The sequence below is a fragment of the Podarcis pityusensis genome, assembly GCF_964106645.2.
Source record: "Podarcis pityusensis genome assembly, chromosome: 4".
NCBI lineage: Eukaryota > Metazoa > Chordata > Lepidosauria > Squamata > Lacertidae > Podarcis > Podarcis pityusensis.
In genome coordinates this window covers 10,424,616-10,496,361 of record NC_138027.1, presented here as the reverse complement: position 1 = coordinate 10,496,361, position 71,746 = coordinate 10,424,616, and the positions used below count along the sequence as shown (strand labels likewise).

Here is a 71,746-nt window from a genome sequence, read left to right as displayed (position 1 = left end):
GCCTTCAGCTTTACGTGCGTGGCAAAACTCTTAACAAAATGAGAAAGGGGCAGGGGTTCAGGGGGAAAAGAATTAGGGAAAACCACCGACCATCGAACCCAATGGGTTTCGACTATACACAATTTTGGCTTTAGGCGCGATCACCCACCTAAGTTGCGGGCTTACTGTATTTGCACAAGAACCCCATAAACTCCTGAATGAATGAATGGGGGTGAGGGAGGGGAAACCCACAACCTTAGCTCTCCCCATACTTTTCCAGCAAGGAATTGGTTAAAGGTTAGGACCCTTACGGAAAGAACCGAACACTTTCACCCCTACCCCATGGTACACAAAGAAAAATATGCTTTATATAACAGGAGAACTTCTGAACACAGCTACCAGTTTGAAAAAGGAGGACTCCCCCCCCCTTTTTAAATCAAAGCCGCACTTGTAATCCCGAGCACTGGAGGATTTTGTTCTCATTACTGTCTGTAATTTCCTGACGTCTGGAACTAATTTTTTTATTCCTTTTTTTATATATATAGAAATCTCTCTCTCTCTCTCTCCACTTTGTGTTTCTAACACTGTATTCTTGACTGTGTAAATAAGACGAGCCTGTAAATACGTGCAGATGTAGATACCTTCTAGAAAACAAAAATCAAAACAAAAAAAAAAGTCTCAGAACAGAAGTGACCATGTGTAGCCTTCGGTGACAAATAAAAAGAATATTTTGTGTTTAAAAAGAGTGGGCGAGTTTTTGATGGCTTGGAACAAACTAAGTCTTGTTTCGGTCGCCTCTAAATCCAGGTGCAGGATTTACAAATAGGCCCTGGAAACACCTCTCCTGACAGAGGAGCTACACGAACCTGCCTCCAAGCGCTCGAGATTTGCATAAATGGTACACAGAAAGAATGGACCACTATTTTATTTCATTTGCAAAGGGATGCTGAAAATGCCATTCACTATATACCAAGAGGGGCAGGTGGGGCTCGTCTACCTGGGAAGGGAGCCCATCTAGGAGAAGGAACAGATAGTGTGGTTTTAAAAAGAGGAGATGCACCTTAGGCCAGGCTTCCTCAGCCTTGGCCCTCCAGATGATAGATAGATTATTTATTACGGTCAAAGACCAGCTCAAATAACATACGAGTTTGGATTTGATATCCCGCTTTATCACTACCCGAAGGAGTCTCAAAGAGGCTAACATTCTCCTTTCCCTTCCTCCCCCACAACAAAAACTCTGTGAGGTGAGTGGGGCTGAGAGACTTCAGAGAAGTGTGACTGGCCCAAGGTCACCCAGCAGCTGCATGTGGAGGAGCAGGGAAGCGAACCCGGTTCCCCAGATTACGAGTCCATCATTCTTAACCACTACACCACACATAACACAATAAAAACAGCGTTCATAAAGATAAAATATACAATCGGAGCAGATTGCAGCAATAGCGCATGAGTTAAAATTGAGATATATACATACACCCATACAACCGAGATTTGGGCTACCATAAAAAATTGACCCTGAGGCGCCCCAAAGAGCAACTTCAGCATTTCCCTAGTAAAGGTAAAGGGTAAAGGGAACCCTGACCATTAGGTCCAGTCGTGACCGATTCTGGGGTTGTGGCGCTCATCTCGCTTTATTAGGAGCTTCCGGGTCATGTGGCCAGCATGACTAAGCCGCTTCTGGTGAACCAGAGCAGCGCACGGAAATGGCATTTACCTTCCCGCCAGAGCAGTACCTATTTATCTACCTTCACTTTGACGTGCTTTCGAACTGCTAGGTTGGCAGGAGCTGGGACTGAGCAACAGAAGCTCACCCTGTCACGGGGATTCGAACCGCTGACCTTCTAATCAGCAAGCCCTAGGCTCTGTGGTGTAACCCACAGCGCCACCCATGTCCCTAGCATTTCCCTAGAAAGCTATTTTATTCTAGAGAATGATCTGTGCCTACAAATCTGGGCGCAGAATCTGGCAGGAGAAGGAACACTCTCTAAAACTTTGCTGCGTAAAGTCTTAAAACTTTGCTGCATTGCAGGAATTTTTCAGGCAGTGGTGCAGTATATGCCCATGCTGCCCAGGGTGGGGGCGTTCCTGAGGGGGGCATGGCATGGAGGGTGCCCTCCCAGGCACAGGATAGCCACTTGGGTGCCCAGAGCAGCGTGTGTGCCCTGCAGTCAGGGGCAGAGCAAGACACCCATGGGGCAGAGTGAGCTGCTCACGGGGGCAGAGTGAGCCACCCAGGATGGACATTTGGTATGCCACCTGCCCGTGACTCCCAACCCTCCCCCAAGCTGTCAAAATGAAGGGGGAAGGGGGGAATGCCACGGTGCAGCTCCCCCCTTACCCCAATGGCTCGGGGTAGGCTTGGGAGTCGCAGGCGGCATGCTGAATGTCACCCCCCTCAGTGAGGGCACCTGGGGTGATCTGCCCCCCACTCTTCCTATGCCCCTGTCTTCAGGAGAAGAAAAGTCTGAGGAGCAAAGCCTACACAAATCCAGAGTGGAGACCCTAAGACGGTTGGATGGTGCCAGAACCGGTTTAGTCATGCTAGCCACAGGACCTGGAAAGCTGTCTGGGGACAAACACCAGCTCCCTCAGCCTGAAAGCGAGATGAGCACCTTTGAGTGGACTTAACCGTCCAGGGGTCCTTTACCTTTTCCCCCAGTACGTTTCCAAACACAATTCAAAGTGTTGGTGCTGACCTTTCAAGCCCTAAACAGCCTCGGTCCAGTATACCTGAAGGAGCGTCTCCACCCCCATTGTTCAGCCCAGACACTGAGGTCCAGCGCCGAGGGCCTTCTGGCGGTTCCCTCACTGCGAGAAGCCAAGTTACAGGGAACCAGGCAGAGGGCCTTCTCGGTGGTGGCATCCGCCCTGTGGAACGCCCTCCCACCAGATGCCAAAGAGAACAACAACTACCAGACTTTTAGAAGACATCTGAAGGCAGCCCTGTTTAGGGAAGCTTTTAATGTTTGGTGCATTATGGTATTTTTATATTTTGTTGGATGCTGCCCAGAGTGGCTGGGGAAGCCCAGCCAGATGAGTGGGGTATAAATAATAAATTATTATTATTATTATTATTATTATTATTATTATTATTATTTTACACCTTCCGGCAATTCCTGCAGCCAAGCTGCTGCCAAACATCTTGCTCTGCTTTCTTTTGGTCCCTATCAGTGAGGCTGAGAGGGGGGGTCTTGTCATCTGGGCAGCCCAGGACCTCCATCCACGCTGCCCAGGGAGGTCGTTTTGGTGCCGCTAACACTGCAATTGACTTCACCCCCTGAGGCACACTCCATTGTCTCTTGAGACAGACAGATGCCAACGACAATATACCAAGACTACAGCCCAACACAAGGTTAACTTATTTCTATGCATACAACTAATTTTCTATGGCTGGTCGTAGGATGATAGGATCCTGCCAATGTTCTTTAGGCGTAGAATCCCTAAAATTGTCCCCCCTTTCCTAAACCTCTCTGGGCTCCATGGTGTCAGCCAGCGAAGGCCGCTTCCAGATGGTCACTATTATTAGGATGGATTCAACCATATACCAGCATAGCAAACATAGGAAGGTTCATTACACAGTCAGACCCATTGGCTCATCTAGCTCAGTATCGTCTACACCAGGCATAGGCAAACTCGGCCCTCCAGATGTTTTGGGACTACAACTCCCATCATCCCTAGCTAACAGGACCAGTGGTCAGGGATGATGGGAATTGTAGTCTCAAAACATCTGGAGGGCCGAGTTTTCCTATGCCTTGTCAACCCTGACTGGCAGCAGCTCCCCAGGGTTTCAGACAGAGAGACTCTCCTGGTCCTATTTGGAGATGCCTGGAAATCTCAAGGCAGATGCTGTTCCACTAAGCGACATATATATGTCCACATAAGTTATATAGTTAAGGGACGCGGGTGGTGCTGTGGGTTAAACCACAGAGCCTAGGACTTGCCAAACAGAAGTTCGGCGGTTCGAATCCCCGCAACGGGGTGAGCTCCCATTGTTTGGTCCCAGCTCCTGCCAACCTAGCAGTTCAAAAGCACGTCAAAGTGCAAGTAGATAAATAGGTACCACTCCAGCGGGAAGGTAAACGGCGTTTCCATGCGCTGCTCTGGTTCGCCAGAAGCGGCTTAGTCATGCTGGCCACATGACCCAGAAGCTGTATGCTGGCTCCCTCGGCCAATAAAGTGAGATGAGCGCCGCAACCCCAGAGTCGGCCACGACTGGACCTAATGGTCAGGGGTCCCTTTACCTTTAAGTCATATAGTTATAACTGATTGTGCAAGAAAAAGGTCCGAGTTTTTGCAAAGTGATGGTGAACGGCACTGGAAAGTGTGACGCTTAATTTGATGCAAAACAATCTAATCTCCCTTGCTAACAAATCGGTGTGAATGGTCATTAAGGAGCCAAATGTTGTCTAATCTCACCGCAAACAAACCATGGTGAATGCTCAATAAACTGCTCATCCAGAGACACCCTCAATTTAAGGCTTTACAGCAACCTTGCAGCTGTTTCGGAAAACCTACAGCAAAAATGGGGAAATCCACAACATGGTGATGTTATACTCTTACACCGAGTTTCTTTAGTTCTTGAGAGGGAGGTACAACCATGAGGTTGCCATTTTGAGCAGCTGTCTGGTGTTTGCCATAACATCTTGTCGCAGTATAAGAAGCTGTAAACACCAGTGATAAGGGTATTCATACCTTACGTTCAATGAGCGTGCAATACATGCACCAGTGTGAACACACAGTGGTGCTGCACGCTCAAATCACTTTTCACATGCAGCGTTCAGTGTGTGTATAGTCGGTGCAGACAATGGTAGGGCTGCGCAAATTAACAAGTGTACACTCTTTCGCACAAGCTCGTGCGCAGAGTTCGGTGTAATGTGTGAACAAGCCTAATGTCAGGGCATAATCGAACTACATGGGCGGTCTATACACGCCAAGAGTTAACTGCTGTGCTTACCTTTAAGAAAATCTCCCTGTCATTCATATGATAAATTCTGCTTAATGATATATCCAGCGAGTGGGAAATTTGCCACAAGGATGCTGAGACCCCATGATGGTTATAATATAGACCAGGTGTGGGCAGACGTGAGGCTTTCCAAATCTACTTTGTGTTTTTTTACTAGGATGCCAGTGTCTACTAACTGGAGACAGCTGCAAAGTTGTGGTTTGTGGGGAAGGAGCCAGAGGCAAAATGGTGGCCGAGGTGTGGCGCTAATAACCAACTGCACCCCGTGAGCCAGACAAAACTACATCTAGTTACTGCAGATCTGGGCCTTAAGTGCCAAATTTAGAACAAAAATCCCCATGTTGTTTCTGCTATTGTTAAACAATTGTGGGGGGACTCAGAACCACTTAGCAACCACCGAATATCATCCAGCAACTTTTGTTTGTTATTTATTTTAAAACATTTATAAACTGTGTAACATTTCAAAAATCTCTCAGCAGTGTACAGTATCTAAAAACAATAAGGTTGGAATATCAAGCCTCAAACCAACAGAACCAGACTAAACAAAAAAGTGGGAATTAAATAAAGATGGTGCATGCTGTCCAAACATGCAACCAAAATGCACAGGCCAGGAGGAAACACCCCTTGCCGTATGTCAGGGTTTCCCTGGACATTTTGCTGATTTCACAAAAATCCCCCCAGACGACAATGTGCTGTTTGATTCCTGGGGAAACCCGGCCAGTGTGGTGTAGTGGTTAAGAGCGGTGGACTCGTAATCTGGTGAACCGGGTTCGCGTCTCCGCTCCTCCACATGCAGCTGCTGGGTGACCTTGAGCCAGTCACACTTCTTTGAAGTCTCTCAGCCCCACTCACCTCACAGAGTGTTTGTTGTGGGGGAGGAAGGGAAAGGAGAATGTTAGCCGCTTTGAGACTCCTTCGGGTAGTGATAAAGCGGGATATCAAATCCAAATCCAAACATATGGCAGCCCTATATTGATGTAGAGGTGGGCATAGACCAGGCTTCCTCAACCTCAGCCCTCCAGATGTTTTTGGCCTACAACTCATAGCTTTCTAAGGGTGCTGGGAATTGAGCAGTTTTTTGACAATTCAGCACCCTCGCAGGACCAGGCATCGGACTTCCCATACCCCAACCAAAATAGTAAAAGACCAATAAGACTGGGGTTTGGGTCAAAACAGGCCACAACTTTACTGAATACAGATGAAAGAGGCTTGGCTTGGGCATGGGGCAATTGAAATACTTCCGACCAGCCCGCCAGAAGTGACATGTGGTCAATCCAGGCGGGGGTTCCCTCCCCCGCAGGGACCACCGTCTGGGGGAGTGCCTTCGGCCCTGGTCTCCCCCCCCAGGGCATGCGGACATGGCCACTGTCAGGAGTTCTGCCTACACTCAAGTAGGACCCTGGCAGAGACACATGCCCGACTGGCATGTTCTCTCCCTCCTGATCGATTGTTTGGGAGCTTCATAAGCTTTTTTCAGCCCAAATATCACAGCGACCGATGCCAATCGACATTGGCACACTTAGGGATCCGCAGAGTTTGCGCAACTTGTGCGTGACAGACCTCAACAACTCAGCATTTTGGCTAATCTACTTTATTTACATATAAACACACACGGAGCACTGCAACATGGCTCGCTCTCTCTCTAGCATCCGACAGCAAAGAGAAAAACGAACAAAGGACAATAGTCCCACTTCACGGAACACAGTAACACAAACATCCTGTCTCTGTCACTTCCCACTCTGTTGGAGTCAAAACATATACCGTCATGTGATAAACAACAATCCCATGACTGCAATCACGGAGCAGGAATTCTAACAGCCACTCCCCCTGGATCCCGTTAACAGGATACCCCAGTGTTTGGAGGGGCAGGCGGGGACTACAACCTCCCCTCCATCCAAAACAAAGGACTGCCCCAATGCCCAACCACGATTGCTATGAGGTAGGCAAAACCACTGGGTCAGTGCCAATTAGCCTGGTGGGCAAATTCCTACCTGGCCCCATAAATTCCTACCTGGCCCCATAAAGAACCACTGTAGCCACAGCAAAGTCATTGACTATCAGCTTAAACTGAGGGTGGGTGGGTAGGGAAACCCAGCGCATGAATGAACAGGCTGAGCCCCCAGGTGCTGGCTGCTTAAATGGGCAAGGGGCAGACCCGAGGGAAGCCCACCTACGGCTCCATTGTCTTCAGGTCCCCTTCCCCCCAGGTTGTATTTCATTTTGTATTTGTGTTACTCTTTGTGAACCGCCTTAGGGGAGGTGATGGTCAAAAGGCAGCATAGTAAAAGGTAAAGGGACCCCTGACCGTTAGGTCCAGTCGTGGCCGACTCTGGGGTTGCGGTGCTCATCTCACTTTATTGGCCAAGGGAGCCGGCGTACAGCTTCCGGGTCATGTGGCCAGCATGACTAAGCCGCTTCTGGCGAACCAGAGCAGCACACAGAAATGCTGTTTACCTTCCTGCTGGAGTGGTACCTATTTATCTACTTGCACTTTGACGTGCTTTTGAACTGCTAGGTTGGCAGGAGCAGGGACCGAGCAACGGGAGCTCACCCCGTCGCGGGGATTCGAATCACTGACCTTCTGATCGGCAAGCCCTAGGCTCTGTGGTTTAACCCACAGCACCACCCGTGTCCCTAGCATAGTAATAAACTCAAACTAATTAGGTGGCAGCCCAAGGAAGGCAACATTCATGGCATCAGGTGACACCTCAAAGGTCTAAAGCAGCAAGTGATCAGCTACCCAAGACCCGGCAACCGGTTTACATTATATAAGCATGTAACCGCATATTGGAGCCATTACGTGCAGTTTCTTTCCCACTAATAAATCAGAGTTATTTAGTAAGGGGGAAAATACATCACAGTATTTATGGGGGCCTGTTAACAGCAAGGCCTGGGCACATGGCGATGTTAAAAGGCTCTGTTGCTTTGTGAGGAAGAAATTGGGGACGGGGGGGGAGAGATTTAAAACAGCTTGCCTTAGAAAAATGATACAAGGAGCAACCCCTGTGGGATTCAGCACAAGAGAGAGCCATGGCGCGTACACCCCAGCTGCGAGTCGTTTGATGCAATAGGCTCGGCTTTAAATAAAAGGCGGAAAGGCGAAGGCAAGTATCGCAGAGCCCAAACTGGAACAGAGATTTAGAATTATGTTATCTCCTGCTCTGCAATATGGCAGGAACATCATGAATCGGGTGATAGCGGGGATTGGCAGAGACGGGGATTAGGGAACGCTCCAGATAGCGAGCCCTTCTCCTCTGTTTTGCTGTCCTCAGATTTCCTTCTGCTTCGGATGATACAAGAATTAGTTTTGCTGCATCCCAAAGGCCAGCCACGGCACGGCACCGCAGAGATAAAATGTCCACTGGGCATGCTAAATTACGTTTTCTGTCGGGCTAAGAGATCTCAGGTAACTAGGGCTGGAAAAAAACTCTGTGTGATACGGGAACCTGCCCAAGTCCTCGCCTCTTTCGGCTCTCCTCTTCCTGGTTTTTTCCACTGAAAAGTGAGAGGGCAACTTCCCTTTCTGCTAGCAGAGAGAAAGACATTGCGTACACTGAGCAAGCTATACAATCTTAAAAGCCGCAGGCGGTTGGCCTAATTTCTCCATTTAGCATATATGATCCGATGCCAAGAAATGTACTATTTGCTGCAATCTGCCACTTTTCTGAACAAACTTCTGGTCCTCTTCATCCCTTGCCCTCACAGCTGCTTCCAGACAACCTGTTTATTGACCATTTGCACCGCCGGTCTGTCAGTCACCTGACATATCACACTGACTGGGCACCTTAGCGGAAAATTTAAAAATCCTGGAAAACTGCTTTGCAAAAATGCGTATACGAGGGAAAATTGTTTATAGCATAAATTTACACTAAAATGCTAGTGGATTTTCATGAGGGTTAAAAAAAATTGTTGCAAACTGATGTGGAAATGTGGAGAAGTGAACTTAATGGTTGGAAAAATGAGTATCTGAGGGAAACCAAAATAGACAGATTCACCCATTCCTGGTGGAGCACGCAGGGTTTTGACCAGGAAAGGGAACAGTTAAACCTCATCTCGAATCCCATAAATGTGATGGTCGACCTAGCCTCAGAAACGTTATAATTACCCTTGAGGGATAAATCCAGGGGAACAAGAGCAGCCATCGCAAATTCAAAGCGATTAGCCTTAGGCCCAGGAAAGGAAATAGGGGCTTATTTTCACTGCCAGTGTCGGTCTGGGCCCCGTGATCTAATTGCCGCTTTTGGAAATTATGAAAGCACCTGAAATTACTTCTAACAAACCTCTGCACACTGGGAGAACAGAGGAAGGTAAAATGAACTTTTGGTGTCGCTCCCGTCTGAAGGACGGCGGGCATATGGCATGAGTTACCCGGCAGATCTGAGCACAAGTTATTCCTTTCAATATTTTTTGAAATAATAATCGTAATAAAAAGAGCATGGATCGTTTCGAGAAAGGGCAGGTGAGAAAGCCCCGAAGGCTAAAGGGGAGTGGGACTCGGACGCCCTTTCGCACCCTGGAGACCGGCTTTGTTGGCCTTACGTAAATGTTTGGCTCTGCTCTCAATAACCTTTCAAAGCAGCTTTCTGGGCCGTCCTGCCAGCTCCGATTTTCGGCACGATTTGCAACGGTGCTCCCCACATGTTGCACGCAACTGGAGCACTTAGCTTGCCGGCGCAAAGGGGCTTTCCTTCCTCGCCGAAAGCAAAAGGGAAACAGCTGGGGTCAAGGACAGAGCGGTGTTGCCACAGATGGGCTTCATTTGAGAAGGACCTCCACCGTCCTCAAGCCTTCGGCTCCAGGATATCAGAGCACCTCAGGCCTCCGCACAACATATAACAATAGAATGCGATTCAGGGCCACCGAGACATAACAAAAAATAGCAAGCAGCCTTGTGGCACCTCAGGGGCTTAGCAGATTTACTGTGGCATATGCTTTTGTGGACCTGAGTCAGCTTCTTCAGATCTGTGAGGGTTATCCTTCACACGCGGGCTTCAAAGATGGGGTGGGGTGGGGGAGTGGAATTGCAAACATCGGGGATGAAATGCTATGAAATGGAAAAAGCACAAGTCTGTGACAATTCCAGGTGAGCAGCATTCACAACAGCAGTAACTGGTGGTTATATTACCGTGCAGTTGTGTTGACTGCTTTTAATATATGCAGATATATAATATAATAATAATAATAATTTATTATTTATACCCCGCCCATCTGGCTGGGCCTCCCCAGCCACCCTGGGCAGCTTCCAACAGATTAAAAACACGATAAAACATCAAACATTAAAAACTTCCCTAAACAGGGCTGCCTTCAGATGTTTTCTAAAAGTCTGATAGTTGTTTATTTTATTGACATCTGATGGGAGGGCGTTCCACAGGGCAGGCGCCACTACTGAGAAGGCCCTCTGCCTGGTTCCCTGTAACCTCACTACTCACAGCGAGGGAACCACCAGAAGGCCCTCAGTGCTGGACCTCCGTGTCCAGGCTGAACAATGGGGGTGGAGATGCTCCTTCAGGTATACAGGACCGAGGCTGTTTAGGGCTTTAAAGGTCAGCACCAAGACTTTGAATTGTGTTTGGAAACGTACTGGGGGAAAAGGTAAAGGACCCCTGGATGGTTAAGTCCACTCAAAGGTGCTCATCTCGCTTTCAGGCTGAGGGAGCTGGTGTTTGTCCCCAGACAGCTTTCCAGGTCCTGTGGCTAGCATGACTAAACCGGTTCTGGCGCAACTGGACACTGTGACGGAAACCAGAGCGCACGGAAACGCCGTTTAACTTCCAGTGCCACAGAATAAGCTGCCCTGCCAGCCTTAGCTAAATCCCCTTCTCCTCACCTTGGGAGGAACTAGCTAATCAAGCCTTTCTTCATCCCTAGTCTACCTGAGAAGCTCGATATGTGAAGAAGTTGGAGCTGGTAGCTCCCGCTCAGACCACATGGCTCTGACAAGCATCTCCTGAGTTTCTTTGCCAATAATCTGGGAACTTTCACCGGTTTGTAACTAAGCCAGGTTTTACTGCCTGTGCAACTTCCTGAAGCACATGAATCTGAGCTTTGGAGAGTCTGTAAGTAAACCATTTTTAACTTGCCAAACGTGGTCTTCTTCTATGTTGTGAGAAGAGGGAAACTTTGGATGGAACTCACATGGGCATATTTTAAAGGTCTAACAGCCTATAATTCCCCACTTTATTTTCCTGCATGTTTTGTGATTTTAAATCTTTGCTGGGGTTCTCTCACCAAAGAGTAAAGGTAAGGGGACCCCTGACCATTAGGTCCAGTCGTGGCCGACTCTGGGGTTGCGGCGCTGATCTCGCTTTACTGGCTGAGGGAGCCGGTCTACAGCTTCCAGGTCATGTGGCCAGCATGACTAAGCCGCTTCTGGCGAACCAGAGCAGCGCACGGAAACGCCGTTTACCTTCCTGCCGGAGCGGTACATATTTATCTACTTGCACTTTGACGTGCTTTTGAACTGCTAGGTTGGCAGGAGCAGGGACTGAGCAATGGGAGCTCACCCCATCGCGGGGATTCAAACCGCCGACCTTCTGATCGGCAAGTCCTAGGCTCTGTGGTTTAGACCACAGCGCCACCTGCGTCCCCTCGCCAAAGAGTACTTGCCCCCAAACTGGATTATGGAATCCAGGGAATTTTTCTATCTATCTATCTAGGCCTTCCCCAAAGGAGCCTGGGAACTGTAGTTTGTTAAGGCTGCTGGGAGCTGTTCGCCAACACCTATTTCACACAGCGCTATAATTCCCAGGGAAGAGGAATTGATTGTTAAACCACTCGGGGAACTGTAGCTCTGCGAGGGGAAGAGGACGCGTCTCCTAGCAACTCTCAGCACCCTAACAAACTACAGTCCCCAGGATGCTTTGTGGGAAGTCGCAAGCATTTAAAGCGGTACAATACCACTTCAAATCTGCGGTGCAGAGCTGGCCTCAATGTTGTCCCTACCAAACTCAGGAGGCAGGAGAATGAAGGCAAAAGCCTCTATCTATCCCTGGAGCTGCCTCACTTCCCATTGGCATGGGACTTCTGCCGTCTGCATTCCGAGTCCCTATGGGCACCACAGAGCTTAGCCCCAGAGCTTAGACCCAGCATCATAGGAAGGGGGTGCAGGGGGTTGCGAGTCGCCCCGGGTGTTATCCCTGAGGGGGGTGACAAAATGCCAGCTGAACTCATCTCGACGCTGTGTCTGAATTTGTACTTGAGGCAAGGGAGAGCCAGTGTGGTGTAGTGGTTAAGAGCGGTAGACTCGTAATCTGGTGAACCGGGTTCGCGTCTCCGCTCCTCCACATGCAGCTGCTGGGTGACCTTGGGCTAGTCACACTTTTCTGAAATCTCTCAGCCCCACTCACCCTACAGAGTGTTTGTTGTGGGGGAGGAAGGGAAAGGAGAATGTTAGCCGCTTTGACACTCCTTCGGGTGGTGATAAAGTGGGATATCAATAATAATAATAATAATAATAATAATAATAATAATAATAATTTATTATTTATACCCCGCCCATCTGGCTGGGCTTCCCCAGCCACTCTGGGCGGCTTCCAAAAAAATATTAAAATACTGTAATACATCAAACATTAAAAGCTTCCCTAAACAGGGCTGTCTTCAGATGTCTTCTAAAAGTCTGGTAGTTGTTGTTCTCTTTGACATCTGGTGGGAGGGCGTTCCACAGGGCGGGCGCCACTACCGAGAAGGCCCTCTGCCTGGTTCCCTGTAACCTCACTTCTCACAGCGAGACCACCAGAAGGCCCTCAGAGCTGGATTTCAGTGTCTGGGCTGAACGATGGGGGTGGAGACGCTCCTTCAGATATACTGGACCAAGGCCCTTTAGGGCTTTCAAGGTCAGCACCAACACTTGGAATTGTGCTCCGAAACTCTTCTTCTTCTTCTTCTTCTTCTTGGCCAGTGGTGGGCTGGGCATGGTCTGCGTGTGTGTGCATGTGCATGTTTGCGCGTGTGATTACCTCAAGGAACGGAGCAGGATTGAGTTGCATCGCATCCCCTTTCCACCTCTGTGGCTGGGCGCATGCGCAGTCAGCCAGGCCCTGTTCTCCCTGCTCATCCATGTCAGTCGGAGGGGAGAACCGTGGCAAATCAACAGGACTCCTGCATGAGGAACAGCAAGAGGGATGGCAAAGTCAGTGTCTGCCCTGGGCAGCCTAAGCCTTAGCTACGCCACTGACTGTAAGTATCTTATTTTTCCTTCTTTTAATAATTTCAACGGGGGCGAGGGGGGTTGAGAAGAAATTTTCTGCACCGAGTACCACCTTGCCTTGCTACGCCAGTGCTTAGACCACTTTCAGGTTTCGGCTCAGGGCCCAGCCTCAGATCTCAACATGTTGAAGGAGTTTGGGGATGATACTCCGTTTCTTGTCCAAAATTGTAACCCAGACGATGACGTTACACCTCTTTGTGCTTCCCGATCAAGATGGAGGCCTGTTCAGTTTGACCATCTGTGCTTATTTTTTGAAAGGAGTAGATGACGGAGAGGTGCCAGGGAAAGGTGACGTTTTCATAATTAAGAATCCTAACCCTCTTTCCCTTTCTTCCCGTTATAAAATATTCCCAACAGCGATGCCAATTTTTCATAGCCAGAACATTAAAAAAAGGGGGAAATACAGACAACTTCCAAATGGCTAAAATTTGCTGTGGGTTTTTATTGTTTATTGTTTATTTGAATTATTATTTTATTATTATTTATTTGGAAAATGGAAGGGGGGAATAGTGCACTTGTCAAGTTGGGCGTACTGGAAGAGGTGCAGCGCCATAACCGTAATCTGCCGAATCTTTTGCTATTAATCACTCTTTAATGAGAGTAAATTGAATTTCCAGGCACACATTAATAATGGATGTGTGAATTAACTCTTAGGAACCAACTCATGATGGCTTCATGGTACGGTAGACGAGCAAAACATTAGAAGCTGTCTCTGGAATGTACCCAGGAATGCAGAAGAAGTGGAAACGAGGGCTCGAGGCATGAAAATGCATTTTTAAAAATGCGTATGCCGAGACAAAATGCATCGAGTGGTGCATATTTTAAGAGGCACCCTGCTTGGTTCTGCAAGTTTGGAGAGAAAACCTGTGCTGGTCCTGGGGGGTGGTTACCGTGAGGCGTGGTCAAAGTCGGGTCCTGCGCTGAGGGTCTGGAGACTGTCCACCAAGGGGGAAGCGGGGTCCAAAGCAAGAAGCCAGGCGTGGTCGGGAACTCTGGAAAGACAGGTCTGGGTGCTGGCAGAAACAAGTCTCCAACGACGTTGCTCCCGCAACCTGGGACTGGGCTGACTGGCCTTTATCTCCTCTGAGGCCAAGGGCGGTCCTGGCCCACAGGTGACCCGCCTCTCCTGGCCTTGGAGCGAGCACTCCTCCTGAGAGAACCCAGTTCCCTCCGCCTCTCTGCCCTGAGCCTCTGCAGCACAGGGCTGGGAGAGGCACACCTGCAGGCAATGGATCATCAATCACCTCCGGAGCCAGAGTGGATGCATCTGATGTCTGCTCCTGAGGATCCGGCACAGGTGCAGGACCTTCAAATTCAAGCCCCTACCCTGGCTCAGCCGGCCCTGGAGGCGGGAACTCCTGTGCAGGCTGGGACTCCTCAGGTTCCGCTTCTGAATCAGATTCCCAGGCCATCACAAAACCTATTCAAAACTACTAATTTAAACGCATATTTATTTCAATGCGGATTTCCATGCAGGCTAATGACAGCAATAGAATTTATTATCTGACCTTCAACGGAAGCAGCAGTGATGGCCACCAAGTTGGATGGTTTTAAAAGACTATTACAAAAATTCATGGAGAAGGCTGTCAGTCGCTATCAGCCACGATAAGAGATCTCATGGAGATTCAGTGAAGCTGACTGTTGGAAGATTCAGGAGAGAGAAAATGTTGCTGTTCTTGCTGCTATTTATTTATTAAATTTCTATACCACCCCCTCCATCCAAAGATTGTAAACAGGGCAGTTTGCAATATAAAAACACAAAAATATATGCCATATTACCAAACGAAAACAATACAGTGGTACCTCGAGTTACAGCCGCTTCAGGTTACAGACTCCGCTAACCCAGAAATAGTACCTTGGGTTAAGAACTTTGATTCAGGATGAGAACAGAAATCGCGTGGCGGCAGCAGGGGGCCCCATTAGCTAAAGTGGTACCTCAGGTTAAGAACAGTTTCAGGTTAAGAATGGACCTCCAGAACTGGCACAGAAATGGAAACAAGAAGAATTGCCAACGAAAGAAGAGTGGCAAATGAAATTAATGGACTATGCAGAATCAGACAAATTAACAGGAAGGATTCGAAACCTGCGGGATCAGAGATTCTTAGAAGACTGGAGTAACTATTTGAACTATCTAAAAAGCAATTGAAATAAACAGATTACGCTAGTAGGACTGCAAGAAGTTCTGTAAGGAGGATTATGCAAAATATTGCAAGGAAGATTATGAAGAGAATTATTAGTTAATGATAATTAAAAGTAATAGAGAAATTAAGAAATGCAGAATAAGTGATAAAGAACGGGAAATCTTCAGAGGTTGTTGATGGAAGTCTAAAATATTGTATAAGATAAGAATTTATGTTAAAAGATTGTTGGAAATGATATGTTAAAAAACCAATAAAAATGTGTGTATGTGTATATCTATCTATCTATCTATCTATCTATCTATCTATCTATCTATGAACGGACCTCCAGAACGAATTAAGTTCTTAACCCGAAGTACCACTGTAACTCTGAAACACAGTTTAATAACACATCATTGTCAGCCAAAGGCCTGCGAAAAATGTTTTTGCCTGGTACCTAAAGATATGTAATGAAGGAGCCAGGTGAGGCTTCCTAGGGAGAGAATGTCACAAGCAAGGAGCCACCACAGAAAAGGCCCATTCTTGTGTTGCTGGCCTCCAGACCTCTCGTGGAGGTGGCACACATGCAGGGTGGCCTCAGGTGGCCTCTGACCCCTTGGCACAATCCCTGGCTCAGGGTTCAACTCTGGCAACTACCCAATGCTCACCTTCGGCGCTGCAGATGAGACATTCTTCCTGATTCGCTTGCAAAAGGCTCACGCAGAGGTAAAATTGTATCCGGTCTGCCTTCTGCATTCATTCTGATTACTTTGCAGGGAGGTTGTACGACAATGGGCATTCATTCTTATCTGCTTGTGGGTGTTTACCTGTTAATCATTCGTTCGTTCCATGCTGTTCAGTGAATCTCCCCGCCGTCACTCTCCTAATCGCAAAAGTTCCGTTTCTTTTTCAAAGTAGGCTTCTCGCACAAAGGGAAACGTTAATCCACTTTAATTGTGCACACCAACATTTCCTAGTATGAGTCTGAATCTCTCGCACAAAATACTGACAATCCCGAGATGCCCTGATATTCCTCTATCTTTTTAGCCATTACTAAACTAGAATTGTGTTTAGTTAATTATGCAGCAGCACCCCCTACAGTTGGGAGGATGAAACACAGATTACCTTTAAGCCCCTAGCCCAAAATAACCCCATAACAAAACCTCAGCCAGCTTGGGCAACCCCAGCTCATGTTGTTGGCATTCGTGCTTTGCTGTGATAGGATTCGAACCCAGATCTCCCACTCCCAACACTGTAACTCATTATACCACACCGTTTCTGTTGATTTTAAGAGCATAACATTGCAACCTGGCGCATGAAGTAACCCACCTAGGAAACTTTTGCTTCATGGTATTTTGCAGTTCATAAAAAAATAAAGTTCTGCCGCATCATTATTATTATTATTTTAACTTGCAGGAACCATCGGACCTATTTGAAGATGGAGAATATGGTAAAGCATAGATCTTCCCCAATGTCCGGCGAATGTAATACATGCAGGCTTTATTTAGGGAAATAAAGAGAACTTAATGTTCTGCAAAGAGTAGACGGCTAGAAAAATATAGTCTTCCAAATGGAGGTGCGGGGAGAGAGAATATGGTTTAGAAAAATCAAAACAAATCCTGGGAGATAAAATTCTCCATTTGGAATTCTTGGCCATCAATCCATTTTTTTTTATATTCTTTCTTTGTGCTGTGCTGCCATCTGTTGAATAGCTTTGCACATTGCCGCCTCTAATATATGGGCATATGAAAAAGGCCCTTTTGCGCACTTAGGACTCAACTGCGCTTCTGCTGGAGCCACAAATTTCCGCCCGAAAACCCACTCCATATGGGAGTTGTGATCCCTCCCCCCAAAATGGCGAGCCCCAGTGTGGGAAAGGCTGGCCCAGCTGTAAATCGAAGGCATCTCCTCCATCACCATTTGGTAGATGGAAGGTCAATTTATTCTTCAGCTTGAAAGAAGCTTCGCCTTCTCATTTCACCTCTCTCCTTCCAGCACCGATCCTTCGTCTCTCCCTCCCTCCCGGTCCCTTTGCTGCTCATCAATAATAATGCCCATTTACACCACAAAGAACTCATAAGCCACCTACTTTCAGCAGCCAGAAACACCATAACCAGACACTGGAGAGACCTGTCAGGAGTAAGCATGGACCAATGGTACCAAATAGTATGGGAAACAGCCTTACTAGAAAAATTAACCAATAAACTGAAACTGACATGGGGACAAACAGAAGACACCTTTACCTCAGTATGGCTCCCCTTTCTCACATACACATTCCAACAAGAAAATGACAAAAATCCACCAACAGCATACAAATCAATATGGCTAACCGGATCCAAAACACCCACCCACCCCACTCACACATGAAAACTGTTATGTACTGAAGTTCTCACCCTGGGCCAGCAGGGGAATACTGTAGATAGTTTTCACTCAGGTCTGCATATGCAAATAAGGAATTGAAAGTGACGTTCAGTGATTGGATAGTTACAGAAAGTTGTTACTGTTGCTTTGTAGTTGAGCTTTATATAAGCAGGTTGGCTGAGCCCTTCAGCTCAGTTCTGTTCTGGCCTGTGAATAAACAAGAGCTGTCTGAAGAATTGCTGTGTCGTCTGATATGTTCACCTGCAACTTAACAAAAACAAAGGCCACCACAGCCAACCACAAATGAACAACCATACCCTAGGCCAACCCCAACCTCTCTCACCACCAAAGGAACACAAGGCGGTTCCCTCATTGCGAGAAGTGAGGTTACAGGGAACCAGACAGAGGGCCTTCTCGGTAGTGGCGCCCGCCCTGTGGAACGCCCTCCCAGCAGATGTGAAGGAAATAAGCAGCTATCTTCTCTTTAAAAGACATCTGAAGGCAGCCCTGCTTAGGAAAGTTTTTAATATTTAATGCTGTATTGTTTTTAACACTTGATTGGAAGCCTCCCAGAGTGGCTGGGGAAACTCAGCCAGATGGGTGGGGTATAAATAATAAATTATTATTATTATTATTATTATTATTATTATTATTAGTGAATAGCAGAGAACCCGCATAAGTGACGCTGACACAAAACCCCACATATATTAAGTATAATAGAAACATCGCCACCCAACCCCCCCCACTCACCTCCCCCCCACCTCTTTCCCCCCTCTTCTTCCTAATGTCTCAACAAATGAAACTGATCTGTAAAAAATGTTGCTTGGGAAAAAGAGAGAGAGAGAGAGAGAGAGAGAGAGAGAGAGAGAGACATTGCACATACTTTTGTAAACCAATTAAAACTTTAATAAAAACACATTGCGGGGGGGGGGGACAGTGCCACTTCCTCTACTTTCTGCAAGCTGTCCAAAGTACCCTGTGGACGTTTTGCACGTAACAGAAACATTTGCGGGGCGCGAGCAGAACTCCCCTTGCAGTCACCGGCAGAAAGCCTCTGACGTGCGCACGACCTCCGTGCTCTTACCGTAATTCAATCCTAAATATAACACTTTGCGGTGAATGGTGTCATTTGCCGCACCATACAGACGCAGGCCATGCAGCGAGCACCTTTCGGGAATAGAACGCGGGGCTGAATGCCAGCAATCTAATGTGCTCAGTCGGTTCCTCGGGTTAATCAATAAAGGGTGAAACCTAGGGCCGTTTTCTGCGTTCCTTGTGTCTCCCCACCCTGCCCCCTCTTTCTCCCCAGGGAAAGGAGTAAAACACACACAAATTTGCCATTCCCACTATCACAGGCATCAGGGATGTGCATACAAATGTGTTTGCATTTCTGAGAGTCCTGGGGGGTTAGGGTGTCTGTTTGCCTATCACTAATAATAATAATAATTTATTATTTCTACCCCGTCCATCTGGCTGGGTTTCCCCAGCCACTCTGGGCAGCTCCCAACAGAATATTAAAAACACGATAAAACATCAAACATTAAAAACTTCTCTAAACAGGGCTGCCTTCAGATGCCTTCTAAAAGTCAGGTAGTTGTTTATTTCCTTGACATCGGAAGGGAGGGTGTTCCACAAGGAGGGCACCACCACCGAGGAGGCCCTCTGCCTGGTTCTCTGTAACCTCACTTCTTGCAGTGAGGGAACCGCCAGAAGGCCCTCGGAGCTGGACCTCAGTGTCCAGGCAGAAGGATGGGCGTGGAGATGCTCCTTCAGGTCTACTGGACCGAGGCCGCTTAGGGCTTTCAAGGTCAGCACCAACACTTTGAATTGTGCTCAAAAATGTACTGGGAGCCAATGCAGATCTCTCAGGACTGGTGTTATGTGGTCTCGGCGGCTGCTCCCAGTCACCAGTCTAGCTGCTGCATTCTGGAATAGTTGTAGTTTCCGGGTCACCTTCAAAGGTAGCCCCACATAGAGCACATTGCAGTAGGCCAAGCGGGAGATAACCAGAGCATGCACCACTCTGGTGAGACAGTCTACGGGCAGGGAGGGTCTCAGCCTGCATACCAGATGTCCCCACCTTAGGTAAGGTAAGGGAAAAGGATCCTTGGACGGTTAAGTCCAGTCGAATTTGACTGTGGAGTGCTGCACTCATCTCGCTTTCAGGCTGAGGGAGCTAGCGTTTGTCATGTCCGGGTCATGTGGCAGGCATGAGTAAACCACTACTGGCGCATGGAGGATCGTGGCAAGTGCCAGAGCGCATGGAAATGCCATTTACCTTCCCTCCGCAGTAGTACCTATTTATCTACTTGCGCTGGTATGGTTTCAAACAGCTAGGGACAGAGCAACGGGGATTAGAACCGCCAACCTTATGATCGGCAAGCCCAAGAGGCTCGGTGGTTTAGACCAGCATTTCCCAACCTTGGGCCTCCAGCTGTTTTTGGACTACAACTCCCATAATCCTCAGCTAGCAAGACCAGTGGTCAGGGATGATGGGAATTGTAGTTCGAAAACAGCTGGAGGCCCAAGGTTGGGAAACACTGGTTTAGACCACAGCGCCACCCGCTGTCCCACATGTCTCCACCATATATTTAAAGCACATGACATCCCCCATAGCATCCTGGGAGCGTTAGATTTCAGGATTCTTTGGGGAGAGTCATGTACGCTGAATGTGCTCTTATGGGTTTCGGCACTGTGGATCGTGTCCTGAGTCGCTTCCAGTTCTTGGGATGCTGTACCCAATGAGGGTGAGAATCCAAGAGAGCGAGTTGCTGAACTAATCAAGACCAAAAAATAAATAAATTGTAAGACAACGACCTTAGCTGGCTGCTTGGAGCAGCCAGCTCAAACCTCTTCACAAGTGGAGCTTCTCGTGCATAGTGGAGGAGAATGAAAGCTTGATAACCAAGTTCCTCCCAAGATGAGAGGAAGTGGGCATAGCTAAGCCTAGCAGGACAGCTAACTTTGTGATATTAACCCCTTCATACATTAATTAGACTTAAGCATGTTGGTTATATGAGGCTGGCTTTCTCAAACTTGTTTCACCAAACATTCTGTGTGGGTGAAAAAATTCTGCCTGCCATTCCCCCCCCCCCTTTAATATACTCAGTTCTTGCTGCAGCCACACCATCTATTTAAAGCAAAGGACCATGGGAACTGTAGTTTAAGGGAATTGTGGTGCAAGGGAATTGTTTAAGGGAATTGTAGCATGGTGCAGTGGTTATCAACTGTTGGACAAGAGCCTAGGAGACCAGAGTTCAAATCTCCACCCTGCCCAGAGGTTCCCTGGGTGACCTTGGCCTAGTCACTGCCTCTCAGCCTAACCTACCTCACAGGGTTGTTCTGGGGTTTCAGTGAGATGGGGGGCAAACCATGCAAATCACCTTGTGCTCATTGGAGTAAAAAAGACTGAGGGAAAATGTAATGCAATAAACTGAAAAATAGCTCTGTGAGGGGTAAAGGCACTGATTTTAATCAATGTAAGGTATTTGTTATGTACTGAGTTGAATAGGGTCCAAAAGGCAGCAATCTGGTTGGTCCTAGAACAATAGGGTCCAGAATGCAGCAGTCTGATTGGTCCACAGGAGCCACCCAATCCAGCTCCAGGTGGAAGTGAATCCGCAACCTGATTGGCCTACAGGCGAATCCTGGAATTAGCCAATCACATGGGGCCCATTGTGCAAATAATATATATAAAGCAGACATTCTGGGGGAACTTCCATTCCTCCTCAACACTATGAGCTGAATAAAGAGCATGAAATCCACTCTCGACTCCGAGTATATTTCAGTATCATAAGCAAATTTTGTATGGCAGTTTCCTGACATCAAGGAGCAGGATTCTATCTCTGTTTGAATACAGTTCAATGCCATTTTGAATCAAGACGAGAGACTGAACGTTTCACAATTGCATGGATTTTAACAACTGATTCCAAGATGGCACTAATTTTACTGGTTTCTTAGAATTCCCGAGGAACACCCGGCACTTTCTGCTCTCTACTCAATATTTGCTCCCAAGGCATTTGGACACACTTTAAGATATTATAACCAAATTTTGCATTATTGTTCTCAAGATCCTGAGGCAAGTTTGGGTTTCTTTGAGTTTCTTGTCAGCACCCGGCACATACTCACATACTCACCCACCACCTGCAAATAATAATAGATAAATTGATAGAGAACAATGCCTACTGGGCTGAAGAACAAACAAATTCAATTTTTGAAAAGTCATTGGGTTAATCTCCCTTTCGTTGGGGTTGGAAAATCCACTATTGAAACAAAGTTGGATTATCAGTTGACCAGATACGGTGTTAATGAAGTCCCACACAGGACGGGATTAGCAGCAAATTGTAAACAAGTTTGCACTAAGTAGCTTATGGATCAACCTGCTCTGCTTCTAAATACTCAGTTCCCCCTTCCAAAATACACAAACGGTTGGTTTTGATTAGCGGGCTAATTCATATCTATGTACATTTTAACCATCTGCTTCACAGCCAAACGTGCCTTTCAAGCTGGCATCTTTTTGACATTCAGAAGTTAACTTCTCGCTTTCAGAGAGCAACGTTGTTCAGAAGTGTGACGTTAACATATGAGAGTGCTGGAGGTGAAATAGTTAAACAGGTTACCCAATCAGAACCCAGGGGGTGGAGTCAGAGGGAGTATAAAACCAGCTCTAGGAGGGGCGAAGGGAGGAGTTCGTTGGGTGGAGTGGGAGTGAATTGGGATAGAGTCTGTGGGTAGGTTGAGTTAGTGTAGCGAAATAAGCTGAGTCAGGAACAGTTAGGAGCTGGGAAGACAAGTAAATATCTGAGAGGTGGTTTAATGAGTGAGAGCAAGTAGCGGAAGTTATAGGTCCGGATAGGCACCCTATGATTGTAATTGACCGATACCGTTTATGAAACCACACGCTTGTTAAACTGCAATAAATAAACAGAGGTTTATGTTTCAATTTAACCCTGACTGGACTCAGTATTTTACCAGGCAGTGCCTGGGTGGTGGCAGCGAGAAATAAAGTGGTGGCACAGGGATCCATAGACGGTGAAACGTCCGGGGACCCTGTGTGATCGCCACAAGAAGCTCCTGTCTCTCTTGTAATCATAGAATTGGAAAGTTGGAAGGAACCCAAGGGTGATCTAGTCCAACCCCCTGCAATGCAGGAATCTCAACTAAAGCATCCATGTCACATGGCCCACCAACCTTGGGATGTCCACCTTTACCATTGTGACTGAGCCAGGCCTTCTCAGATTGTATTATATCTGTCTATATCTAGATATACTGTGCCGGGAAATATTTCTGTACAAAACAGCACACGAACTTCAACTATGAGCCTTAGGAGTTAATTCACAGAAACTTCTGTGGTTTTTAGAGATAGCCTGGTGTCTAAATGCTCCAAAATTGCCCCAGAATCACAACCCCAGCACTTGTCATGTTTGAGGACTGGGACATTCACAGGGAAACCAAAATGCTTGTTTACGAAGCTATTGTACTACCAGCCTTACTGTATGCTTGTAAAACATGGACCACTTATAAATGCCATCTCCAACTCCTCAAAAGATTCCATCAACGGTGTCTCCAAAAAATTTTACACATCACTTGGGAAGACATGCGAACTAATGCCAGTGTACTGGAAGAAGCAAAGATCACCAGTGTTGAAGCAATGATTCATCAACATCAACTTTGTTGGACTGGTCACGTTGTGCGGATGCCTGATCATCGTCTTGCAAAGCAACTATTCTACTCCAAACATAAAAATGGAAAACGTAATGCTGGTGGTCAACAAAAGAGGTTTAAAGACTGTCTGAAGGCAAATCTAAAAAACTGTAGTATAAACACCGACAAGTGGGAAACACTGGCCTGTGAGCGCTCCAGTTGGAGAACAGCCTTTACCAAAGGTGTCATGGGCTTTGAAGACGCTCGAACTCAGGACGAAAGGGAGAAACGTGCTAAGAGGAAGGCACGTTTGGCAAACCCTCACCGTGATCAACTCCCACCCGGAAACCTATGTCCCCACTGTGGAAGGACGTATGGATCCAGAATTGGCCTCCACAGTCACTTATGGACACACCATTAAGACCACATTCATGGAAGACAATCTTACTTAGCTACGAGAAAGAAGAAGACTTGTCATTAACCGACGGGATGCCATGGAAGGGGGAAAGGATTCCTGGGAGGGTTGTAGCCACAACTGGTAAACACTGGGACAAGCTGAAGATGGAGAAGGGGAGGTTGGGTACTTAGGAGGTACTCACAGGACACCAGAGGATGTCAAAGGAGCAGCTGATAGTTCATGGGAGCCAGAGGAAGTCAACACATCACCAGAACCAAAGGTTCTCCCTTCTTCACAGACATGGCGGGCTCTGAGGCATCAAGAACAGTGGAAAGTGCCCTCCAGGAAATAGATGCGGGCAAGTAAACACAGCCCAGTTTACTAGCTGACCAGGTGAAGATCATGTTAAGTATAATTGGTTTAATTCACACTGAAGTGGGAACACCTGTATCCTGGTGTAAAGGGTTAAACATGGGGAGATTCCACTGAAGCTAAAAAAGAGCTCTCTCTGGGCTTTGACTGGTCGATAATTAACTGCCTGTTGTTCTCTAGCAGCTAACAAGTGATGAGTCATGTTAAGTTGTGGGTGAACATATCAGACGACACAGCGATTCTTCAAACAGCTCTTGTTTATTCACAGGCCAGAACAGAACTGAACTGAAGGGTTCAGCCAGCCTGCTTAATAGAGCTCCACTACAACGCAACAGTAACAATCTTTCTGTAACTATCCAATCACTGAACGTCACTTTCAATCCCTTATTTGCATATGTGGACCTGAGTGAAAACTATCTACAGTATCCCCCTGCTGGCCCAGGGTGAGAACTTCAGTACATAACAAGTAACCTTAGATTGGCTGATTAAGATATTGAATTGCACATTCACCATCTTGGAGGGGTGATGGCTGGTTTTGTTGTGCTTACAGACTCTATGGCATGGGTAGGCAAACTAAGGCCCGGGGGGCGGATCTGGCCCGATAGCCTTCTAAATCCGGCCCATAGGCGGTCTGGGAACCAGTGTGTTTTTAAATGAGTAGAATGTGTCCTTTTATTTAAAATGCATCTCTGGGTTATTTGTGGGGCATAGCAATTTGTTCATCCCCACCCCATATAATCCAGCCCCCCACAAGGTCTGAGGGACAGTGGACCGGCCCCCTGCTGAAAAAGTTTGCTGACCCCTGCTCTATGGAGTAAACACCTGCAAAAATTTCTCTTCAAGGGAGAGGAAACAGCTCCAGCAGAAAAGGAGACTGGGGTGCAGGCAAAGAAGTCTGTGTGAGAAAGAGCTACGTTTGTCAGATCTGATTACATAGGGCTGCCATACTATCAGGTTTTCCTGGGCATTACTTGGATTTCAAAGGCGGAATTGACATCTGGGGGAATTTCCGAAAGGCGATGCTTTGTCCTGGATCTTAGAGAAGTCAACCGAAAATTCAGCTTTTTGGTGTATTTGTTTAAAAAAAACCCTCAACTTTTGGGGTGTCCTGGCTTTTACTTTTTGACACCCTAAATTATAAGTTTATGTTATTTCTAAGAAGATGCTCAGCCTGTACTGGATATGCATAAGATATAGAACTGTTTGGATGTATCCTTTACCATTTTTTTGGTTATGTTTTGTTATGTACTGAGTTGAATAGGATCCAAAAGGCAGCAGTCTGATAGGTCCTAGAACAATAGGATTCAGAATGCAGCAGTCTGGTTGGTCCACCCAGTCCAGCTTCAGGTGGAAGTGAATTCGCAACCAGATTGGCCTACAGGTGAATCCCGGAATTAGCCAATCACGTGGGGCCCACTGTGTAAATAATAAATATAATGCAGACATCCTGGGGGAACTTCCATTCCTCCTCACCACTATGAGCTGAATAAAGAGCATGAAATCCACTCTCGACTCGGAGTATATTTCATGTTTTAAGAAAGTTCTGCAAGTAAACTTTTGAATTAAACCTTCACACACACAAAACATATATTTGCAGTGCGAGTACAACACAAAATCAATCTGGCAAAAGCAGCTGTACCAAGCTTTTTTCTCCCCATCTACCAAGCTGGAAAAACGAGAAATAGTGTGTTAAGTTTACCACGCACCATTTCATCCCCCCCCCCTCCAACCCTATACTAAATACAACATCGTTTTACACTGAACGCAACTAAGAGACTCTAGGATCGGGGGGCGGGGGGGGAGAGATTGCACATTCTTTTGTAATTCAAGAAACTCTTTAATCAAAATTATTTCTGCGGGGGGGAGCGTGCTTAAAATGCTTTCGACGTGCTTAATGCGGCTGTCCTAGCTCTGCCGCGAGCGCCGTCCCCATTCCCACGTGGCATCCCCCCAAAACAAACTCTGCTCCCAGCGAAAAGGAAAGCGGGCGCTCTGAGCTCCTGGAACTACAGCTCCCGTCATGCATTGCGCTGGAGAGAGCTAGAGACCAAGGGGCAACTTCCGCAAAGAGTTCCCTATCTCCGATGGGCTGAGCTTTTGCAAACCGGCAGCCTCCATTGGCTGCCAGGCGACCCTTCTGGAGGAAGGGGGAGATCAGGGGAAGACGCGGGTGCGCATTGCATGAGTTTTTTGCATGCTTTGCAGCCGATTGGTCTGCGTGCATCGGGGAGAATTGGGAGCAAGCTGGGGAAAGGAGCAGAGGAGGTGAGATTGGGGAGGGCTGTGCAAAGGGGGCTGGGGCAACTCTGAGTGGGTAGAAGGGCTGCAACTCCGTGGGGCAGCTGCCATGCGTGCAGAAGGCCCCCCCGTGCAATCTCCATCAACCCCAGGCAGAGCTGGGAAAGTCTTCCTTCCTAAAACCGCGGAGAATGCTGCCAGCCAGTGCATGCACTATTGAGAGGGGGGGGGTTAATGGCAAGGCTCTGCCTAAGGCGTTTTGCAAAGGGCCGCATGCAACTCGGCGCCAGGGTACCTGCTTTGCATGCAGAAGTCCCATGGTGCAATAGCCAGGTAGGGTGGCTGGGGGCAAACCCAGGCTGAAAGCCTGGAGAGCGGCTGCCAGTCAGTGCAGGCACTATGGAGGTAGGTGGACCAATGGCTAAGCTCTGCCTAAGGCAGTTTGCTAGGCCCCCTAAAGAGCATTTTGGGGAGAGGGGAGGTTCGGAATAATGGATTTGAAAGTCTGCAGCGGGAAATCTGGAGGGTTTAGTGATGGGGAAAAAGGAATTTTCCACGCTTACAAATGTGAAAGATCAGAAAAGAGAAAGGCTTCTTTGTGTTGGTGAGGAGATGAGCTTGTTGGCCTCAAATTCGATCCGATATAAATGAGATTACCTGGCCAAGGCAAGCTTGCACCTCTCACTGCCTGTATGCATACTTATGGTACACATGGAAGAGGCTGAAGTATAATTATATTTTGGGAATGATCCATGTTATTATGCAGCTGCCTTTTGTTATACATCCGGGATGTTTGCAATATTCTAAGGGGTGTTCTGGCTTTAAGCAATTTTGCTTGTGTGCACAATAGCCAGGAACGTACCCCATGCATAAGACAAGATCTACCTAGATATAAATGCACCACTCAGGGTAGCTTGCAGCATATATATATATATATATATATATGTAGCAAGAGGCAGGAGTTAAAATCACAAAAATCACTTTATTAAGGTCTGCATGAATTAAAGGGTCTTTGGTTCTTTTTTATTCTTTTTTTTGTTACAGTGGTATCTCGGGTTAAGTACTTAATTCATTCTGGAGGTCCGTTCTTAACCTGAAACTGTTCTTAACCTGAAGCACCACTTTAGCTAATGGGGCCTCCCACTACCGCCACGCCGCTGGAGCACGGTTTCTGTTCTCATCCTGAAGCAAAGTTCTTAACCTGAAGCACTATTTCTGGGTTAGCGGAGTCTGTAACCTGAAGCGTATGTAACCCGAGGTACCACTGTATATGCTTTATTGATTTAAAACTTTATAACAAAAATGCACAATAGTTGTTATAGACAAAATAAAAAATAAACAATTATTCGTACTTGCTTTGTATACCCATTTCTAATTAAATTTTGCGAGACTTCCGATCTCCCCCTTGCGTTCCCAAATTGAATTCCCTAAACACGTGCTTAAACTTTACTTTCTCAGTATTATTTAACTTACTATCCATTTTATTTAATAAAATTACCCTATTTGCACGCCGAAGCTAAGTCAATACCTGCCGATGGATTGATCTTTTGACAATGTTCTTTTACATAGACACTATATATGTCCCACTCTCTGATAAATGTTTCACCTGTAATGTCTTGCTGGTAACCTCGCCAGGGTCTTTGGTTCTGAATAGCTGTTACGTTCACAATAGGCAGAGTTCCTAGCTGAGTTCATCAGTGTTGGATCATATCAGAAGACATTTCCCCCCTCTGCACAACTGAGTAACCAAAGGGGTCTTGGGCCTTTTGGGTTTTGTTTTGTTTTTTGCAGGGTTGCAAGCAGTTGAAAGAAGGAGCTGAGCGAAGATGTTTGGGGCGCGTTGTGCGCGCCTGGTTCTCCGCCACTGTTCCTCTGCTCCCTGCCCCAAGCATGCGGCAACTCCCAAACTGCTCCGAGTTCGAGAAGCGCTGGAAATCCGAGACCCATCAGGGCAGGACATTAAAGTCCAGGTGGGTAAGGCAAGCAAGGGAGGGGGGTAGTTTGGAGGCTTGTTTTGTATCTTGCCACACATTTTTGTTGTTGTTGTTGTTTAGTCGTGTCCAGCTCTTTGTGACCCCATGGACCAGAGCACGCCAGGCACTCCTGTCTTTCACTGCCTCCCACAGTTTGGTCAAACACATGTTTGTAGCTTTGAGAACACTGTCCCACCATCTTGTCCTCTGTCGTCCCCTTCTCCTTGTGCCCTCCATCTTTCCCAACATCAGGGTCTTTTCCATGGTCTTCTCTTCTCATGAGGTGGCCAAAGTCTTGGAGCCTCAGCTTCAGGATCTGTCCTTCCAGTGAGCACTTCCAGTGGATCGGTTTGATCTTCTTGCAGTCCATGGGACTCTCAAGAGTCTCCTCCAGCACCATAATTCAAAAGCATCAATTCTTCGGCGATCAGCCTTCTTTATGGTCCAGCTCTCACTTCCATACATCACTACCGGGAAAACCATACATTTACCCTGTCCTTACTCTGAGGAGCTCAGGACTACGCATATTCAGTGCCAGATTTACGTATAAGCTAAACAAGCTGTAGCTTAGGGCCCCAATCTCTTGGGGGGGCCCCAAAAAATTAAAGGGGGAAAAACTGGGTGTACATTTCCAAAATAGAAGATAAAAAACAAATAACATAAAACCTACATACAGCAATAGTGTTTTGTGTTGTGTAGGCTCCTATGGTGTAAGTCATGGGCCCCGCCTGCTAGCCTGCTCCCTAAAATATCACTGGTTTGATCATTTCTATATATAGGGTGCCTACATTCTACATGGACGGTTATGTGCAAATGGCTTTAGATACCTATTAGGTCCATAAATACCATATAGCATATATTCAGCACAAAAAGCGGCGGCAATTTGTTGTTGACAAAGGACAGCTGGACATATAAAGGGCCCCATTACCTTCAGTAGCTTAGGGCCTCATCAAACCTAAATCCGGCCCTGTGCATGCTGTCCAATGCGGCCCTCCGGGTTTCTCTGTGTGGCCCTTGGGAGTCTCCCCAGACCGCGCCCTCTCTCCCTAGGCCACACCCCTTTCCAGCCATGCTCTTTTTGGTGTGTTCTTGCATGCCTAGGCTGTGTCCATGACCTCATAATAAAGCGTTCAAAAAGCTTAAGGGGAAAAAATTAGAAAAACCTAAAATAGAGTTTTGGTCGTTTAAAGTTTATGATTTTTCTATTTCTTTCTGAGGAAACGGAATAGTTCAGTGAAACGAGGTTTGTAGCCAGCATCCCATTAAGGCTTTGTTCTGTTTTAGGTTTTTCTAATTTTAATTCCTTAGAGGGGTAAGACAGGGTTGTCTATTGGCCCCAGCATTGTTTAATTTTTACATTAACTCACTGGTGACTCACATGGCCAATGATGCTTTCCACCCCCCCAAATTAGCAGGCCGATCTCTGAACGTTCTTCTGTATGCGGATGACGCCGCACTTCTTGCCAGATCCCCTATTGGACTGAGGAGAATGTTGCAAGCTCTACATGAATACTGTGATCAGCATGAGCTCCAACCCAACTATGCTAAGACCAAAATCATGGTCTTCTCTGTCCGACCGAGACTCCATCAATGGTCGATGAACGGGATCCCCCTAGAGCAGGTTAACTGCTTTAAATATCTGGGACAAGTAATACGGTCAAATAGGTCTTTTCTGGCCCATAGAGACTATATAACAACTAACGCATCTAAAGCAGCCATCCAGATTAGATCTCTATATGCTAAGAATCAGGCTCAATCAGTGAAGATAGCTTTGAGACTCTTTCAAATGAAAGTCCTCCCCCTTCTTTTGGTGGGCATCTCTTTAGGCTCCCGTAGGGATTTTTTGAAACTGGATTCTATCCAAACGCGATTCCTTAGAGCCATCCTTAGGATTCCCCCCTCGGTAGCATGTGCGGTTATGAGATTAGAGGTCGGCTGGCAAGCTCTACGGTATGTGGCCTTGAAGACGAAGCTCTGGCTATGGCTCAAGCTTTGTTTTAAACCAGTGGGTATTGCCCCCTTGATATTGAGGGACGATTTCCAATCATCGTGGGAAAGGGAGGTCATTAATGAGGTTCAATCCTGCGGATTGTCTCTCCTTTACTTCGAGTCTATGACGTACAATCAAGCTAGAGCTGTGATCTCCCGGAGACTGAGTGACATTGCCAGACAAGAGGACATAGCCCAGGTAAAACCAGGGATGTTCCTAGGAGACCAGATTTATCGGACCATACCAGCCTACCTTGCAGAAATCCACTATGTGGAATACCGTAGACTTCTTACAGCGGCTAGATTAAATGTCCTTGACTCTGCGATATTGTGGGGAAGGTACAGGTGAGTACCATACGCCCAGAGAACTTGTCATTGTGCCATGGGGGTGGTTGAGTCCACCGAACACATTCTCTTGACTTGCCCTTCTTATGCAGAGCTTAGACAAAATTTTATAGACCCACTCCTATGTCAATTCAGCTTCCTACCCGGATAAAACCAGGTTTTACACTTGCTGAATAACGCCACTAGAGCTATACCTTCCTTGGTGGCCAAATTTCTCTTCTTAGCTTTCAAGCGTCGCAAGACTATAATTGACTGTATCGATATGGGGCTATCTGTTTAGCCCATTTTAGTGTTGGCTAAGTTTTAAAATCTTCCTGGATGTTTTTTAACTGTGTATTGACAAAATGTACTCTTTTCTGACTGACGGTCGAATAAAAAGGATGATGATGAATTCCTTAAGCTTTTTGATTTTCAGTTGATTTCCACAAGATAATATTTATGGTCAATTGCTTCTTGTTTCAGGGATTTTCACGGTATTTCATTGGTCCTTCTTCGCTGACTTGACAGGAAGGCTGAATAAATGTCTGATTCAAGCTTCTCCTCTCTCTCTTATCTGCTTCCAGGGTTGGGTCCGTTCTGTCCGCTCCCAGAAAGACGTTCTGTTTGTTCACATGAACGACGGCTCCTCGTTGGAGAACCTGCAGGTGGTCGCTGACCCAGAATTGGGACCCAGGTTGGCAGAACTTGCTGAATTGGGGCCCGTTGCCCATGCATGCAGCCAGTTGGCAACTGAGAATGGGCTGTGCCCACTTCAGGTTGTAAGTGGGGGTGTCGAGTTTTTTAGCAGGTGTCATACTAGAGTGAATATTTTGAATAATTTCTTTTATGTAACTGACAGGTGGGAAAATCAGAAGTCCTTGTTTATTTTTTCTCTCTTCTATTTTTTATCCTTTTGGTTTTTTATCCCCCCCCCCATTTTTTTCCATTTTTACTTAAAACTTGAAGCAATAACAATATTTCAAATATAAAGAAGCATGCAATTAATATAGACTCCCCTCCCCCTCCCCTGCATTTTATTACATTCTTTTCCACTACATACAGTGGTACCTTGGGTTAAGTACTTAATTTGTTCCGGAGGTCCGTTCTTGACCTGAAACCGTTCTTAACCTGAAGCACCACTTTAGCTAATGGGGCCTCCTGCTGCTGCCGCGCTGCCGGAGAACAATTTCTGTTCTCATCCTGAAGCAAAGTTCTTAACCCAAGGTACTATTTTTGGGTTAGTGGAGTCTATAACCTGAAGCGTATGTAACCCGAGGTACCACTGTATTCTGATTTCTCCCTATACCTTAGAGTTGCTGTATTTCAAAAAGTAAAAACCAGGACACTCCAAAAGTTGTTGAACTTTTTTATCTATCTATCTATCTATCTATCTATCTATCTATGCCACGCCCTCCCATCAGATGTCAAGGAAATAAACAACTATGCGACTTTTAGAAGACATCTGAAGGCAGCCCTGTTTAGGGAAGTTTTTAATGTTTGAAGTTTTATTCTGTTTTTAATGTTCTGTTGAAAGCCACCCAGAGTGTACCTATTTATCTACTTACACTGGCATGCTTTCAAACTGCTAGGTTGGCAGGAGCTGGGACAGAGCAACAGGAGCTCACCCCACTGCTGGGATATGAACCGCTGTCCTTCCAACCGGCAAGACCAAGAGGCTGTGGTTTAGACCACAGTGCCACCTGTGTCCCCCCCTTAGATAATTTATGCCACCTATATATCATTTTCATAAAAAAAATCCTTCAGTAACATGTGGTAAATTTTAAATCTTTTTTCCATAGTTTTTCGCAGGTTCCTTAGGTGTTTTCTCTTTTTCTCTTTGCTTTTGTTTTTACTTAGATTAGTTCCTCTTATTTTATCGTGTTATGAAAAAGCTTTAATAAAATCTCATTTATTTATTTTTTAAAAGTATGCACAGTATGAAAATGGCCTGCATGTCATAAATTCACATTATGAGCAATTGATTGCCTTCCCCCAGTGAGCTGACGTTTGGAAGTTCTGTCGAAGTCCAAGGGAAACTGATAAAAAGTCCTCATAAACGTCAAAATGTTGAGCTGGCTGCAGAGAACATTCGTGTGGTGGGCCCTTGCGATGTCCTGGTAAGTGCAACATAATTTTTTAATTAATTTTTCTGTTTTACAATTGTAAGTATTCATTTTTACATCCTTAAGATACCCATGATTTCCCTTCTTCTCTTTCCATGGTTCATTTTACATATCATTCCCTTCATATTTTACAGAAACTGTTCAATTCAGCATTCCGTTATTACATCCATCGTAACTCATTTACACTGTTGAATTTATCTTCAGGCTGCCAACGTTTTCAGCTGTACACAGTTATTTCCCATGTACTCAATAAACGTTTTCTAATCTTCTCTAAATGTTTTTTCAATTTATTATTATTTCCCAATACTCTTTTACAAGTCCACCACATATGAAATCTGCAGCAATAAGTGCAACTCTTCCCAACTGCAGGATATGCCTGGTTGATAAATTTATGCTTTTTCGTCATCGTAGGAAACTCAAGCTGCAGTCTGATGCCTGTTTCCCTGGGAGTCAACCTCATTAAACACAGCAGGACTTATTTTGGAGAGAATTTTTACAGGATTATAGCTGCTAAGCCATATTTTGAACTGTACAGGTGTTCTCTTTGCTTTTCTCAGGTTATATTATTATAAATGGTTGTGGCTCAGGTGCCACTCAGTGCCTGGGTGACCTTCCAGCCTGTTGGTCAGTGTGCTGAAAGAGCTGATCAGAATAAAATCAAATTAAGGGTGAATAAACATGAGCTTGTTGAGTTTTATGGCTCAGAAATTATTTCTCCTTTTTTTGGTGACTATATCCTTATTATATTATGGTGTTGGAGGAGACTCTTGAGAGTCCCATGGACTGCAAGAAGATCAAACCTACCCATTCCTAAGGAAATCAGCCCTGAGTGCTCACTGGAAGGACAGATCCTGAAGCTGAGGCTCCAATACTTTGGCCGCCTCATGAGAAGAGAAGACTCCCTGGAAAAGACCCTGATGTTGGGAAAGAGGGAGGGCACAAGGAGAAGGGGACGACAGAGGACGAGATGGTTGGACAGTGTTCTCAAAGCCAGCATGAGTTTGACCAAACTGCGGGAGGCAGTGGAAGACAGGAGTGCCTAGCGTGCTCTGGTCCAGGGGGTCACGAAGAGTCGGAGACGACTAAACAACAACATCCTTTGCCTTCATTTATTTCAGAGATTTCTGTCCCGCCTTTCAAGACATAGTTTTCTCAAGGCAGCTCACAACAAACATAAAACCATTTTCAAATAGCAAACATCCATATCTAAACTAGCACAACAGCACCAATGAGACCAGCAAACCAATACAGGAGTGACAGAATCATGATTAAAAAATAGATATTTTAAACAAGAGGATCATTAATTGAAAATCCAGTCCATCTTCTCTCTAAACTGGCCCAGAGTGTGATTGTTTCCTCTTACACCATGTTGATTGTTTTACTTCTTAGATGGGACCACCTCTGATAATGATTCTAGTCTCTAATAATGATTCTGACTCAGAAATAATTGATAATTATTGTTGGATCTTTAGATGAAGATTTATATTTGTTACTGTAAGATGCTTTGCTAAGGGAGCCATAGCTATGTAAGTAAATTTAATCAAATTTTTATGACAGAATTCCCAGCTGCCTAGAAATAAATGTTTCTGGAAAGTTGAACATTGAGGTTCTTTTTTCCCCCTTTTCCTTGTTAATCACTCATTTTCCCCATATGTCCATGCCACCTTTTCTACTAGGGGACGCAAGTGAGTTGTAAAGTTGAGCTTACTCTGTTGTCTCTTCCTTGTTTCCCCCATCCAGGCATTCCCACTGAAGTACAAAACGCATCACCCACTGGATTACCTCAGGCAGTTCCCTCATGTCCGATGCAGAACCAATTCCTTGGGCGCTCTCCTGAGACTCCGCAGCGAAGCCACGGCTGCAATTCACTCCTTTTTTAAGGTGGGATGTGATACATAGATAGCAGTCAAGTACAACATTCCTTGTTTTCCTAGAGTGGACATGCAAAGGGACGTTTGGCCCAGCCAGTCAAAAACTTCCTGTTTCCTCCTGGCTGGGACATACTTCTTGCATGTGACTAGAGGTGCGTGTGACCTTACCTGCCCAGGTAACAAGAAGGCAAGGCACGCAGCACACTTCCTTGTTTTCAGTGCTCTCTGTCTGACCTTCTCCATAGCTGGACCAGGAGCTTTTTAGCTAGAGATGCTCTGTTGGCTTTCAGGCCAGTGGTTCCCACTTGTTAGTGTTTATAAAAGGTAAAGGGACCCCTGACCATTAGGTCCAGTCGTGGCTGACTCTGGGGTTGCGGCGCTCATCTCGCTTTATTGGCCGAGGGAGCCAGTGTACAGCTTCTGGGTCATGTGGCCAGCATGACTAAGCCGCTTCTGGCGAACCAGAGCAGCACACAGAAATGCCGTTTATCTTCCCGCTGGAGTGGTACCTATTTATCTACTTGCACTTTGACGTGCTTTTGAACTGCTAGGTTGGCAGGAGCAAGGACTGAGCAACGGGAGCTCACCCTGTCGCGGGGATTCGAACCGCCAACTTTCTGATCGGCAAGCCCTAGGCTCTGTGGTTTAGACCACAGCGCCACCCGCGACCCTCATCAGTGTTTATACTATTAATTTTTTAAATTTGCCTTGAGAGAGTCTTTAAACCTTTTTTGTTGACCACCAGCATTACGCTTTCCATTTTTGAGTTCAGAATAGAGTAGTTGCTTTGGAAGATGATAATCAGGCATCCGCACATGACCAGTCCAACAAAGTTGATGTTGAAGAATCATCGCTTTGACACTGGTGATCTTTACTTCTTCCAGTACACTGGCATTAGTCTTCCCAAGTGATGTGTAAAAAATTTTGGAGACAGTATGCAGTCTCTGACCACTGGGTGGCAGTATTTGTGTGTTTATTACTCCAGATGGATAAAAAAACTGATTTTAAAAAATTTTCTTTATTTAGTTTTCAAAAGTTTGCATACTTTACCATCAACAACACCTTTTATTTATCCATTGACTTCCCATCCCCCCCTTCGATGGTGTTGTATGTTTATCCTTCAAATGCTGCCTATTTTAACTTGCAGCACTCCATATAAACACCCGAGATTAATGTTTTTCTACTGTTGCTCATATTTCAAAATCCTGCTCGCGTTTTCATGCTGTTATAATAGTTCTTTAGATATTCTGCGCACGGTTTCCAATCCTCAAAGAATGTATAATTCTTTTTGGTCCCTAATCTTTGCGGTTAACTTTACCAGTTCCGCAAACTCCTGTCATTTTAATAATTTTAATTCTTCCTACCTCCCCTTTCCATTTCTGTTCGTTCTTGCTGCTGCCATTTCATGCATACATAAGTTAACCAACTTTTTCGGTATATCCAGAAGAAACAGATTTTATTTGCAAGTGATTCCTGCAATGCCTTCTGCTCCTAGTTTTCAGTCTTCCTGCACCAGAGACGGAGCATATTGCTTTATCCTTTTCGTAAACCACAGGTTTTGTTTTTGTATTTTGTATTTTTTTTACGAAATTTTACGAAATAAACAGGCTTGCTAATTTAGACATATGCAAATGCAAAGTTTGAATGAATCAATTGCTGTAATGCAGTATGTCTTGCCATAAGGGGGAGGCAACAAGCATAAACCCCCAAAAAGGGTTCAGATGTGATAGAGGTAAAAAGAAATAGGTAAAGGTAAAGGGACCCCTGACCATTACGTCCAGTCATGACTGACTCTGGGGTTGCGCACTCATCTCACTCTATAGGCCGAGGGAGCCGGCGTTTGTCTGCAGACAGCTTCCGGGTCATGTGGCCAGCATGACTAAGCTGCTTCTGGCGAACCAGAACAGCACACGAAAACGCCGTTTACCTTCCCGCTGGAGTGGTACCTATTTATCTACTTCAACTTTGACATGCTTTCGAACTGCTAGGTTGGCAGGAGCAGGGAACGCGCAATGGGAGCTCACCCCGTCGCAGGGATTCGAACCGCTGACCCTTTGATCGGCAAGCCCTAGGCTCTGTGGTTTAACCCACAGTGCCACCCGCGTCCCTTCAAAAAGAAATAGGATGCCTTAAAAATGCAGCGCAATAGGTACTGCTTTGGGGAAGGGCTGCCGTTCAGTGGGGGAGCATTTACATTGCATGCAGAAAGTCCCAGGTTCAAGGGATGCGGGTGGCGCTGTGGTCTAAACCACTGAGCCTCTTGAACTTGCTGATTGGAAGGTTGGCGGTTCGAATCCTGTGACGGATTGAGCTCCCGTTGCTCGGTCCCAGCTCCTGCCAACCTACCAGTTCGAAAGCATACCAGTGCAAGTAGATAAATAGGTACCACAGCGGCGGGAAGGTAAACAGCATTTTTGTGTGCTCTGGTTTCCGTCACGGTGTTCCGTTGCTCCAGAAGTGGTTTAGTCCTGCTGGCCACATGACCCGGAAAGCTGTCTGTGGACAAACGCTGGCTCCCTCGGCCTGAAAAGAGATGAGCGCCGCAACCCCATAGTCGCCTTTGACTGGACTTCACTGTCCAGGGGTTCTTTACCTTTTTACCTTTCCCCAGGTTCAATTCCTGGCATCTCCAGGTAGGCCTGTGAAAGTCTCCCTACCTGAAACCCTATAGATTCACTACCAGTCAGTGTAGACAGTACAGTGGTACCTTGGGTTACAGACGCTTCAGGTTGCAGACTCCGCTAACCCAGAAATAGTACCTCAGGTTAAGAACTTCGCTTCAGGATGAGAACAGAAATTGTGCTCTGGCAGCATGGTGGCAGCAGGAGGCCCCTTTAGCTAAAGTGGTGCTTCAGGTTAAGAACAGTTTCAGGTTAAGAATGGACCTCCGGAACGAATAAAGTTCTTAACCCGAGGTACCACTGTATTAAGGTGTCGTGGGCTTTGAAGACACTCAAACTCAGGACAAAAGGGAGAAATGTACTAAGAGGAAGCCACGCTTGGCAAACCCTCACCGTGATCAACTCCCGCCTGGAAACCTATGTCCCCACTGTGGAAGGATGTGTGGATCCAGAATTGGCCTTCACAGTCATTTATGGACTCACTGCTAAGATCGTGTTCATGGAAGACAATCTTACTCGGCTATGAGTGATCGTCTAAGAAGGAGGAGGAATAATAATAATGGCCTTGACACTCTCTATAAGACTTTGCCAGGCCTCCTAGAGATCTCTCTGCAGGCAGATTCTGCCCTTGCCTGGGGAAGTATCCTTGAATTGTAGAGTTGGAAGCGATACACACACAAAATATTTTTTCTTTAAGCACAATTTCTCCACATGGTTGAGGTTGGGGATTGGTAATCAAAGCATTCAAAATGTCTCCAGTGCAAAAATAAATAAATATCAAAGTGAACTTTAAAAAATCAAAGCCAAATGCAGATGGGGGGGGGGGGCTGATTTGCAAGGAGTGACCAGAGAGAGGCATGTTTGCATTTATTTGTAAGTCCCAGGGGAGATATAGAAGTGGACTTCCTCTGGGAAGTTATTCCAGAGTCCTGGCAAAGCTGCATTTAAAGTCCAGCCTCTCTCCACTGATGGGCCTGTCTCTCTTGGCACAAAAAAAGCCCTGCTGGATCAGACCAAGGCTCCATCTCGTCCGGCCTCTTGTTTTTAATAATAGCCAGCAGGATGATTCTGGGAAGCCTGAGGGCATTTGGCTACAAACCACGGTGGCTAAATGGAGCCTCCAGCTTTAATGGCAGTCTACCCCTGAATCATAGAATCATAGAGTTGGAAGAGACCACAAGGGCCATCGAGTCCAACCCCCTGCCAAGCAGGAAACACCATCAGAGCACTCCTGACATATGGTTGTCAAGCCTCTGCTTAAAGACCTCCAAAGAAGGAGACTCCACCACACTCCTTGGCAGCAAATTCCACTGTCAAACAGCTCTTACTGTCAGGAAGTTCTTCCTAACGTTTAGGTGGAATCTTCTTTCTTGTAGTTTGGATCCATTGCTCCGTGTCCGCTTCTCTGGAGCAGCAGAAAACAACCTTTCTCCCTCCTCTATGTGACATCCTTTTATATCTTTGAACATGGCTATCATATCACCCCTTAACCTCCTCTTCTCCAGGCTAAACATTCCCAGCTCCCTTAGCCGTTCCTCATAAGGCATCGTTTCCAGGCCTTTGACCATTTTGGTTGCCCTCCTCTGGACACGTTCCAGTTTGTCAGTGTCCTTCTTGAACTGTGGTGCCCAGAACTGGACACAGTACTCCAGGTGAGGTCTGACCAGAGCAGAATACAGTGGCACTATTACTTCCCTTGATCTAGATACTATACTCCTATTGATGAGGCCCAGAATTGCATTGGCTTTTTTAGCTGCCGCGTCACACTGTTGGAATCGCTGTCTACTGATGATAAACAGTGGGGGAGAAGGTAAGAAGGGCCGTGATGGATTAGATCAAAGACCTCCCTAGTCTCACATCCTGTTGGCTGCTTATTTCCCAAGCGTCCTGTTTGAAAGTGGTTAGTTTGCAAGTGCACGTTTGGATAATCTGAGCCTCTTTGAATTACATTTCTCTTCCACCCTACCTCCAAGGAGCTCAAGGGGACATACGTACATGGTTCTTTGCCCCTCCTCATTTAATCCTCACCGCAACCGTGAGAGGTAGGTTAGCCTGGGAGTGAGAGGCTGCCCCAAGTTTACCCAGTAAGCTTTGTGGGTGAGTGGGGATCTGAACTCGGCTCCCAATACGCTGCCCACTATGCCACATTCAGTCTTTTATCTGGGCAGACACTCAAGTCGTCCATCAGTAACTTGTAACTTTTTCTCCTTCTCAAACCACTTTTTATTTTTATTTTTAGGATAACGGATATTTGCATGTTCACACGCCGATAATTACTTCAAACGACTGTGAAGGAGCCGGGGAAATCTTTCAAGTAGAGGTAAGGCCCTTGATAATTCAGCAATAAATAAGCCAGAATCAGGGAGTTGGAAGGGACCCCCGAGGGTCATCTAGTCCAACCCCCTGCAATTCAGGTATCTCAACTAAAGCATCCCTGACAGATGGCCACCCAGCCTCTTTGGGGACCGACTTTTTCTTCTTGGTTTCTTTTTTTGCCTGAGGAGCCACATTCTCTCTTGGTACAGGATCCCCAAACCCCATCTGACTTGTTACACGTGCAGAAGATTTCCTCATTTTTTGTTTAGTCTTTGTGCAAATAATAATAATAATAAATTCTTTATATCCCACCCTCCCCAGCCGAAGCTAGGCTCAGAGCAGCTAGCAACAGTAAAAATAGCAGTTTACATAAAATCACAATCAATGAATTAAAATACATTCTAAAATCAATTCATTCTAAAATCAATTCAGAGTCAAATTAATGGCAACCATTGGGCTAGAGATTCTATGAGGGATTACAGAAGGAGGGGGTCAGACTATTTTGGCCAAAAGCCTGGTGGAACAGCTCTGTCGTGCAGAAAGATAACAAGTCCCACAGAGCCCTAGTCTCTTGTGACAGAGCGTTCCACCAGATTGGGGCCATGGCCGAAAAAGCCCTGGCTCTGGTTGAGGCCAGCCTAACCTCCCTGTGGCCCGGGATCTCCAAGATGTTTTTATTTGAAGACGGTAAGGTCCTCCATCGGACATACCAGGAGAGGCGGTCCCGTAAGTAGCCTGTGTGCATGTGTGATTCCCACCAGCAATAGTGTCACACAACAAACTGGTTTTGAAACCTAGGGAAGCATCAACACAGTTTGAAGAGCATCGCGGTGTGACACATCGCACCGAACGTCTTCTCCAAAATCCCTCCAGAGGCACCTTCGCAGGTATCCCGTGGGGTGATCGAAGGGGGCAGTGATCCCTGCCTCTGTGTCCCTTTTGCAGGAGGGGGAGAGAAAATCCTGCAAAAAATAATAATAATAAAGGTAAAGGGATCCCTGACCATTAGGTCCAGTCATGACCAACTCTTGGGTTGCGGCCCTCATCTCGCTTTATTGGCTGAGGAAGCTGGTGTACAGCTTCCGGGTCATGTGGCCAGCATGACCAAGCCACTTCTGGCGAACCAGAGCAGCGCACGGAAACGCCATTTACCTTCCTCCCGGAGTGGTACCTATTTATCTACTTGCGCTTTGATGTGCTTTCGAACTGCTAGGTTGGCAGAAGCAGGGACCGAGCAGCAGGAGCTCACCCCGTCGCGGGGATTCGAACCGCCGACCTTCTGATCGGCAAGTCCTAGGTTCTGTGCTTTAACCCACAGCGCCACCCGCGCCCCTTCAATAATAAAGCTTAGTAGCAAATGAAACCTTTTTTGTTTGCCCTAAAGCCAAATGCTTCCTTTGAGCTTAAAGGAGAGAACCAGGAAGGCAGACATCAAAGGGAATCATTGTTATATCACTTAGAGGAAAGCACAAAACAGGTATTGACTGGGGGTTGTTCTTTATGCCTGGAGTTAGTCTCCAAAGCCTTCCCCTGCTCCAAGCTTTTCTGTTGTGTATTGACAGCGCTTTCACCCCAAGAAGCAGAGAGGATTTACTAAAGCCATCTGCCATCCATTCCCCTTCGAGTAATAATAAGGGAGAGGATGTGAAAAGTAACAGGTATTTTTTGGGTAGCATTAGGTGTTTAAAGCTTATATTGGGCAGATGCTTGATCAAACTGTTCTCTAAATTGGGGGTGGGGGAAATCAGACCCAGCAGTCAAATTCTCTCTGTCTGGCCCTCCAAACCAACAAATTTAAACTAGCACAGCGAAAAGTGAAGGAGCACCTTGTTGTGGCTTCCCTTTATGAAATGTACAACACAATACCATGACCTATCCCTTCCCCAGCAGCATACAAATCAATATGGCTAATCTGACCCTATAGCCTCTCCAAACCTCACACATCGAAACAAACCATACAGCAACCAACCAGGCTCTGAACCCCCCAAATTCTCTCAAAGCCAATAAAAAGAAATAGATATGTAAATAAACGACCTACCCAAATGATGCCAACACAAAAACCCTGCACAAAAACTGTGCAACAGAACGAAAAATCATAATCTCTCCCCTCTTTCCCCCCAGCCGCACAGTGTCTTATGACATTAGTGTGTCATACCGAATGTAAACGAACTATAAAAGTCTCTGTAAATTGAACATGGAGACACTGTACAGTGGTACCTCAGGTTAAGAACTTAATTCGTTCTGGAGGTCCGTTCTTAACCTGAAACTGTTCTTAACCTGAGGTACCACTTTAGCTAATGGGGCCTCCCGCTGCTGCCGCACGATTTCTGTTCTCATCCTGAGGTAAAGTTCTTAATCTGAGATACTATTTCTGGGTTAGCAGAGTCTGTAACCTGAAGCGTATGTAACCTGAAGCGTCTGTAACCCGAGGTACCACTGTGTGTACTTTTCCCTTTGTTTGTTTTGCAACAAAGGAGAATCTTTAATAAAAACAAATTTAAAGAAAAGAACTGGGCCTAGACTGTATGCCCTCACTGGTCCCGCTCTGTTTTGGCTCGACCGGGATGTGTTCTTGAACTCTGATGATGCCTTTTGCTTGCCTAGATGGAGAATGGACAGGGCAGTTTGTGTTGGAAAGTAGCCTTTTACTTGTTGTTTGCAAGCAGGAAATCAACAATCTTCTTAAACATGAACCAAACGCATGCCGCCAGAGGTAAAAGGTCTTCTGCGGATGGATACGATCAAACACTGCGGATGATCTTAGCTTGGACACTGCTTGCTTGCTTGTCTGCCTCGAGAGACAATGGAGTGCACCTCCGGGGGTGAGGTCAAACTCCTCCGTTAGCAGCACCAAAGTGGCCTTCCCGGGGCGCAAACCTGGGCAGTGTGTATGGAGGCTCTGGGCTACCCAGATGACAAGACCCACCCCCCTCTTGGCCTCGCTGATGTGGTCAAATGAAAGCAGGGCACAAGGCGTTTGGCACCAGCTTGGCTACAGGAGTTGCTGGAAGGAGCCACACAAGGTGCCGCTCAACCGCCTCAGCGACTCCACTCTGAATTTGTGTAGGGTTTACCCCAAAAGGGACACGGGTGGCGCTGTGGTCTAAACCACTGAGCCTCTTGGGCTTGCTGATCAGAAGGTCGGCGGTTCGAATCCCCGCAACGGAGTGAGCTCCCGTCGCTCTGCCCCAGCTCCTGCCAACCTAGCAGTTTGAAAGCACAGCAGTGCAAATAGATTAATAGGTACCACTGTGGCGGGAAACTGAACAGTGTTTCCATGAGCTCTGTTTTCTGTCCCGTTTTGCGCCAGAAGCACTTTAGTCCTGCTGGCCACATGACCCGGAAAGCTGTCTGTGGACAAACGCCAGCTCCCTCGGCCTGAAAGCGAGATGAGTGCCACAACCCCATAGTCGCCTTTGACTGGACTTCACCGCCCAGGGGTCCTTTACCTTTTTTTACCTTTACCCACGTTCAATCTCTGGCATCTCCAGGTAGGCCTGTGAAAGTCTCCCTGCCTGAAACCCTATAGATTCACTGCCAGTCAGTGTAGACAGTATTAAGGTGTCATGGGCTTTGAAGATGCTCTAACTCAGGACAAAAGGGAGAAACGTGCTAAGAGGAAGGCACGCTTGGCAAACCCTCACCCTGATCAGTTCCTGCCTGGAAATCTGTGCTGCCACTGTGGAAGGACGTAAAAGCGTCCTGAAGGCGAGATGAGCACCACACCTCATAGTCACCTTTGACTGGACTTATCTGTCCAGGAAGTCCTTTATCTTTATCTTTTTCTAGCGTTTACCCCTTAGCCTTTACTTTTCCCAAAGATATTCTGCAAGGCAGCAGAGGTTTAGGATCAGAGTTTTCCTTCCTCTAGATGGGCAACCTTCCCAGGTGGACAAGCCCCATCTGCCCCTCACTTCCCTCTATATCACGTTCAGAAACCACCTTCTTGACCGTTCGTCCCCCTCTCGGTCTCATCTGCTCAATCTGCCGGAGCCCGCCTTTGTACACAGGGGAAGTCCCTAACTCACGAGGGTTTGAGACCCATCGGCTACCCTCACCTGGTTTAGCTGGCCAGTTGAAGCCGTTCCTGGAGTGTGGCCGCTGTCACACGCTGACAGCTTCTAGAAGCCACAGGTGAGAGCATGGACCAAAGGTAGACAAACTACAGTGGTACTTCGGGTTACAGACGCTTCAGGTTACAGACTCCGCTAACCCAGAAATAGTACCTCAGGTTAAGAACTTTGCTTCAGGATGAGAACAGAAATCGTGCTCCAGCGGCACAGTGGCAGCGTGAGGCCCCATTAAGTAAAGTGGTACCTCAGGTTAAGAACAGTTTCAGGTTAAGAACAGATCTCCAGAATGAATTAAGTTCTTAACCCGAGGTACCACTGTACCCCTCATGTCCCCCGCCAACGGTACTACCCTCCCATAACAACCCTTACCCCCCCCAACTGTACAGATATTAAATTTACACTTCTTGTTTCACCCACATTGGCTTTCGGCTCCATTCCCCATGGGAGTGTGGCCCTCAGAAGGTTGTACAGAACGGAGTGTGGCCCTTAGGTTCCAAAAAAGGAGGTTTTTTGTGTCCGCTGTAGGGCACTACATTTTATCTCCCATCAAACATGGAGCCAGCCCTTTAGAAAGAGCTCAGATTTTTTCTGTGGCTTTCTCTTGCTCTTGGTGTATTTTTCCGCCCTTAGCTGCTACAAATATCTCACCTCATGGAGGCAGGGGAAATATTAGGGGGAGACCCATTTGGCTTTCCTATTTCTCTGGGTGTCTCAGGTGACTGAGGGATGCGGTTGAATGGAAGGTTTTGTTTGTTTCTACAAACGGAGAGTGAAATCTTCGTTTTCCTTTCCAATCCAGGGCCTTTTCTGGCGTCCACAGCGTAGCGGGCGTGTTATTGTCTTGTTCCTTTTGAGGCAAGGCGTTTGAAAAAGAAATCCAAAGAATCCTTCAATATTTCATCTTTTCGCCTTTTGTTTCCTCTCTCCTGCATTTGCCTGAAAGCTTTCTTCAATCTTCACCGGTGGCCGTTGCAAGGAAACGAAAAGCCCCTTCTTGAAAACATTGCTCTTTGTTTTAATTTTTGTGACAGATGTTTTCATCCTGACGCGAAACCTTCCTTCCTTCCATGTCTGTGAACAGCACCTGTGGCTCTTCAAAGAGAGGGTTTTCTTTCTTTCTTTCATCAGTTACTTCCAAGGGAACTCTCGCAACCCCCCAGCAGAACTGTGCATTTAAACTCTCCTGAATATAAATGTTCTTCTGGTGCTTAGCGTGAGAACTGTTCAAAAGGAAGTTTGAGGAGTGTGTCTGTGCACGACAACAATGTGTGACACGGTTGTAGTTTTCCTTTAATCTGTTCCAGTGTAACTCGCAAAACTGAGTCTCTATAAAGGATAACAGTGTTTTCCCTGGCTCACAGGTGCTTTTAGGCACGATTCAGAACTCGCATTTATTCATCGGGGAATGTGGGCAATGCATGTATGATGTACATGTCGCCGTTAAACAATCTTTTTATCCTCCAAAGACATCAGCAGAATACTAGGGCTGGGCGATACATCCATATATTGTCCAAAACTGGTTTGAAGTCCATACTGTGATATCGACTTCGTAGTTTTTGACCTGGCAATATATCGTGAATCATGATTTGTATTTTAGGGCTGGGTGGCGTAGCTTCCAAAACCAGCTTCAAGTCCATATCATGATAATTGGTTTCATAATTTTTGACCTAGCAATATATTGCAAATCATGATGTGTGTGCTATTCAAGAATCACATTATGGGGGAAACTGAAGCTACCCAGTGCTTCTACATAACTCCATCCTTATTTCAGTCATTGTAATATATCAGTACAGTCATACCTCGGTTCTCAAACGCAATCCGTTCCAGAAGTCCGTTCGACTTCCAAAAACATTCGCAAATCAAGGCACGACTTCTGATTGGCTGCAGGAGCTTCCAATTGGAAGCCGCGCCGGACGTTCGGGTTCCAAAGAATGTTTGCAAATCGGAACACGCACTTCCGGGTTTGTGGCATCCAGGAGCCAAAACGTTCGAGTCGCAAGGCGTTCGACAACCAAGGTACGACTGTATATCATGATATATCACAAAGTTGGAAACCAGACATCACCCACCCCAAATGTATTATCTTGTCAGCAACCTTGTGGAGTTGATTCGGCTGACAGGTTCCACGTCAACCGGGGAGTGTAAGAGGTGAGGGGTGATTTGAACCCAGATCTGCATTCTAACCACTACACCGCAGTGGCTCTCCTGTGTATATTTCGCACTGGGAAGTCACAACTGGTGCAAGTCTCTCCGCCGCCACCCCACTCCCCGGGATGCATATGCAAAGCGAAGTGTGTGACCGTTCAGCCAAACTATGGTTGGTGCCAACCACAGTTGAAATGGAAACCGTGGTTTGGAGCTTCTGCACATACCAACATGCTGTAGTTTACGGCTGCTTGCCGCCTCCTGTTTTCCATCTGATCTGTACACTCACTTCTGTTGCGCTGTGGCCTCTAAAGGAGGCTAGCAATGGTTGATGTACTGTGGATATCACACAAGCCTTTGTTTGAACAAACCACGGTTTCTAGACACCGCAGCGAAGCAGCTCCATCAGGGAGGGACGGTAGCTCCGTCATTACAGCACATGCTTTGTGTCAGACAGGACATCACGTTTGGGGAAGGTGGATGTGATTTGACGAAAACTGCTTCGATGGCCAGATTTGAACCCTGGGCACGCAATTTGGCCCATGGGCTGGAGGTAGCTGAAGGTTCCCTACCCCTGAGCTAATCAACAGTTTCCCGTTTTGTTTTGTTTTAATTCTTGCAGTCTGCAAATGAAAAGAGAGTACCTGGAGAAAACCCCCATTTCTTTGACGTCCCTGCATTTCTGACGGTCTCTGGCCAACTGCACTTGGAAGTGATGGCTGGGTATGGATCTTGTTGGTTTTTTGTTTTCTGTTCTCGCAGTTGGGAGATTTAAGGCTGACTGTGGGTGTCTGTGGGTGTGTTTTGGGCCCCGCGGTGGTTGTAAGGTGTTGACACAACGGAAATATCCATGGGGTGGCCCTTGTAAATGGCACTGGAAGCCCAGTCGTGGGTGAAATCATATTGGAGGGACAAGCGTGAGCCCAAATATATTTCTTTCTTTCTTATATATTACATTCGCGCTCTACCTTACTTACAAAGACCTCAAGGTGGCACCCGTACTTCTCCCCATGTTATCCATGCAACAACTTAAGGAGAAGTAGGCTTGGCTGAGAGAGGGACCGGCCTAAGGTCACCTAGTGGCTGGGAACCCTGGTCTCCCAGCTCCTAGCCTGGTTCTCTAACCACCACACTGCCTCTCCCTGGTGTGTCTGGTTAACTTGAGAGTGGAGTAGGCAGGGGAACAGAGAAGCCAGGCAAAGGAGAGTCACGTGGTCTCAGTTTGAAAGAGTGCCAGCTTCAGCTGGTGTATCGCAGAATCATAGAGTTAGAAGGGACCCGAGGGTCTGTCGACATGCAGAGGGGCCGGGAGGCCATCTAGCAAGCCCAGCTCGGACGTCTCCTTCCATCGGCCCGTGCTCCGACGTAAATCAGCGACCCGAACTTCAAAAGCCAGGGCACGCTATTAGCAGAGTGTGGTTCGCACACAGAGGTAGGTGTGAGGTGTAAGTCATGCTGCAGCTACAGATTTATTAAACACCGTATTTTTCGCTCCATAAGACGCACCTGGTTTTTAGAGGGGGAATGCAAGGGGAAAATTTTTTTTAAAGGGAGCGCTGAGCAGAGCCCGTGTGCATCCCAGGCTCTGCTCAGCGCTCCCTTTCACGAGCCGTGTGTGCTTGCAGGTTTTTCTCCCTCCTCGCGATTTGTGAAAGGGAGTGCGGCTCTTGGGGGCTTTTCCCCGAGGAGGGAGAAGGCACTGACTGGCCTCCTCGAGGAAAAGCCCGCAAGAGCCGCGCGGAGCGTGTGTGTAGCTCTTGGGGGCTTTTCCCGCCTGCCTCCGATCCATAAGACGCACACACATTTCCCCTTACTTTTTAGGAGGGAAAAGGTGCGTCTTATGGAGCGAAAAATATGGTAAATCAGAACAAAGAAACATGTCGTCTCTCTCTCATGTCGTCTCGGAGAGAACAGCAAAAGCTATACACAAACGGAAGTTCCCAGCAAGCTGTGCTGGAATGTAAACAGACATGTGACACGCAGCAATTCCACATGCCTGTTCCTTAAGGTGGAATGGAAATGTCAGCAGGGTCGTCTAGTCCAACCCCCTGCAATGCAGGAATTCAGCCCACAGCTGTCCCTGAGTGGGCTCGAACCACCGACCTTCAGGTTAACCGCCAGACGCGCTGACCCATTGCACCACCTCCAGGTCCAACTACACCCTTTTCTGGGCCACTGTGGCTTGGGTAATCTCATGTTTAGACTACTGCCATATACTTTGTGTGGGGCTTCCCTTGTTGTTGGTCCAGAGGCTGCAGCTATTGCAGGATGCCTGTTAACCACTGACCCTGTTTTTAAGGTCTTGTTACTGTTTCGAGGGGGGGGTTGTTAATTGGGTTGGTTTTGCTTTTATTCTGATTATGCATTTTGTGTTTTCATATTGTCATTTTATCCTGTGAACCGCCCTGAGACTTGCAGGTAGAGGGTGGTGTACAAGTTTAATAAATGAATAAATAATAATAATATAAAATTATAAAGCTCTAAACTGCTCTGGATCCATGGTACCTGAAAGATAATAATAATATAATAATAATAATAATAATAATTTATTAGTTATACCCCGCCCATCTGGCTGGGCTTCCCCAGCCACTCTGGGCGGCTCCCAACAAAATATTAAAATACAGTAATGCATCAAACATTAAAAGCTTCCCCAAACAGGGCTACCTTCAAATGTCTTCTAAAAGTCTGGTAGTTGTTCTCTTTGACATCTGGTGGGAGGGCGTTCCACAGGGCGGGTGCCACTACCGAGAAGGCCCTCTGCCTGGTTCCCTGTAACTTGGCTTCTCGCAATGAGGGAACCGCCAGAAGGCCCTCGGCTCTGGACCTCAGTGTCCGGGTAGAACGATGGGGGGTGGAGATGCTCCTTCAGGTATACTGGACCAAGGCCATTTAGGGCTTTAAAGGTCAGCACCAACACTTTGAATTGTGTTCAGAAACGTACTGGGAGCCAATGTAGGTCTTTCAAGACCGGTGTTACGTGGTCCCGGCGGCCACTCCCAGTCACCAGTCTAGCTGCCGCATTCTGGATTAATTGGCAGTTTCTGGGTCACCTTCAAAGGTAGCTCCATTTAGAGATAACCAGAGCATGCCCCACTCTGGCGAGACAGTCCACAGGCAAGTAAGGTCTCATCCTGCATACTAGATGGAGCTGGTAAACAGCTGCCCTGGACACAGAATTAACCTGCGCCTCCATGGACAGCTGCGAGTCCAGAATGACTCCCAGGCTGCGCACCTGATCCTTCAAGGGCACAGTTGCCCCATTCAGGACCAGGGAGTCCTCCACACCTGCCTGCCTCCTGTCCCCCCCAAACAGTATTTCTGTCTTGTCAGGATTCAACCTCAATCCGTTAGCTGCCATCCATCCTCCAACTGCCTCCAGACACTCACACAGGACCTTCATCGCCTTCACTGGTTCTGATTTGAAAGAGAGAGAGAGCTCTCTAAAGATCGGACTTTCTGCCCATTGTGCAGTAAAGGCATTAAGATCAGACTAATAAGCACAGTGGGACGCGGATGGTGGTGTGGGTTAAACCACAGAGCCTTAGGACTTGGCGATCAGAAGGTCGGCGTTTCGAATCCCCGCGATGGGGTGAGCTTCCATTGCTCGGTCCCTGCTCCTGCCAACCTAGCAATTTGAAAGCACATCAAAGCGCAAGTAGATAAATAGGTACCACTTCGGCGGGAAGGTAAACGGCATTTCCGTGCACTGCTCTGGTTCGCCAGAAGCAGCTTAGTCATGCTGGCCACATGACCCAGAAGTTGTACGCCGGCTCCCTCGGCCAATAAAGTTAGATGAGCGCCGCAACCCCAGAGTCAGTCACGACTGGACCTAATGGTCAGGGGCTGCTTTACCTTTACTAATAAGCACAGTATCAGCTTGTTGTAATAAGAAAGCCACTTTTTCACTATCATTGAATATACTGCCTGCTGAAATATGAGTTGCCCCCATCTGTATTGGCATTCCGCTGGGCTTTGAAGATGCGTCCTTGATCTGTCAACCTGAGCCAGCCCATAACCACCCCACGTGACACCACGTATGACATCAGGTGTGGGGCAGGCGAAGACTGTGATCAGGGCTTGTGATCCAAGTCTGACACCATTAAATTTGACACCAAAATTTGAAGTTACCTGCTGTAAGCAGGACTTGAATTCAGCCCCGATCAGCTGATTGGTGGTGATCTATTTTTTCAGTTCCGCCGCACCCACCTGTCAAATTGGCTCATCCGGGGTGTGGGGGATCTGACCCCTTGTTTTAGGATTTCCCGTAATAATAATAATCTTATAACGTATAGTTTTGGTATTTTGGTAAATTGAACAGGATGAAGGTGCTGCAATGACGCAGCACACTATTAAATCAGAACTTTTTTTTATTTTTCCAGAGAATGATAAAGTATAGACACCCCACACAAGTATAATGAAGGGGACTCATCTTCACGTCGGTCATTATTATAGTGATGTCCTTAAGATGTTTCTTGGGTTTTTTGGCTTTTGTTTTGTCTCCACTACCACCACCAAAAAAAAACAACCCTTGTACCGGACTTCAAAATAAACAGTCAGGGCTCTTTGAGTACAGGACACAATGTTATTGCTTCACACCCTGTCCTTCAAGAACATGTTCTTTTATTATTTAAGAACAACACCAGGCATCTTAAGCCTCTCGAATGCATGCTAAATTTAGACGAGCTAAATTTATCCGCTTGGAGAGAAATTCTTCTTCTTTCGAGCCAAAATGACATTCCAGGCTTTTCAGCCTTCAAGAAAGGGCCTGAAAAAAGGGGTCTTAAAACAGATTACAAGGAAGTGAGGCCAGTTGCCTCCGACAGCGCTCTCTTTTCCTTTGAGGGGAAAAAAAGACGCACTAAGGATCTCGGTATCCGTGTCTTCAAGTGGGCAATGGCCGCCATTTTTTATCGCCACATTGTGTCCTTTTCTTGCCAAAAGGCACTTGACAAATAATGAATTGAAGAACGCGGCCGTCTCACGATGGCTCGATTCACACTTTTTGGGTGGGTTCGGGCAAACATGCTCTTTCAGTAATGTGCTAATAATTAGAAATTACAATTGTAATTATTTTATTGTTTATATGTGGCCCATCTGACTGGGTTGCCACAGCCACTCTGGGCGGCTCCCAATGAAATGAAGTTACAGGGAACCAGGCCTTCTCGGTAGTGGCACCTACCCTGTGGTACGCACTCTAATAATAATAATAATAATTTTTTATTTTTATTTTTTTTAAATAATATTTATTCCAAATTTAAAATCACAGAGAAAAAGAAAAACCATACAAAGTACAAAGAAACCTTTGACCATAACAGAACAAAAAATAGACAAGTAAAAAGAACAATGAGAAAGAATTTTAAAAAAAAAAAAACTTAACAAAAAATATAAAAATGTATTAAGTTAAAAATAAAACAAAAACAGGTTAAACCTTTACATATCCTTTTCCCCTTACTTATTTCCATTGACCTCCTCTCACTTCCCAATTTTGTATTCTTGTTCAAATCGTATTTCCAGCAAATCCCTCTAATCTTATTTTCATTTACGTATTTTAAAATTGAAGTAATATAATTAAACCTCCTCTATTTCATCAAATTCATCAACTCATTTTTGCTTAGTCCATTATATCTTATCTACCAGAACGACGTAATATTCTTTTTCCAACCTCCTTCTAACATTCTTTTATATTGCAATACTTTTGAAGATATATTTTGAATTTTTTCCAGTCTTCTTCCATCGACTCTTCTCCCTGGTCACGGATTCTACCAGTCATTTCCGCCAGTTCCATATAGTCCATCACTTTCATCTGCCATTCTTCTCGGGTGGGCAATTCTTGTGTCTTCCAGTACTTCCCGATGAGTATTCTTGCTGCTGCTGTAGCATACATAAAGAAAGTTCTATCCTCCCTTCGCACCAATTGGCCTACCATGCCCAGAAGAAAGGCCTCTGGTTTCTTCAGAAAGGTATACTTAAATACCTTTTTCAGTTCATTATATATCATTTCCCAGAAAGCCTTAATCCTTGGGCATGTCCACCAAAGGTGAAAAAATGTACCCTCCGTCTCTTTACATTTCCAACATTTACTATCTGGCGAATGATAGATTTTTGCTAGCTTGACTGGGGTTAAGTACCACCTGTAAATCATTTTCATTATATTTTCTCTTAAGGCATTACAAGCCGTAAATTTCATACCTGTGGTCCATAACTGTTCCCAGTCAGCAAACATAATATTATGTCCAAAATCTTGTGCCCATTTAATCATAACAGATTTAACCGTTTCATCCTGTGTATTCCATTTCAACAGCAAGTTATACATTCTTGATAAATTCTTAGTTTTAGGATCTAACAATTCTGTTTCCAATTTTGATTTTTCCTCCTGGAAACCAATCTTTTTATCTAAATTATAAGCCTCCCTTATTTGATAATAATGAAGCCAGTCTCGGACTTTAGTTTGTAATTTGTCAAAACTCTGCAGCTTTAGTTTATCTCCATCTTGTTCTAAAATTTCACAATATTTTGGCCAATTTGTCTCCATATTAGTTTTTTTCAGAGCCTTAGCCTCCATTGGTGACAGCCACCTTGGTGTTTTACTTTCCAACAAATCCTTATATCTCACCCAGACATTAAACAATGCTTTCCTGACAATATGGTTCTTAAAGGCCTTGTGTGCTTTAACCTTGTCATACCATAAATATGCATGCCATCCAAAGACATTGTCAAAACCTTCTAAGTCCAAAATGTCCGTGTTTTCAAGAAGCAGCCAATCTTTCAGCCAGCAAAATGCGGCTGATTCATAATAAAGTTTAAGGTCTGGCAGGGCAAATCCACCTCTTTCTTTAGCATCAGTTAAAATCTTAAATTTTATTCTTGGCTTCTTGCCCTGCCAGACAAATCTCGAAATATCTCTCTGCCATTTCTTGAAACAGTCCATCTTGTCCAAAATCTGCAATGTTTGAAACAAAAACAACATCCTAGGCAATACATTCATCTTTATCGCAGCAATTCGGCCCAACAATGATAACTTCAATTTTGACCATATTTCCAAATCCTTCTTTACTTCTATCCAACATTTTTCATAATTATCTTTAAATAAATTCACATTTTTGGCAGTCATGTGAACCCCAAGATACTTCACTTTCTTGACCAATGTTAATCCTGTCTCCTTCTGAAACCTCTCTTTCTCAATCTCTGTAAGATTTTTCTCTAACACCTTAGTTTTCACCTTATTCAATTTAAATCCTGCTACTTGACCAAATTCTTGGATTAATTGCAATACTCTTTTTGTACTGGATTCTGGCTCCTGTAGTGTCAAAACCAAATCATCAGCAAAAGCTTTCAGTTTATACTGTTTAGCTCCGAGTTGTATACCTTTAACCAATTGGTCTTTCCTAATCATATTAAGCAATACCTCCAGGACCGATATAAAAAGCAGTGGGGAGATTGGGCAACCCTGTCTTGTTCCTTTCTCAATCTTAAACTCTTCTGTAACTACATTATTTACAATCAACTTAGCTTTTTGTTCCGAATAAATTGCACCTATACCGTTTTCAAAACTTTGGCCTACCCCCATTCCCTGTAAATTTTTCTTCATAAAACTCCAAGAAATATTATCAAAGGCTTTCTCCGCATCCACAAATATTAGAACTGCTTTGGTATTAATATTGACTTGTAGTTTTTCTAAAATATTCATGATATTCCTCGTATTGTCTGACAAATGCCTCCCCGGGAGAAAACCCGCTTGGTCCTTATGAATTTCTTTCACCAATACATTTTTTAATCTTTTAGCCATAATTTCTGCAAAAATTTTGTAATCCACATTAAGTAGGGATATGGGACGGTAGTTCTTAAACTGTGTCTTTTCCACTTCTGTTTTCGGTATAAGTGTAATATAAGCTTCTTTCCACGACTCGGGTGCCTTCCCCCCCCCCCCTAATATTTCATTGCAAACTTCTTTCAAAGGCTGCATTAACCATTCTTTCAGAGATTTATAATACTTTGCAGTCAAACCATCTGGCCCTGGAGATTTGCCCAATTTCATATCCTGAATGGCTCCTTCCACCTCTTGATCAGATATTGTAGAATTTAGCATCGATTTACTCTCTTGAGAGATTTTTTGTAATCCATTTGTTCTCAAAAACCGATCAATGTCTATTTCTTTCTGAGTCTCCTGTGTGTATAACTGTTTAAAGTACTTCTGAAAACACTTTCTAATATCCACAGGGTTCTGTATACTCTTTCCTTCTACTACCAAGTTCGTAATAGTGTTAAGCTTTTGTCTTTTTTTTCATGAAAAAAATGAAAAATAATATTTTTTTATTTAAACCCTACACTTCCCGGTTCAAAAACCGGGCTCAGGGCGGCTAACAACAAATTTAAAACACTTAATTGTAAAAGCAGCATAAAATACAGTATAAAAACATGAATAACAATAAAATTCAAAGTTCAGAAATCAATTTAGGGGAAATCCATCTAAGAAGCATTAGATAGTCACCAGGGCTAGCTGGCTGAATTTGTCCTACTTGGGCCAGCGAGGAGGCCAGGGGAGAATTAGCTGTGGGGTCTCAGAGTGGGTGATCTTCATAAAATGGTAGGGGGAGGGAAGAGAAGGGAAATAAAAGATCAGTCTGAATTCAATTTAAAGGCCAGGTGGAATAGCTCTGTCTTACAGGCCCGACGGAAGGAGGTTAAATCCTGCAGGGCCCTAGTCTCATGGGACAGAGCATTCCACCAGGTTGGAGCCATCACTGAAAAGGCCCTGGCCCTGGTGGAGGATAGTCTGACTTCCATAAGGCCCGGGACCTCTAAACTATGGTTATTCATGGACCTTAATGTCAAGGAGATAAATAACTACACAACTTTTAGAAGACATCTGAAGGCAGCCCTGTATAGGGGAGCTTATTAATGTGCAGTGTTTTACTATGTTTTTATATCTGTTAGAAGCTGCCCATTGTGACAGGGGTAACCCAATCAGAGGGGCAGGGTACAGATAAAATTAATAATAATAATAATAATAATAATAATAATAATAATAAACAATTAGTGGAATACAGTAAGAGCTGTTCGGCAGTGGAACAGATTCCCACAAGAGGTGGTGGACTCTCCTTCCTTGGAGGTTTCCAAGCAGAGGTTGGAATGGCCATCTGTCATGGATGCTTTAGCTGAGATTCCAGCATTGCAGGGGGTTGGACTAGATGACCCTCGGGTCCCTTCCAACTCTAAGATTCTATGATGATGATAACAACAACAACAATTATATGCCCTTCTAAGTTGTGCAAACATTTTAAGGAGTCCTGCTTAGGGGCCAAGAAAAACGAGCTTTCTGTCAGTTTGGCTACTGGTCGCTTTTGATATCTGGCTGGCTGCTGTCTACAAGTCCCCCAGGAAGGGGTGATACGGGCAAATAACTAATTAGTTAAATAAGATAAAAGGCAAAAGCATTCTGCCCCCGGTAGTGGAGGGAAAACACAGCCCTAACTGAATAATAATAATATTAAAATTTAATTTATATCCCGCCCTCCCCAGCCAAAGCCGGGCTCAGAGCGGCTAACAGTAAAAATAGCACAGTTTACATAAAATCACAGTCAGTTAATAGAAATACATTCTAAAAGACAGCTATCCATCTTTCCCTTTACTCTTTTCTAGGCACCATGTTCCCAGCTCTTTCCACCATTTCCCCAGAATCCTCTGCAGGTCAATGGGGTCCCTCAGCCTTGTGGAAATGGCTGGTTGTGCGCAGATAGTTTGCCTTAATAACATCTCTGCTGCTTCTTAATTAAGATCGGCAGGGCACGCGGCTTTCTTCCCCGGCAGTAAATTCCAGGTTTGCAGAGGACAAAGGGAACAATGGGGTCCTTTTCTTGCTTTAGGTGATTGGAAATAAGAGGGAAGGCTCGTTTGGGGGGCGGGCGGAGGTTTTTCTGCCCCTGAAAAACCGCTTTGTACGAGATGCTCCTTGCGCCTTGCGCACACAAACCCTACAGATCTTCACTGCATTTTCTTATCTGCAAAATACACAGATCCAGAAATCTTTCATTGGTGTTTACAAAGCATTGGCAGCTGGGGGTGAGGCAGGGGCTGGGAGCTAATCCTGCAACTGTGCAGTGCGGATTATTGCAGGGTTACCTCAGAAATCTGTGCCAGGATAGCTTGGGGGACAGATTTGGCGGGCAACGCATATGCAGTTTTGGCAACCCCTGTTCTTTATTCCTTGTCGTCCGTTCCAGCCTGTGGAGGAAGGTAGGGAGAGAAGTCTTGACATCAGGACAAAAAAACAAACAAACGCTGAACTCATCTTTGAGGCGTGATTTTCTCCTTCAGGAAGATTAGACAAACCCATAGAGGAGAGGGATAAAGATGGCTGCCAGCTGCAATGGCTGTGCTCTGGCACCACAGTGGAGGCAGGAATGTTTTTTAAGTACAGCGGCACCTTGGTTCTCAAACTTAATCTGTTCCAGAAGCCCGTTCCAAAACCAAGGCGTGCTTTCCCATAGAAAGTAATGCAAAATGGATCAATCCGTCGCAGACTTCTAAAAACAACCCCTAAAACGATTTAACACAAACGCAATTTAACACAAATTTTACTATCTTAACGAGACCATTGGTCCATAAAATGAAAGCAATAAACAATGTACTGCAGTCACACAATCAGTCAATGAATCAGGAGCTGGACTGGGTTCTTCCACACAGTCACAAAAACAAACAAAAAAGAGCCACAAAAAGGCAAAATAAATAGCAAAAGCAGACAGACCTCAGCGTAACACTCAAATCGGAAGTGTGGCACTCAGATCAGAAGCGTAACACTCAAAACGTTCAGCTTCCGAAAACAGTTTACAAAGCGAAACACTTTGCATTGTTTGGGTTCCAAGTTGTTTGAGTACCAAGGCGTTTGAGAACCAAGGTACCACCATAGGAGGGGAGAGGGGTCCTTTGCACGAATCCTGCTTGCCTGTTTCTCACTGAGGGATCTGATCAGCCGCCCTGAGAACAGGATGCTGGACTATAGATGGGCTTTGGTGTGTTGCACAACCATCATGCTTCTCTGATGTCCCTCTCTGCAAGGCTGTTGTGCAGAAGTTGGAGCAAAACTTCAACTCTGCCTCTCCATAGGACAGGACTGTTTCTTTATGACTGAAACAATTTCAGTCAAAACGTTAAGATTAGATGGGCCATTGGCCTGATCCACCAGACTCTTCTTGTGTCGGCAGGTGGCTTGCAGAAATTCAAACATGCAGTACAGTGGTACCTCGGGTTAAGTACTTAATTCGTTCCGGAGGTCCGTACTTAACCTGAAACGGTTCTTAATCTGAAGCACCACTTTAGCTAATGGGGCCTCCTGCTGCTGCCGTGCCGCCGGAGCATGATTTCTGTTCTCAACCTGAAGCAAAGTTCTTAACCTGAAGCACTATTTCTGGGTTAGCGAAGTATGTAACCTGAAGCATATGTAACCTGAAGCGTATGTAACCTGAGGTATCACTGTATACAGAATTTAACCGTAGATCTGAACATGGAAGAATAAAATGCTAGAGCAGCGTTTAAGGTGCCAAGACTTCCTGATGTTAAGTCATTTCTAACCCAGAGTCTGAAACTTAGTACTGACATGGCCTGCCTGGTTTCTAATCTGGGGGATGCCGTAGAATTGAGCCCAGTACAGTGGAACCTCCACTTACGGACATAATCAGTTCTTCAGGTCGATCTGGGTTGCTGGTAGAAGCGCCGTTGTGCACAGGGGCATTCGGCGGCAGTGCGCTTCTGCGCATGTGCAAACAGCAGAAGCTGCTGCTGCACATGCACAAATCGGAGCAAACCCAGTATTTACTTCCGGGTTTGCCGCGGTCGCAACTTGGATCAGGCCTAAGTAGAGGCGGTCGTAAGTAATAGTAATAATAAATTTTATTTATACCCTGCTCTCCCCGGCCAGAGCTGGGCTGAGAGCGGCAAACACCAATAAAATCACAGTAAAAAACATAATGGGGGGAGGAAACCAATTTAAAATACAGGTTAAAATGCAATTTAAAATGCAGCCTCATTTTTAAATCAAGACCATAAGGGGAGGGAAACATAAGGGTCAGACTGAGTCTAAATCAAAGGCCAGAAAAGAACAGCTCTGTCTTGCAGGCCCTGCGGAAAGATGTCAATAATAATAAAATAATAATAATTTATTATTTATACCCCACCCATCTGGCTGGGCTTCCCCAGTCAAATCCCACCGGGCAGCACAACTCTTTGTTGAAATGATTCATGCTTCTTCTTCATGGTGGGGGGGGGGGACCACCACTAATTGTGCTCCCCTAAATGACCCCCATGAGCAGCTTGGGGCACCTGGGGCCGAGAGCGCATACATTTTCGAATATTTGGAAGGCCGGCGTAGCCATTGGGTAAGGTGATGCCACTGCCTTAGGTGGCGGAAGTCGCAAGGAGGCGCCCCCACCCCCCAATTTCTGGCAAGATCTCACCAAAATTGTGTGAGATCTTGCAGGGAGCACACACAAGATCTCGCCAGAAATTGGCACTGGAGGTAGAGGTGGAACTTCCCATTTTACCTCAAGCAGCAAAACGGGGCATGGCCCCTCTGAACGTGTGACTCTCTTTGGGTGAGATCCAGCATAACATGAGCAGATGTCCAGTTGCCCAGTGGAGTCTCTCCTATCTCTTCCAGCCCCCTGCATGTCCCCCCCCCCCAAAAAAATCTGCTTCTCATTGACCTGTATCATCCTTGAACAGTAGAAAGTATTGGGTGAATCAGGCATGTGGGCAGAACTGAGATATAAGACAGCCTCATCCGATTCAGTTGTGGGCTCCCAAACAGAGAAAATGCTTGTTTTTATGGAAATGTGATCCAGGGATTCTGGGGGGAAGCGTATTGGTGACGGCACAGGCTCTGGCCAGTAGGTGCTGATCACAGCCTGTGTGTTTTGTGGGCGTGACTTTCCCACCGTCTCGTTGCAGGGCATTTTCCAAGGTGTACACATTCGGTCCGACTTTCCGGGCTGACGATTCTCAAAGCCGCAGGCACTTGGCAGAGTTTTACATGGTGGAAGCAGAGCTGTCTTTTGCTGAAAGCCTTCAGGATATCATGCAGGTATGGAGCGAGTTACAGGGAGCGTGGAAAACGGAGCTCTTTCAAAACAAAACAAAACAAACTGGTATTTTATGTGTGGTTTCAAACCTGCTGCCTGTCCTACCTTTGCAGCAGTCGTGGGGGAATCTTTGGCTCTTTGCTGAACTACAACTCCCATCAGCCCCAGCAAGTGTAGCCAATGGTCAAGGATGATGGGAGTTGTAGTTCAGCAACACCCAGAGACCCGCAGCTGCCTTAAAAAGGATTGACCGGAAATCTGAATGAACGAACCATCAGATCTTCCACTTCCGGCTAACTTTCCACAAACCTACTGACAATTGTACAACAGGCGGTGTTTTTTTCCGTCCTGCTAAGTGTTTTATTACATTCTTTGTGTCTCCCGCGAAAAGAGTTCAGCGCTATTTCTCCCAAAGCAGCCAGCATGGGCCACTTTTTTTTAAAGCTGCCCTGATGTCCCTGTGCCGGGCAGTAATATAGATTGAGGGCACAAGGAGAAGGAGACGACAGAGGACGAGATGGTTGGACAGTGTTCTCGAAGCTACCAGCATGAGTTTGACCAAACTGCGGGAGGCAGTGGAAGACAGGAGTGCCTGGCATGCTCTGGTCCATGGGGTCACAAAGAGTCGGAAACAACAACAATAACAAATTTTATGGTCTGTTTTTTAGTATGCCTAAAATCATTTGCTTATTAGGGGCTACCCCACGTTTTGTTCAAAAAATTGCTTTGCAGAAGTAACTAACAGAGTTGCCAAAATTTTCAAAAGTAGGGCGTCCGTGACTTGGCTTTTGGAGAGAGAAAAAAGGGCTCCTCCGTAATTAGCTAATTGGGAACCATTGCTTTAAGGGGGAAATGCTGTGTATAAATAAATATATCATCACCACAATTTCCTTTTTAAAAAAAGAGAAAAAAGTGGCTTCAAACAGCAGTATAAAGACTGTTGAAATGACCTGCTGTGTAGGTTTTACTCTGGCAGAAGCTCTGTGACGCATTGGAGCACTTCCTCTTTCAAGGAAAGGAAAACACGGTCTTGGCTTTCGTGCCCCCACCTCTTCGCCATGAACTAACAGTTTTAAAGTTCCCACAGCGTGCAGAAGAAACAACTTTCTCTTGCTTGGGGGAAAAAAGTGGGTGGCGTGAAGCACAAAATTAGTTTTTTCCACTCTCTGGGTGAGCTGGAGTTCAGAAGAGGCCAACTTTCGCCACCTTCTCTTATTTTTTAAACAAATATTTCTTTTAATAATCGCACTTAAGCCAGAAAAGTTGAATACAAAAACGTAGCTAAAAATACCTAACGCTAAAACAGTTTTCTCACTCCAGGCAAGGTGATAAACTGTGGTTAAGGAAAACCAAAAGTCTGCCAAACTAGTCCAGCTGGGAATGTTCATGTTTTCCTGAACCATGGTGTAATGTTGCGTCCGTATGTGGAGAGTTGAAGCCACCCAAAGCGTGGAATAAATTTAAGAAGTATTGCATTCTTGCACGTAACTCTGTGCATCTACGGCTCCCTCACTTTTCCTTAGGCTATGGAGGACCTTTTCAAGAAAGTGACCGACACAGTTCTGTCCAATTGCCCTCGCGATGTTGAGCTTTTTCATAAACACGTAGCTCCTGGTCAAGAGGTAAGGGAGAGAAAAGATTTCTATTACCTTAAAAGAGAGACATGGTGACTAAAGCAAACCTCTTAGGTTCTGTTATGGCTTTCATGTCTTGGTTGTGGACTTCCTATGTGCCTGAAGGAGTGTCTCCACCCCCATCATTCAGCCCGAACACTGAGATCCAGCGCCAAGGGCCTTCTGGCGGTTCCCTCTCTGCGAGAAGTGAGGTTACAGGGAACCAGGCAGAGGGCCTTCTTGGTGGTGGCGCCTGCCCTCCCATCCGATGTCAAGGAAACAAACAACAATCTGACTTTTAGAAGACATCTGCAGGCAGCCCTGTTTAGGGAAATTTTTAATGTTTGATTGTGTTTTTAATATTCTGTTGGGAGCCACCCAGAGTGGCTGGGGAGGCCCAGCCAGAAGGGCGGGGTCTAAATAATTTTATTATTATTATTATTATTATTATTATTATTATTATTATTATTGGATTGGATGGACCAGGTAATGACCCGGCCCAGATTGTTTTACTATGGGTTCTCTGCCTAGCTCCTTCATGCAGCCAGCAGACCATCCCAATGCAAAATGAAGCCACCATCCTCGCCTTGTGCGTTGGTTGAAACAGCACAACTCAGCTTTTCCTGTGGAACAAAATACCCGGGTAGTCTTGACTCTGGTTTCGGTAAGGCCAGAAATGGAAACCGATCTCCCGCTTAGATTCGATATGCAAATCGTCGGTTCCGTTCTGAAATCCTTTCCGAAAAACGCAAATGTAAACTTGGTGGTGGTTTCTGAACTCTTCTTCTGGTAGCCATTGTGAATTGTTTCTTCCTCTCCCGAAGGCAAAGGTGGAACGGATGCTGAAGAACCGGTTCATAACGTAAGCAAAAAATACATCGGCGTTCTTGTTTGTTGTCGGCTACAGCTGAAGTTTCCCAGCTTTTTTCCGTTATATCACAATGAATGGCGGGATCCCTCCTGCACGGTACATTTCAAGCAGTAGCATGTCCCAAGAATCCTGGGAACTAGTTTTTTAAGGGTGCTTAAGAGTTCCTATGCTAGTCCTGGGACGGGGGTGTCATCACATGGTAGAGCTCTGTATAGGCATACATACAGGTGAAACTTGAAAAATTAGAAGATCGTTGTTAGGGTATCGGGTGGTTGCTCGAGAGCAATCAGGCAAGATGCCTCACTAGTCTGTTCTAAAGCTTTCTTATTGGTGCAAAAAAAAACCTTTACAACGCAGAGCGCCTCTATTCCATGTCCTGCTCATTCACTGGCCGAATCTGAGAGTGGGCGGTCCTTAAATCTTCCCCAGCAGAGTAGTCTCTTGACCCCCAGTCTGTGCCTCCCCTCTCTGCGCGAAAGCCTACTGCGCAAGGAAGGCTTGGGTAAAGGAGGACCTCCCTCCTCCCCGCTTTGCCCAGGCAAGGTACCCTGGCACCGCCTTGCATCCTCCGAGCCCTGCTTCTCCTCCCCACTAGAGGCGTGGCTTGCTTCCTCCGCTGAGGAAGTGCTGTTTCCCACGACCTTTGGGGGCTCCCTGTAATCCGTCCGCCTTTCCCCCTCTCGCCCCTGAACTGATGGCAGTTCCCTGACAATCGTGGAGAAGTCCAATCCTTGTTTTGCTGATTTCAATTAATATTCTAATTTTCTGAGATTGTTAATTTGGGGTTTTCATCAGCTGTGCGCCATAATCATCACAATTATAACAAATAAAGGCTTGACGTACCTCGCTTTTCATGTCATGAGTCTGTCTCATATATTAGTTTCACCTTTTAAGTTGAATTACTGAAATAAACGAACTTTTCCACGATATTCTAATTTTCCGAGTTTCACCTGTAGGTATCCAGCCTTTCTCATGCTCACTGAACACATGGAGGCATGGGCCCACAACCCACAGCTTCCCCCCCATGCAGCCCCACAACCCACAGCTTCCCCCTTGAGAGGTCTAGCAGACAACAACATAAGGAACAGGCCTTTTCTGTGGTGGCTCCCCATTTTTGGAAGCCTCTCCCCCAGGAGCATATATTTAGGCGTTTCTCTTCAACCAGGCAATTTGGCCAATCAACATTCTGTGGCCTTTAAAGTTGTTGGGTTTTTTTGTGGCAGCTGGCTTGTTATTTTGCTTTTGTTCTATTACGTATTTTGAGTTTTCCCGTTGATGGTGTGGACCACCCTGTGATCTTCAGCAGCTGCAAATTTAATAAATAAAATAAAAATTATTAATCCTCCTGCCGTTACTGGGGTGGATGCACAACACCCCTAGTCTTTTTTTCGTAGAATTGGTCCAACCACTTGAGATACAGGAATCTCAGCTAAAGCATCCATGACAGATTCAATCCATTCAGGATTGAAGTTTTCCTGAAGGGGAAGGAATTCTTCAGTGATACGTTCCATTTCACCCCACAGTGAGCTGTGTGTCAGGGCATCGCAAAACCTTTGCGGGGATTAAAAAGGGCCTATCTCAGGTGTAGGGGGGGGGAGCCTGCAAATATTCTTGTATTCCATCTCCCATCAGCAAGCATGACCTAGTGATCAGGAATGATGGGAGTTGTAGTTGAACATCTGGAGGTGGTAAACATTTAACAGCATCCCTCAAGACAAACCTGCTTCAGAATTCTAGTTACAGGTAGGTAGCCGTGTTGGTCTGCCGTAGTTGAAACAAAATAAAAAAATTCCTTCCAGTAGCACCTTAGAGACCAACTAAATTTGTTATTGCTATGAGCCTTTGCGCGCATGCACACTTCTTCAGATACACTGAAACAGAAGTCACCAAACCCTTATATATACTGTATTGCTGGTATAGGGTATTACAGTCATATCTCATGTTGCATCTGCTTCAGGTTGCGTTTTTTCGGGTTGCGGACTGCCGAAACCCAGAAGTACTGGAATGGGTTACTTCCAGGTTTCGGCTATCACGCGTGCGCAGAAGCGCCGAATCACAACCCGCATGTGCGCAGACGCAGGTTGCAAACATGCATCCCTCACGGATCACGTTCGCAACCCGAGCGTCCACTGTACTGGTTCGCATCCTCTCACTATATAGAAGGGTCTGGTGACTTCTGTTTCAGTGAACAGTGGTACCTCGGGTTACAGATGCTTCAGGTTACAGTCTCCGCTAACCCCGAAATAGTACCTCAGGTTAAGAACTTTGCTTCAGCATGAGAACAGAAATTGTGTGGCGGTGGCAGTGGAAGGCCCCATTAGCTAAAGTGGTACTTCAGGTTAAGAACAGTTTCAGGTTAAGAACGGACCTCCAGAACGAATTAAGTTCTTAACCCGAGGTACCACTGTATCTGAAGAAGTGTGCATGCACACGAAAGCTCATACCAATAGCAAATTTAGCTGGTCTCTATGGTGCTACTGGAAGGAATTTTTTTATTTTGTTTCTGCCTCAGAATAGGATGATTTAGAGCAGAGAAATAGCAGCCGGGCGGGGGGGGGGGCTGTTTAAGTGCCACCAACCCTCCCATCACTTTTCCAGTTGAAATTGTATCACCCGAGTGATTTTTCTTTAAAAAAATAAATGGATTAAAAAGCTGCCAGGAATTCATCGTAAGCCCTTGCGTGTATTATGTCGTAAGCTGTAAGAGACGCATTCTCTGTGCCGATAACTGCAGAAATGAACGGTAATCATTCCTCCGGCCCGAAATGTGCTCTGGCTCTGACATCAAGCCCGCAGACCATGCTGCTTTCATTTTAAGTGTGTCGTGTTTGGCTCAGTTGGCTGTGGGTTTCTTCCTTTTCCAAACTGCCTGTTTGTGGCTTCCCGCAGAGCAATGCTCCAGTCTTCCCAGGGCGGCAGAATTTAACATGCACTGCTCTTAGCTGTCAATAAATCCTAGTCCACTTAGCCACTGCGAAATGAAGCTGGGGCCTTCTCCATCATCTTGATGATGATGATGATGAAATAAAGCTGGAAAAGCAGCTGCTCTTCCAATGAGCTATACTCCTTTCTTGTCGAGACCCTAAACGGCCTTGGTCCTGTATACCTGAAGGGGCGTCTCCACCCCCATCGTTCAGCCTGGACACGGAGGTCCGGCACCAAGGGTCTTCTGGCGGTTCCCTCTCTGCGAGAAGTGAGGTTACAGGGAACCAGGCAGAGGGCCTTCTCGGTGGTGGCGCCCGCCCTGTGGAACGCCCTCCCATCAGGAAATAAGCAGCTATCTTATCTTTAAAAGACATCTGAAGGCAGCCCTGTTTAGGGAAGTTTTTAATATTTAATGCTGTATTGTTTTTAACACTCGATTGGGAGCCGCCCAGAGTGGCTGGGGAAACTCAGCCAGATGGGCGGGGTATAAATAATGAATTATATTATTATTATTATTATAATTATTATTATTGCTCGTGCACCATTCCCTATTTTGACCGAAAGCAGCTCCTCAGGGTTTTGAGAGGGAGGTTTTTCCCCCCATTCCCTGTTTCTTGCTCCTTTTAACTAAAGGTGCCGGAGGTGGAATCTTTGAGCTTCCACATGTAAAGTAACTGATCTGTGTTCCCTCCCCAAATGAGCATGTTAGGGGATCACCTGTTCTGAAACAGGGGTGTGGGAACCTTTTCTCACCAGCAGGCCAGGTCTTTTATCTCGCCACCCCTGACGGGCCAAATTTGGCAGGTGGGCCCAAGCACTGTCTGAGCTGTTTGAAATCACTTTTGCAACCAGAGGTTCAGAGAGCAGTGTGGAGCTGTTTGCAAAAGGGCTTTTAAGCAGCCTCGCTTTCAAACAGCACAGAAAGTAGCATGCCCCACCCTTCTTCTTCTTCTTCTTCTTTTTCTTATTATTATTATTGCAGGGCAGTGTACAACAATAAAAACATAATTTACACAGCATAACAATAAAAACATAATACAGTGCTTAATCATCATAATAACAATCCCCCACACAAACACATTTTCACAAGCAATGGACTATTTAATGGCCAAAGGCCTGGGTAAAGAGTAAAGTTGATTGATTGATTGATTGATTGATTGATTGATTGAATTTATATACCACCCTATACCCAGGGGTCTCGGGGGCGGTTCACTGAATAAAATGAAAATATAAAACCACAAAATACCTAATAAACATAAAAACAACAACCCAATAGCCCCCAACCACACACAAAAAAACACATTTTAAAAGGGCATAGGATGTAAGTCGGATCAACCAAAGGCCCGGTTAAAAAGGAACATTTTTGCCTGGTGCCTAAAGGTGTATAATGAAGGCACCAGGCGAACTTCACACGGGAGAGGATTCTATAGATGGGGAGCCACTGCAGAGAAGGCCCTGTTCTCGTGTTGCCACCCTCCAGACCTCTCAAGGAGGTGGCACACAAATGAGGGCCTCAAGATGATCTCAGGGTCTGGGTAGGTTTCATATGGAAAGAGAGAGTCCTTGAGGTATTATGGTCCTGAGCCGTTTAAGGCTTTATAGGTCAAAACCAGCACTTTGAATTGGGCCCGGAAACTAATTGGTAGCCAGTGCAATCAGACCAGGATCGGTGTAGTATGCTCAAACCGTCTTGCTCTGTTGAGCAACCTGGCCGCTGAATTCTGCACCAGCTGAAGTTTCCGAAGCAGCCCTACGTAGAATGCAGTGCAGTAATCTAACCTTGAAGTTACCAGAGCATAGACCGCAGTAGTTAGGGACTATCTCTGTCCCAATGGGGCGTAGCTGGGCCACCAGCTGAAGCTGATGGAAGGCACACTGAGGCCCTGAGCCTTGCAGCAAGGAGTTTCCCTGCCCCTGTCCTAAAAATGAATCAGCCCAAGTTCTTAACAGGTTCTCTCCCACCTTCCAGGATGTCCTACACGGAAGCGATAGAGGTCTTAAAGCGGGCTCACCAAGAATTCGTTTACAAACCAGAGGTGAGTGTTGCCGTGTGTGTGTGTTTGTGAGGGAGGGTTTCTTCGAAAAACTAAATGAATACCGAGGCCTGAGTATTAATATTTTTGTTTTCCACTTTTTTTCCCAGTGGGGTCGTGATCTTCAGACTGAGCATGAGCGATACCTGGTCCAACACTGTGGCGAGATTCCCGTATTTGTGTTCAACTATCCCTATGACCTGAAGCCGTTCTATATGCGGGACAACGAAGACGGACCCCAACATACGGTAAGAGTTCCAAGTCAAAATGCCTAGGGCCTAGGCAGTGCCGGATATTGCCCTTTTGCATCTTGCTTTCTTCATATAGTTTCTGGAATGAAGCAGTCCAGTCCAGCTCTTCTTTCTGATGCCCCTAATCTTGGGGGAATGTTTGTGTGTGGTGGGTGCCCAACTCGAAACAGACCCGTTGAAACAAATGTACCTAAATTGGTCATGTCCATTAATCCCAGTGGGTCTACTCTGAGTAGGACTAACGTTGGCTGCAACCCATGATCTCCCAGGAAAGGAAAGCATTGCCTAGGGCACCACGCAGAACTCCCAAAGCTTCTGTTTGCTGTGTAATTACTGTGATTTAGTATCTCTGCTTACTACTTAGGCCAGGGGTAGCCAGTGTTTTTGGACTCCAACTCCCATCAGCCTTTGCCAGCACGGCCAAAGGTCAGGGGTGATGGGAGCTGTCAGTCAGCAGCATCCGAACAGCAGCACATTGTCATGCTTTAGTGGGGTGGAACAGGATTTATCCAGCAATTCAATGCGAAGGGTGAGCATTTTAGGAATTCACATTGTTCGCTGCCCTTGGGTTTTGTTTTGCTTTAATTGGCTTTTAATTGATTTCACCTGTTTTGCATTTTATCTTGTTGCTAAGTCACTTTGAGACTCTTTTTTTGTATAAAGGGACTAACTAATGCAAGTGATTAATTATAAGTACATACATAATCATACATACACAAAGACAAACTGGGTTTGTCAGTGATTTACAGCGTCCAAAACCTGATTGCATGACTTTAAAACTTAAACACCCATAATTAAAAAGCACAATAAAATGGTCCTGTTTCGGCATTAAAATACGCACTGGCTAACGCCATCTTAGATACGCGATTCAGAGAGAGATTTATTCCTTTATTCCCCTTTCCTTTCAAGGTGTCGGCAGTTGACCTCCTTGTACCAGCAGTCGGGGAACTTTGCGGAGGCAGCCTGAGGGAAGACCGACCTGATTTCCTACAGTCCCGCCTACAGAGGTCAGGGAGAGGATTTCTGCTTCTGGCTTACTGTGGGGAGCTGTTGGACAGTTGGTCAAGGAGGGTCTGTTGAGGACGCCAGCGATTAAAGGGGAGAGGCCGGCCGCTTGTTCAGACAGAACAGATGCTTCTTAGGGGATGCGTTCCTTGACATGCCAGACTCGTTGGTGCAATCTGTCCAATACGCAGAAATGCAAAAAAAAAAAAATACTGTTGTAGCCCCTTTCTCACAAATGTGTTTGGGCTGGGGAGGGGGACAGAAATTCACAGCCGTGCATCACCTTGTTGTCTTAAGTGCTTGCTTTTCTATTCATCTTAACGCCCACCTATGAAAATCTCCTGTGTCCACTATCGTTTCTTTTTGATGCACATTTTCACAAAAGCAGTTTTCCATAATATAAGGCCATTTGTAGGTTGCTTTCATGATGTTTTCCCCTTGGTTCCACAGGCTGGGGCTTGAAGACACCTACCAATGGTAAGGACAGCCAGGTATTGTTTGTTGGTCTACGGCTGTGTTCATAGCGTTGCCCAGGTGGATCCGATCCTCCTCCTTTGGGTGGCACACCTGTCTGAGGTTTTTGAGCTGTGATTCCTGCATTGCAGGGGGTGGGCTGGATGACCCTTGTGGTCCCTTCTTATACTGCAGTTCCATGATTCCAAACCTTTGCAACCACCAACTGCTGGTAAAAAGGTAAAGGTACCTCTGACCATTAGGTCCAGTCGCAGACGACTCTGGGGTTGCACGCTCATCTCGTCCAAAGGCCGAGGGAGCCAGCGTTTGTCCGCAGACAGCTTCCAGGTCATGTGGCCAGCATGACTAAGCCGCTTCTTACGAACCAGAGCAGTGCATGAAAACGCCGTTTACCTTCCCGCTGGAGCGGTGCCTATTTATCTACTTGCACTTTGACGTGCTTTCAAACTGCAGGAGCTGGGACTGAGCAACGGAAGCTCACCCCATCACGGGGATTCGAACCACCGACCTTCTGATCGGCAAGTCCTAGGCTCTGTGGTTTAGACCACAGCGCCACCCGCGTCCCCACCAACTGCTGGAGGGGAGAACAAATCCTTTTTCAGTCTTGTGGTGGAGCACAGTTTTGCAATGGCCCATCACACCTGCTAAATGCATCAGTTGGGACATAGGACCATAGAACTGTAAAATTGGAAGGGTCTCTGAGGGTCCTCTAGTCTAACCCCCTGAAATGTAGGAATCTCAGCTAAAGCATCCAACCTCTGCTTATTAAAAACCTCCAAGGAAATAGAGTCCACAACCTCCCGATGGAGACTGTTCCACTGTTGAATGATGTTCTTCTGTGTTCTTCTGACCTGCCTGACAAAGTGAGTGACAGAGCTGTCATTCTCCCTCAGTGGGTGGCGCTGTGGTCTAAACAACTGAGCCTCTTGCGCTTGCCGATCAGAAGGTCGGTGGTTCAAATCCCCACGACGGGGTGAGCTCCCATTGCTTTGTCTCAGCTCCTGCCTACCTTGCAGTTCGAAAGCACACCAGTGCAAGTAGATAAATAGGTACCACTGCGACAGGAAGGTAAACGGCGTTTCTGTGCGCTCTGGCTTCCATCACGGTGTCCTGTTGCACCAGAAGCGGTTTAGTCCTGCTGGCCACATGACCCGGAAAGCTGCCTGTGGACAAACGCTGGCTCCCTCAGCCTGAAAGCGAGATGAGCGCTGCAACCCCATAGTCGCCTTTGGCTGGACTCCACCGTCCAGGGGTCCTATACCTTTACCATTCTACATCTTTCTTAAAGTAAGGAAGTTGGGCAGAAACAAACCTTTGGGACAATTTTAGAGGGGGAAGGTGGTTGCTTGTCTTTGTCAGTAACTGCATTTGACATCTTCAGACGGGGCTGAGAATCTCCCCTATTTGAAAGCCCAGACAGCTGCTGTCAGTCATTGTAGACAACCATGAGCTCAATTTCTAACATCTCCAGGTATGACTGGGAGGCAACCCTGGAGAGCAGCTCCCGGTCAGGGCAAACCGTGCTGAGCTAGACGGACCAATTCTCTGACACCGAATAAGACAACTTCCTCAGTTCCTGGGACCTAAATATAGGCCACCTGAATAAACCAAGTATTGGTAAACGCAACTGATCTGCCGCCTTGCATTCCAGGTACATAGACCTGCGTCGATTCGGATCAACCCCTCATGGTGGATTTGGAATGGGATTTGAGCGCTACCTCCGCTGCATCTTGGGCGTTGAGAACATCAAAGACGTCATCCCCTTCCCACGGTTTTCGCACTCGTGCGTTTTGTAGCCTTTCCCGAAGTTGCCGCCGTCGCTCGTTTTTACAAATCCGTGCCCTGCTGCCCTGATGACAAAACTGCAGTGTTGTCTGGAAAAATACAGAGACAACGCTCTCCTCATCCCCTTTTTTAGCATTGGATAATACTATGGTAAACTTCGCACCAAAGACATTTGAAACTGAGGATAGTTTTGTATTATTGCATTGTTTTTAAATCCGCAGAGCACTTTGCATTGTAGGACTCACTGACTGTTTTCGGGGAGGGAAGAGAATTGTCTTGTCTTTGGCCATAACTAGAACGAACAAAATTAAACTTTCACCAAGTGTCTGTTCGTCTGCGAGAAGCGTTTGGGCGGAATAAGAAGCAACACACTGTGAAGGTTGCAAGAGAGATGCCAGCCGTTCCTCAAACATGGTGCCTTCCAGAATTTGTTGGGCTCTGACTCCCATCTTCCCTGACCATTTCCTAGGCTGGCTGCGGTCAGTGGCAGCTGGGAGACGAACCACTATTAGTGGTCCCCTGTGCCTTGGGCATACTACTCATATTCACCAGGGACTGTGTCCAATGCTGTGCTGATATTGTACCAGTTCCCCTTCTGGCGCCTGTTGTTGTTTAGTCGTGTCCAACTCTTTGTGACCCCATGGACCAGAGCACGCCAGGCACTCCTGTCTTCCACTGCCTCCCGCAGTTTGGTCAAACTCATGCTGGTAGCTTCGAGAACACTGTCCAGCCATCTCGTCCTCTGTTGTCCCCTTCTCCTTGTGCCCTCCATATTTCCCAACATCAGGGGCTTCCAGGGAGTCTTCTCTTCTCATGAGGTGGCCAAAGTATTGGAGCCTCAGCTTCAGGGTCTGCCCTTCCAGTGAGCACTCGGGGCTGATTTCCTTCAGAATGGATCGGTTTGATCTTCTTGCAATCCATGGGACTCTCAAGAGTCTCCTCGAGCACCATAATTCAAAATTCTCATAATTCTGGTGCCTAGCGAAGAGCTTTATATCTTGGCAGGCATTTCAAGACCAGTGTTCTTTCCCTTCTGGTTTTGCAGTTAGTTTTAGCTGAATTTATCTTTAATTCTTCTCTTTTTATGGTACAGGGAGATCCTGCCCCTTAATGCGGGGGCTCTGTTCCTGGCCACCCCGTGCGTCAGTGGGACGCTCACAAGTCTGTTCCTCCCCTGCTCCCTTTCAGTGCCCAAAACGGCACATGCGCCTGCAGTCATCTATGTGCTGACCATGTGTAAGTGGAGAGTCCCCCGTACGCCGCTTAGAGGCAACAGAGTTAAATGGCATATAAATTGTTGAAGTGAATAACCAAGGGTCAGCAAACTTTTTCCGCAGGGGGCTGGTCCACTGTCCCTCAGACTTTGTTGGGGACCGGACTAAATTTTTTTGGGGGGGGGGGATGGAACAAATTCCTATGCCCCTCAAATAACCCAGAGATGCATTTTTAAATAAAAGGGCAGATTCTACTCATGTAAAAACACTGATTTCCTGGGCAGATTTAGAAGGCGATTGGGCCGGATCCGGCCCCCGGGCCTTAGTTTGCCTACCCATAAAATAAGCAAACATGTGGAGGGTCCAGGTTGCGCAAGGTCTGAGCTGCACAGTCCCTAAGCGCCGCTGCAAAATTTGCGATACGCTTTCTTGAGTAAAAAGTGTTTGGCCAGAAGGAATTTCCTCCGAATCCAGCTCGGCGGCAGAGCACCCACACAGAGAAGGCCCTGCTTCCGTTTTGCTGCTCGGCACCCGTCTGAAAGTCGCAGTGTTGCCTGCAAGAGCGTCTCTGACTTATCTCAAGAATTGTATGGGGGAATTCGTTTGGGAAACTGAACTGCTGCGTAAACTGAAATGACTACCCTGATTGGATAAGAACCAGAAAGGGTTGATCCAGTCGTTCTCCCAAACCTCTGCTTCATTCTTAAAGGTAAAGGTAAGGCAAAATATGGGACGCGGGTGGCGCTGTGGGTTAAACCACAGAGCCTAGGACTTGCCGATCAGAAGGTCGGCAG

The 71,746-nt window shown here is 46.2% G+C and overlaps 1 protein-coding gene across 2 annotated transcripts; it reads left to right on the top strand.

Moving 5' to 3' along the window:
- Nucleotides 1-26,105: 26,105 nt before the first annotated feature.
- NARS2 (asparaginyl-tRNA synthetase 2, mitochondrial) lies at nucleotides 26,106-70,065 on the top strand. 2 transcript variants are annotated; one of them, XM_081002211.1, is made up of 15 exons: nucleotides 26,106-26,300; nucleotides 28,065-28,243; nucleotides 31,144-31,253; nucleotides 32,556-32,676; nucleotides 34,423-34,563; nucleotides 39,414-39,494; nucleotides 46,331-46,431; nucleotides 58,651-58,783; nucleotides 60,305-60,403; nucleotides 61,219-61,256; nucleotides 66,160-66,226; nucleotides 66,334-66,471; nucleotides 67,384-67,481; nucleotides 67,930-67,956; nucleotides 69,605-70,065. In XM_081002211.1, the coding sequence occupies exons 2-15, from the start codon at nucleotides 28,100-28,102 to the stop codon at nucleotides 69,747-69,749; spliced, it is 1,443 nt and encodes a 480-aa protein (XP_080858337.1). In that variant the 5' UTR covers nucleotides 26,106-26,300; nucleotides 28,065-28,099; the 3' UTR covers nucleotides 69,750-70,065. The 2 variants fall into 2 exon arrangements, with proteins under 2 accessions (XP_080858337.1, XP_080858338.1); XM_081002212.1 differs by having other exon boundaries at nucleotides 26,109-26,205.
- Nucleotides 70,066-71,746: the final 1,681 nt, after the last annotated feature.

Bases quoted from the DNA above. Each gene is read 5' to 3' on its own strand.
- NARS2 (XM_081002211.1), top strand. From the start codon at position 28,100: ATGTTTGGGGCGCGTTGTGCGCGCCTGGTTCTCCGCCACTGTTCCTCT. The intron at 32,677-34,422 runs GTAAGTGCAACA...TCCCCCATCCAG, and splicing joins TGGGCCCTTGCGATGTCCTG to GCATTCCCACTGAAGTACAA. The intron at 46,432-58,650 runs GTATGGATCTTG...GTCTCGTTGCAG, and splicing joins CACTTGGAAGTGATGGCTGG to GGCATTTTCCAAGGTGTACA.